The sequence below is a fragment of the Tetrao urogallus genome (genome assembly GCF_951394365.1).
Source record: "Tetrao urogallus genome assembly, chromosome: 16".
Lineage (NCBI taxonomy): Eukaryota > Metazoa > Chordata > Aves > Galliformes > Phasianidae > Tetrao > Tetrao urogallus.
Window position 1 is genome coordinate 8,520,166 of NC_136829.1, and position 65,743 is coordinate 8,585,908.

At 48.3% G+C, this 65,743-nt stretch overlaps 3 protein-coding genes across 3 annotated transcripts; all 3 read right to left on the reverse strand.

The window, feature by feature from the left end:
* Positions 1-1,482: 1,482 nt before the first annotated feature.
* RPS21 (ribosomal protein S21) lies at positions 1,483-4,497 on the reverse strand. The gene is made up of 6 exons (XM_079543278.1): positions 4,488-4,497; positions 4,185-4,270; positions 3,282-3,345; positions 2,437-2,508; positions 1,700-1,755; positions 1,483-1,517 (listed from the first exon to the last, which is right to left on the reverse strand). The coding sequence occupies exons 2-6, from the start codon at positions 4,232-4,234 to the stop codon at positions 1,508-1,510; spliced, it is 252 nt and encodes an 83-aa protein (XP_079399404.1). The 5' UTR covers positions 4,235-4,270; positions 4,488-4,497; the 3' UTR covers positions 1,483-1,507.
* Positions 4,498-7,715: 3,218 nt separating this feature from the next.
* On the reverse strand, positions 7,716-22,106 carry CABLES2 (Cdk5 and Abl enzyme substrate 2; the record flags this gene model as incomplete). The annotated part of the gene is made up of 10 exons (XM_079543190.1): positions 7,716-7,856; positions 8,307-8,511; positions 9,777-9,883; positions 10,261-10,364; positions 11,055-11,220; positions 11,821-11,929; positions 13,070-13,147; positions 13,509-13,601; positions 13,797-13,868; positions 21,607-22,106. The coding sequence occupies 10 exons, from the start codon at positions 22,104-22,106 to the stop codon at positions 7,716-7,718; spliced, it is 1,575 nt and encodes a 524-aa protein (XP_079399316.1).
* Positions 22,107-28,125: 6,019 nt separating this feature from the next.
* On the reverse strand, positions 28,126-38,240 carry RBBP8NL (RBBP8 N-terminal like; the record flags this gene model as incomplete). The annotated part of the gene is made up of 13 exons (XM_079543208.1): positions 28,126-28,244; positions 28,926-29,049; positions 29,385-29,455; positions 30,743-30,899; positions 31,239-32,043; positions 33,033-33,181; positions 34,600-34,682; positions 35,069-35,235; positions 36,245-36,317; positions 36,613-36,725; positions 36,865-36,960; positions 37,250-37,292; positions 38,174-38,240. 13 exons carry the CDS (start codon positions 38,238-38,240, stop codon positions 28,126-28,128), a joined length of 2,067 nt encoding a protein of 688 aa, XP_079399334.1.
* Positions 38,241-65,743: the final 27,503 nt, after the last annotated feature.

Here is a 65,743-nt window from a genome sequence, read left to right on the forward strand (position 1 = left end):
TTTCAAATGAACTCCTGCTTGGTTGAAATGCAAAGGTTCTGTCATGCTGGAAGAGGAGTAAATTCAAGTGCCATCAGTGGGAATGCAGAACGTACAAGCAAAGGTGTTTTACCTTACGACTATTCTGACAAAGGCTAACAGCTGATTCTAGCCCTCTCTGTGGAATTTGCTTCAGAAACAAAGGTCTACTTTACTCTGCAACTACACTTTAACATGGGCTGATCTACTGTGCCTCGCTTCAGCAGGTATTGCAAAGATGCATGTTGCAGCTTGAAGCATCAAGAGGACAAAACACAGATAATGGAAGGATACAAAACGTGAGATAAATGATCCTCCTTGGTTAGACAGTGCCACTATTTCACACTCTCAAGAGAAGACTGAGGTTGAAGTTTCCCCACACCAGTTCCACGTGCAGACAATTTATAGCATGAGCAGGAAAGCAACACAAAATGTATCTCTTGAGAAAACTGAATCTGACAGAGCAAAGACAATTGCAAACATTGTCCTAGAGGAATTAACATCATACAATCAGGACACAATATTTCTTTCTTGCAACACACAGTACTTTCTTTCCCAATGACCACTTCATAAGCTTTTTCAGCACTCCAGAAACAGTTAAAAATAAATACCTGAAGTACAGCAGGCAAAATCACGAATCAACTTTTTCAAATTAAATCATAAACATTTCTTTGCATGTTACATCAAAAGCATGAAATGATAGAAAATGGCCAGAGAGAAGGAAAGGCAGAGAAGAAATGCAAAGTCAGCAGATGTTAACTGACACTGCTTGCAAACTGCCTGGACTCTGCAAGTAAGATAACTAAGAAATAACACAGCAGCAAGCAGCAAGTTTATCTAGCCACTGAAAGACTATTAAGTCAGCTACCAAAATATTGCCAGATACTAAGAGTTATTTCTCCTTAAATCACTTCCTCACTTCTCAGCATCAAGGCCATACTTAAGGGGTTAAAACTCTGAGTCTCTCTCATGTTGAAATCAGGCTGCAAGCACACCACAAACTATTATTATTACTTTTTAAGTTTTCTATGAGCTTCATTGTTTGTAATGCACCTACAGAACACGTGTCAAAGGCAGAACAAATATTGGGAGCCTTTTATCAGCAGGAAAAAAGATAAATTTTGATAGCACAACCAAAACAAAGCCTTTGGTTTGGCCAGTGAAAAATCAGCAAGCAGGATGAGATTGTTCCATTGCAAACTGTTCCAGCAGAAATGAAAAGAGATGAGCTACAGTTGCAAAGCTTGTTTGTTATAACTAGAAAGATTGTAGTGGACAAAGAGTGAAGTGGAAATTCTTGATTTACAGCCGGCTCTGAAGTCGAAATCAGAATCTGTATCACGCACCCCTCATTGATACACATTTCTATGTACTTTTAAGATAAACCACAATGAAACCATTGCTGCTCACTGCTTGCACAAAAGACACAGCACAGCATAGGTTGGAACTGTTTATTTTACATCCGATGTATCCACACCAGTTTCAGTCGTTAGAAGTTCCTAGAAGAAAATCAAACAAAGACATTACAAGCTGTTGCACCTCAACAGCTCCACTACGTATTGCAGATCAACCGTGCAACAAGCATCCTAAAAATACAGTGCGTGCATTTTCATCCTGAAATCTGGGTTGGGACTGAACGTTACCTCTGCAAATGTTATTATGGAAAGATAAGCACACGTACTTGGAAACAATTCCATCGTTTTTCGCCAGACGCAGAATGGAGTCATCTGATTCCCCCTGTAAGAGAAACAGCAATTCTTAGGTGAGTGAATGATTGCTGACACAGGCTGGAAAGAGGCAGCAGCAGCACTTACTGATGGCAGTGAAATGCACAAGGTTGTTTATTTATTTTTTTTTCCAAAACAGATCGTTGCATTTCATTGCCACAGATTATTGTTTTTAAAACAAGCTGTTAAGTTTGCATTCTTCAGAATAAGAAACAGAGCTTGATAAAATACACACTTGCATTAACAAGACATATTTCTGAGCAAATGAACTGCTGATGAACTCTAGGAAGCTTCACAAAATGCTTCTTTAACAAATTCCAGGCAGTATCATATCTAATAATGATAAACTGATGATAAAATGATAAAAAGCCAGGTATCAGCTGCTTGGTGCATTCTTGGAAGAAAAAAAATTCATTTGCATCTTCTAGTGACTTTTAAAAAATACAAACATAACTGATCCCCAATCAAAGAATTGAGGAAAAAACATAACAAATTGACTCTTAAAGTCAATTAGCTCACGTCTTCACTCTGTCTTTATTATCCCAACAAAAGCTTTTCCTCCAAAATATGCTGAAAGCATATTTTCTTCATATATTCATATTTACTTCATTTTCCAGGACCAAACAAAACTGAAATATCACTGGTCAGTATAAACAGGACCACAGTCAGATTGTTCCAAGAAAATACCCACCATCCTACGAATTGCTCCACAGATGGCATATGTTTTGAACTGCCCATTGACTCTGCCTGTTACCTTGTCGACCTGTAATTACAAGCAAATTACTGCATGGATTCTTACAGAATTCTTACCAAGTTTTACATCATGCTTGCCAAAAGCTCACTAACAAATATTCTTTGCTTTTCTGCAAAACCCCAAGGCAAACATTTCTGTTAGAATCTACAAGGTATACATTCAAAGCAAGCATATAGTTTATGACATAACATAGCTGTAACATCTAATGGATCACACAGCATTACAAAACGCAACAGAAAATGGTAAACATTACTGCCTGTTTAGTTTTTTTTTTTCAAGTTTCTTTTAATTAAGTCAAGGTAATTAATTAAGTCAAGCTGCCCAGAGAGGCTGTGGATGCTCCAACCCTGGAGGGGTTCAAGGCCAGGTTGGATGGGGCCCTGGGCAGCCTGGTCTGCTATTAAATGGGGAGGTTGGTGGCCCTGCGTGTGGCAGAGGGTTGGAGAAGAGCACGCTGAAGAAACGTGCTTTCTTGGGCAGGTAAAATTAAGCACTTCTTTCTATTTCCTTCGGGAAAAGAAATCCCCTAATTTTAACTCTATCTAAAGTTGGCTGTTTGATTTAGTCACACAGTTAAATGGTCAGGAATAAGTCATTTTCAACCTTTCAAAAGGTTGAAAAATAACCAGGAGTGACACAGTAGTATCTTAGTAAGTACAAAAGCTCTCCAGCTCTACACTTGTACAATTATTGAAGCTTACAACAAGTGTTTGTATTTACTAACTTCTATCAGAACTGAAAGGCACTGCTTTCTTATCAAACCCTTCTGTGAAGAAACTTACCTCAGAAATATTTATCTGAATGGAAGCATGGTCCTTAGCACCAATTATTCGGTTGCTGGCAGAGCTGGGGAGTAAACAACGAGGCATACTTAAACACTGTCAAAGCTAGACTTACATGAAAACAAGAACTGCACATGTTCATAGTGACAACACGAGGCTCAGACACTGCAGTGCACAAAAAAGTCAGAATTCAGTTTTAAGAATGTTTGATGGAGACTTTCACTTTAGTCATTCTCAGCTGCCAACGATCCCTACAGTTTGGCATGCTCAGTTTATTCCTATACAGTGCAGCCACAAGCACAGACCTTTGAAACGTTGTACTAAATTTGACTTTTCTAACGTGCAAAAACCATTGGTCATTTAAATCCTTCAAAAATGTATTTCCTATACCTTTATTCACTAGAAGCCATAAAAGCTATCAAAAAACATTCATGTTGTTCAGTCTGCTCAGAAATTACTGGCTTCAAAAACATCTAATAAAAAAAAAAAAAAACACCCCAAAATAAACCATTTACGTGCATTTTATGAGATATTAAAAAAAAACCTTCTCTGTAGAAACTGTCCATTTTCTACAGACTCAACACTGTCTTTACGATTCGTGCCTGAGATAACAATCATCTAACACGTTTTCTGCAGCAGCCTGCAGTGCAGAAATGGTATTATACTACAAACACGTTTCCTTTAAAAGCAGCCCTAAACGATCTGCCACAGCCACTGTACGGGCGGCTGCTGTGCAACCTAAGATAGAGAATTCTCTTCAAATAGACTCTTCGCTGAAAAAAAATTATAGCAGATAAGTAGAAATACGGAAATAAGATTCTCCTCCCTCCAATTAAACATAATAAGCCAAACATCAGCCTGTGTTCCCTTTCTCTACCCGGGAACCACCACAGCTCCGCTCACCATTTCCGAGGCACGTAGAGGTCCACGAACTCGCCGGCGTCGTTCTGCATCGCGTGGGGGTGGAGCCGGGCACCGAGCGCTGAGATCTGGAACGAGCGAGGCAGAGCTCAGCGCCGTCCCACGAGGCCCGGGCCCTACAGCTCCCCCCACCCAGCCTCACGACACGCTGGGAACGAAGCTACGGTCATCCTCCCTCCCGCCTTCCGGCCCCCAGGACCTCCCCGGCTCTCGCAGCCCCTCTGCGCCGGTGCCCCCCCCCTCACCGAGCCCTGCCCTCAGAGCAGCCGCGCGCCGCCGCCATACCTCACACACGCACCGCGGCGGAAAGGAAAGGCTGCTCGCCGGAAGCGGAAATGAGAGCGCGGGAGGGGGAGGACTTCCGGCGTAGCGTCGACTTCCGGCGTGGCGCCACGACATTGCAGGTGGCGTTAGGCTCCCTCAGAGGCGGCGCGGGCTGCGCTGTCAGGCCTCCCCCGCCCGCCCCCAGCAGCACAAGCACCATACCGGAACGCGACGTTTGGTTACAAAACACGTATCAAAACAGTTTTATTTCACAGCATCTTAAACGCACAAGTTGACGGGGGGAAAAAAAAAAGTACATGGAACGGTCTAAGCCAGATTCTTAAATAACATAGACAAAAAAAACCCATAACACAGCTTTTTTTTTTTTTCTTTTCCTTTTCCTTCCATACACGAGAACCTACAGCCTCTTGTCGAGAATCGCAAGAGCAGCACCGCACTCACAGGTGCACAGCATTCGGCCGCCCCTGCCCCATGAGGGCTCTGGGTACAGATGAAGCTGATGAAGGTTCGGGTCCCGCTTTATTAATAGGTAACGCAGTAATAGTCCTTCGCCACACGGTGGCAGCTTTTAGGTGAAATGATAAATATTGCTACAAAGGAAGAACTGAATGGGGCTGGAAGTTACGCACTGGAAACAGAAAAATAAACACACATACATAGCTACTGTATCGCTCCAGGACTGATCCTGCAGAGACAACACAAAAGAGGTACTCATTTACAAGCTGCATCTGGCTGCTGTTGGCCCAAAGCACTGCTCGTGCTCCTTTCCAACATCACTGCCTCCCCTGGGCTGTCGCATCTGCCTGCACCCCACACAGCCTCCAGGCTCAGCACCACTGCATGGGCCTCAGCCAATGCTTACAGTTACTTTTAAACAGCATTCTGTCATTTAATACTCCTAATCCTAATCTGTTCTTCTGAAGAAAACAAACAAACAAAAAATAAAAAAACAGAAAAACAAACCACACCAAAATATAACCAAAACCTTACCCATTTATGATGGTAAACAATAGCTCCCATTTTGCAAGGGGAGCTCCAGCCCAAACACCCACTGCAACCAGACAAACTTCCACTGAATACAGACTGAACTGTTCCAAAAATAAATGCGTTTTTTCCCCTACATGGGGAGAAAGTTAATTGTTAAAGAAAACTCTTCGTATGCTAACTAGAAGGAAATCACCAGAGACATTCTCCAACTTCATTCTCACTAAGCAAAGTGGTTATGAATTGCTGGACATACCACCTGAAAAATTTCTTTGCTCAATTTCAGTTCTTCCTCCTTACCCAATGAACACAGGGAGCAGTGGACCACTTCAGTTGTGCTCACATCTGTTCACTAATTCCAAGGCTCACTATATATGTTTAGCACTTTGTTATTAATTGCATGCAAGGACAGTTACATTCAGTAGAAAGTTGAACCAGTAGGCAATTTTAAAACCCTTCTGTTAGATAATTGGCTAGCCTAACTTATTACCTACCATCTCACTTACAGAGATTGGAAAGTCCTTCTGTGTTAAAGAGAAGCCAGAAGCACATTAAATTTACACAAATAACTTGAAGCTACATACAGCTGAACAGTTACAAAGGAGTCAATAGTCAGTGTAGTTATTACATATGAAAAATAGAATTTGAGCCCTACATAAAGAGGAAGGAGCTCCAAGACAGTTTGCTCCAACTCTAATGAAGCAAAATTAGCTTCAGGCCAAACATGGCTGAGGAACAAAGATTCAGCTTTGTTTTTGCCCACAACATCTAATACAAAGAACAGAAATTTACATTACTTTACATATTAGATAGCAGGTACCCATACCTCAATACAAGGTTTAGCATTCCCATTTAGAAGTCAAACAAATTACAAATTTCTCAGTCTTAATAGCTAAGCATCAGCTTTGCTTCTTGCAAATGGACACAGCTACCTGTATCACAATATTGCTTCAGAAAATAAAACCAAGAGCCAATATCACAGAAGGTTCCACACGTAATCAGAGCTCATTCCCAACCTGGATATTTTAAGAACAAATGAAGGAATAGTCAATGGTCAAAGAACTTATTAACCTCTGTGTGAGCAGTGGGGTGCTGCCTGGCACCGGCTGGTAAGTAGCTGTTCAGATGTGCAACAAATGCTAGTATTATGAGGACTGTCACAGTGATGCAATGCTTGGAAGAACGGAGTAAAAAAAGTAGCATTTTCAATATCAAGCATGCTTTGTGTCATTGGCTTGGTTTGGCAGAAACAGCATTACTGACTTAAGTACTTGCTCAGAGCATGTAAGACCATATATAATACAGTCCTACTGAAAAAGGTGCTTAGTTCAGACTACAGAACACAGAAACAAATCAGTATAAGAAATTATATATTTTAGACCAAGTTGCTCTTGGTCAAAACCACTCATCTTTCATTTGAGAGTGAACTGGGCTGGTAATCACCTTGCTGCAGCTACCTTGTTCAACAGGTGGTGTTTCATGACAGACTTCAAAACAATCTTTAAATAAAGTGTATGTTCTTAAGATATTATAGTTAACTAAATTGAAACAGCAACTTCAGTCTAGCTATGGTATGGGACAGATGCCCTGCGTATCACTAGTGCAGATATACTGGAATTGTTTTATTTATACACAAGGCCAATGCAGGTAAAGAATAAATGTCTATATAAATTCAGGATTCTCTATGAAATAACATAACTAACTTAAAAAGTACTGGTACCAGACCAGCCAGTCTTAGGCACATCTTTAAAAAAAATAAAGTATGTGTTCCATTAATGTAAAAATGCAAGAAGACTCTTGGAAACATCTGGACTTTATGGTGCACTGGAATGGAAGTGATGCTTCCTTTAGTTTCAAGGAATAAAATAAAAGCTTAAAAAAAAAAAAAAAAAAAAGAAACAATACCATAGGATTCTTCATATGGAAGAACAGTTTTAAAAACAAAACAGTTTTAAAACTGCAAAGATAAATAAGGAATAATCAGCAGCCATGACAGCTGACTGGTGAACACTTGTGCTTTAAATGTCCAAAACAAAATGAAGTTCAACATCTCTTCTCGTACCATCTCCCAGACTTCGCATGTGTCTCCATAATGCAAACCTCGACAGTTTGAAAACACACTGCAGACTTGAGAGCCAGAGCTGGCAGGATGCTCCCAGGGCACAGAGGCCAATGGCAAGTCAGCAGCAAGGCTCAGCGATGCTATCCCAGCGCTGCCAGCTACCAGCTGGAGTGGAGCTTTGGTTAAGATTGTTGTGTGAGCCGTCTGTAGTGAGGTAACACTTGGTTTTCAGGAAGATAGAGAGCCAGTTCCAAAGCTACAAGGACAGTGAATTCAAAACCAATAAGATCTCTTCTGTTGAATCTGAATCTCTCTTCTAGTTTCTATGATAGTAAGAAATTAAAAAAAAAAAAAAAAAAAAAAGCAGAGGGAGAGAAACAATCAGTTATCCAGAATTTCTCAGTGCACTTTCAGATCAAGTCAACACAAAAGAGGAATAAGTGATGCAAGACCAGAGAGAAGTACTGCCACAGATCAAACATGTAGATCAGCACAGCTGTCACACCCACACAACAGTTACTGTTTTCCAGGCAACCACTGAACACAAAAAAACCTCACTGTAAGATCAGTAGGACATTTACTGTATCAGTCAGCTTTTCATAAATTAGAGAAAGCATCCAGAAGGAAGAGCCCTGGATGAAGCTTGAAACTAACTGAAAGTCAGTCTTGAATGCAACATGCAGTGCTGAAATTCTTGTTTCTTTTTATCTTTGCTTTGTTCTATGGAAAAGGAAGGTTTTGACCCCACCCAAAACATGCCTCATAGTACTTACATCTATAAGATGTTTAACTTCATGTTTCCTGAGATCACTGCTGATCTTGGCTGCAAGCAGAACGCAAGCACCAGCACACAGTTTGCGGTTCTGTTTGTTGAGTTTGCCTTGGAGAACAAGCTTCTCAAAGTACACATAAGCCATGGACACAGTAACTGGCTCCAGATTGCATTCTTCACTCAGATTCCGCATCTCTCTCTTCAAACTAAGAACAGGGAGGAAAAAAGAAAAAACACCCTCTGAGACAAACAGCTTTTAGAAAATGCTGTAGGTACACTTCAGTGCGTGCACACCAACAGTGTGAGTTTCACTGTGGAAACTCAGAAGAGCACACATTCAAGACTCTCATTTGGAAAACCAGGGCTGGTATTACCCCAGACTGGAGCAGCCCAGTTGGCAGCAAGCTGGAGCTGATCCATGAACTGATTTCACCGGGCTGACTGTGGAAGCACAGTTCCTTATCTGACCATGAACACTATGAGTTCAGCTCCCTCACTGAAGCACAGGCTGTTGCTGCATGGATCCCTCTGAGGTCCCAAACAGGTTCATGATTCATAAGACCCAACTGCCCTGACCTACACACCATCACATCAATGCTGTGCACAGAGAGGCCTGTCTCCCACACACCTCAGAGAAGAATCAGGTCTGAGGGGGAAGGCAAACTGCTTCATCCCCCCCACAGCAGATGGCCCTTCACTTCTGCATGAAGGTGAACGTTATGCAGGATGCTCCCTCTCACTGCTATCAACATGCTACAGAGCTCTCTGCAAAAATCCCTGCTTGAAACAACTACAAAGAGGAGCATACAGGACACTGCCAGACTTTGAATGAGCAAACCCTGTCCTCAGCTGGGAACTGCAGTGCTAGTGATTCAGCAGTATCATGTTCTAAGCTGGCTATTTCAGAAGGCCCTAATTGCATTAACTGGTGTAATACCAGCAGGATTACAGCTCTCAGAAGGCATAACAGTACACCTCGTTGGTGAACAGTCAGACATTTCCTGGATGGTCAGGAATTCTGTGTCTTCAAAAAATACTTTACCAAGTGTTCCCAGAACAGAGTGGTTTTTTTTTTTATTCTAGAATACTGTTGAGACTGCATTCATCAGCAAATCTTGTAATTGAAAGGTGAAAACAGCCAGAGAGTCGAGCTGGATAAGAGCAGGACTGCATGAAAACCAATCAACCAAGTTACAAGTATTTGTTTCAAAGCTGATATTACTTCACTGTTAATTGGCTATTAGTGTTGATGAAGCAAAACTCATCTAGGCTGAAAGACGAAAACCAACTGTTACTCCTTCCCAGCAACCTAAGCATTCCTGTCATCCTACAGCCAGCTCAACCAGCAACAAGAGATTAGCATTTAATCATATATACTATAAATAGATCTAGTATTTGCTCTATACAAGTGACAGATAAAAGCAGCCTTGCACTGTGTAGATGATGATCTCAATCACTGCTTGTTCCTTACCTCCTAATTTTGCTCAGTGTCAGCTTGATATGAGGAAACTTCTCTCTGAAGGTTTCATTCATATCCTTTTTAAGGTCTGAGGGTTTCACGTATTCTATGACTGTTGTCTGAAACACAGGAAGAAAAATTATTTGTCCTGTGAACAGCACTGACAGCTGAGCAAGCCTGTCAAGGGCACTTTAATACAAAGGCAAAAACAAGTTTTATTTTATAATTCTCTAATATCTAGGTAATAGCCCAGATTGAGTCTCAGCCACAGAAAAAAAAACCAAACGAGTAAGCAGTTACCATAAATAAATGCCAACACGGAGATATGACAAGTTGGTCCTTGACAAGCTCAGCATACGAACTCAACCACTTGTGCATCTCCCAGTCAGCTCTTAAAAAGCCACAACTGCTTCCTCAAGGATTTTTTCTCCCCAGGGAAGTTGTTTACAGGAGGATCTCTCAGGCACTCTCTCTGCTCAGGTACACAACCACTCACCATGTAAGAGGCAAAGATGAGAACCCGTTTATGTTTTCCACAGGGCCACTGAGGATCATCCAGAAGATTAGGATCATACTCTGCCACTTCCCCAGCTTCGTTTCCTGAAGGAATGAGGAAAGCACAACATTGAGCCACAGAGCTTCAAATTTCCTGTTTCCTTTTTAATACAGCGTTCAAACAGCAAACACTAGAAGTCTTCACAAACCCTACAGACAGGCAAGCTGCAGCTAGGGTCATCCATTTGCATTCTGTATGTGTCAGGCAATAGATATACAAAGCAAACAAGCTGTCTCCAACATATGCCCAACACCATTTTAGACAGTGCAAACTAACAGTTTGTCTTCCACAAGTATGCACAGAGAACTGCACAAACGTGGTTTGCTGCTCAAATCTAGCAGATGATAGCATTGTCAGGTTTGCTCTTTTACACAGTTTAACATAAACCTTTGATTTGTGCATTGTTACGCTGCTAGAAGGCAAGGAAGGCCATCTGTACCCATGCACACCAGATGTTTCTTGCTGAGCAATATTAAGCTTCACATTGCCAAGGAAATGCTTTGCAGTCCTTGAATTGCACCAGCTATGCCAGGTATACAGAGGATGCAAGGAATGCATACAAGTCTCTCAGTCCTAAGGCTCGTCCTTTATACTTCACTAACAAACCTCCCCTGCTCAGCTCTAAGCGGTCTCCTTCCAAACACTTCACCACTTGCAATTGTTTCAGACTAACAGTCCTTTCCCACCTTTCTGCTCTGTGCAGAAGCAGTGAGCACGCTGGCAGCCATCCTTACCAATCTCTGTTCCTGCTGGTATCATTTTTGCAGTCACAGGTTTATATCTCGACCCAGGAAGACTCCGTGAAGCACCAGCTCTGCAGGAAGGGACAGCACTATGGCTGTCAGCCTTGCGAACAACCAAGGCATTGGTTGGGTACAGGAATTTTGCATAGGACACAACCTTCAAGAAAAGAAAGTTGTAGTAGTTATGGGGGAAAAAAAAGAATACTGGAAGCTTATTTCCAGACATACAGGATCCTACAACCCAGAGAACCGCAGTGAGAGTGAGGACCTTGAAATTGGGGGACGGGAGGAAAAGCCTGTACTTGAGAATACTTTGCTTTTGTGGTCTTCAGTATGAAAGAGTTGTTGAGGATGTAGGAAAAGGGGAGAATTGCATCAATAAAATTCTGGCAATATACAAATATAACTGAAGAGGTATGCATTTCATCCTTTAAAAAAAACTTATATTAAAAAAGTTATTCACATAATGTCTGAGATGACAGTGAAGACAATTCTCCAGAAACAGAGGCAGAAATGACCAGAGACTGACAGCCTCCTCAGAAGCACTATCACAAATCAAACATTCAAAACTTTAAGGATCTAAGCAGACTTCCAGTGCTCTGATAAGTTACAGTTCGCAGTTTATAGAAGTGCTACATAAAGCAAGTGATTTGCCCCTGGATCAAACAGTCACAGAGGTGAAAGCAGCCAGCTGACCACCCATCACCCCACACCAGGCATCAGCATTACAGACCAGGAGAAAAAAGGATTTTCTTACCTTGCCATCCGCCCCCAGCTCTACTCCTTCCATTCCAAGGACCATCTCAGTGGAGACTGAAACGCCCCCAGAAGGATGGCGCTGCTTCTGTCCATCCATCTTCAGATCACTAAATGCAGACAAGAAAACGCGCTGTTGGAAAACACAGCATGAACTCAGCTGCCTTTAAGGTGAATCCCAGGGCCTGCCCTGTGCCTCCACCAGCACCACAGGGTCAGAGCTCACTATGCATGAACTGGACTGTCCACCAACCTCATCTCCAAGTCAGCGCTAATTTTTCACTACTCTTTTCAAAACATGGAGATGTTCATTAAATCAAGAACTGCGCTTCATCTCATTCTAAAAGTCAAATCTGCAGCAACGTGCCCATCAAAAAAGGGGCACTACTATTTTTAGGTACAGTCCTTCTGCCTAAGACAAACCATTGGTAAGACAGAAATGCTCACTCAGCAGCAAGCATGATTTATATGACTAGTTTTCCAGGAAGAGAAGCTGGCCTTTCAGTTGCCGTTTTCCAGCCACTGAGCACACAAGCTCACACTAGGAATTAGGGCTGCCACCAGAACTCTGCTTCAGTGATGGCAGCATGCAGCATTGTCACCTATATTCCAGTATTCAGTTGAATAACTGCATTGCCAGCTTCCACACAAGCAGAATAACACTGAGCTCACAAGTGCCCTAAAATAACACCAGCAACCTTGCTGCTTTTCCATTCAATGGGAAAATGTTTTCCCATCAACTATTTTTACAGCAAGTGTATTTGAATACAATACAATTCCCACCACTAAACATCCGTTTCCTTCTGCCGTATGTTACGTACAGGACAGAAGTGACAACACAATTGTTTTGGCAGAAGTGGATTAAAATAAAATGATTTTCTATAGTGTACTTGTAGGTCAGACCTTCACAGAACCAACAGTTCACGAGAACCTGAGCAAAGCTGTGTGGAAATCTAATTAGCAGGACTTGTTTCTCATATTTGATCCTATTTACAGTTCCATGCAAAAAAATGGAGTACAGCTGTTAAAAGAGTATCAGTCAGGCTTAACTGCTTCTATTTGGCCTAGACTGTGGACAGTGACATTCACAGCTTCAGAGAGGTGAAAAAAAATAGAAGAGCATCTCAAACCTCATTTATAGCTTCACTATAGAACCTTGAAGGCTTCCCAGTAAAGAAAGCTGCAGACCTATAGCAGATGTACTCACTTAAAACCTTTCACAAACAGTAGCACAGTTAAAGGCAACTCACCTGATACGTAAACTCTCCCCATAAGGTAGGATAGAAAAAGCCACACACAGTGTTCGTTTAGCACAGATTAATACAATCCTGTAAACAGATAGGAGAAGATCAGGGTAAGAATTATGGTCCAGAAGTTACAAAGCAGCTTTCTATGAAACACAAACAAGGGACTCTTCTTTGTGCTAGAAAGGAGGACAGTGTTAGGGCAGAATGGCTTAATCTCCTCCCTTTCTCCTCATGGAGTGGCAGAACCATCAGCAGATTGCTGCAGATGTAGCAGATACAAATACCCACTGCCATTGACATAAAACATGTTTAAAATTAGGAAGACTACAGAGACAGTGCATTATTCCCACTGACGTTAACCAGCTAACCACAACTAGAACTTGTTTATGGGCACATCCCATTTCACACAAGTACGAGGGTACAGCTGATCTCCAGCTGTTACCTGCTGTTCTTCGTGTCATACTGCCTCATGTTCTTGATGAAGTGCATCTTCTTCAAGTTTTTGTGCCTCGGAGACCCAGAGATATGCTTCGTTCTGCAATTATAAGACAAAACCCAAACACTTAAGTGCTCTGAAAAACGACACAAAAAAAAGGAAAAACCGTGCCAGATTTATGATCAGATGGCAGCACTAGCATGCAGGACCTCAGATACTGGCGTGGAAGAGGGTGGAGGGAGGAGAGGACTGCATGCAACGAGTCAAGGTTAATGCTGCTTTTGAAAAAAGTACCTTTGTACACTGGCATATTCCACTATGTCTTCTAAAAAGTCTAGAGAGCAGCGCTGGGAGATAAAACGCCTTCTGTAAAATGTACAACACCACGAAGAGTGAACAATATTAGTTCATGGCCTGAGTTTATGAACTGCAACAGATGTATGAGCTCTTAGGACAAATGGCAGCTTTTCTTGGATTTGTTTTGTAGGTAAGCGCTCTTCCAACGAGTTCCACATTCCTAAAAAGGCCAAGAACTTGCTTTCCCTGCTAGGAACTTTGAAGTCTTTGGGTACATATTTATATTGGCTTCGTTAACAAGACCACTCAACACAAAGGAACACCTACCTCTAAGCTAAACACCTAAAAAGTTTCCAGAAACACATTTGAAGTCTTATCAGAAATATTACAAAAAGTTCCCTACACATACCAAGGCATTTTATATAAGCCTACCAAAACACATCAACACACACATCTCTATGATGACAGAACATCTGTAGCTCTACTCCTGCCCCAGAACACAGTGCTGCTCCAGTAGCAGACCATGAGTCTGGGACGTGAGCTCAGTAACACGGACAGAGCTCTCAAGAACAGCAGGGAGGGCTGTTAGAGGAAGCAGAGTACTCGGGGTCCATCTGAAATCCCCAGATGGAAGATACAAAGAGACTAACAGTAGGAACCTTGTGAGTTAGTGTGACAGTTAAGTTTATTGACAGAGTTCTACAAAGAAACTGGCTTCAATTTCTATAGGAACAAGGTCCTTGGATTCAAACAACATCACCAAAGCACCACAACCAACACCACAACTGTCAAACTCTATGTTTTCCACTCTAAGCATGCATTGTGCTGTGCTTTTAGCACAAACCACGTGTATTCCAGTGACAGTGACAAAGCGACACCATAACTCAACTGACAGACAAAAAAAATCACCATGGAAGCCAACCTGGGAGAAACTTACAGGACAGACATGTAGGATGCTGGATTAACCAAGGCCTAAAGCTTCAAAGTTAACATCCAGCCCTAGACCAAAAGCATGCACCTGAGGTAGGTGTGGGGAGCTATGGGCAAGGAGGGCAGACAACATGAGATTTCTTAATTGTTATCAGCTATGGATGAGTTTTTACAGCAAAGTTGGATAAGCAACCCAAACGCACAGCTTTGTTGCTACACAGGAGACCCAGTGACATTATGGATGTGAATATGATCTTGTTCCTCTTTATAAATGACATAAGCATCCAAACACCTTTCATCCAGGCTTCAGTTTTAAAATATTTTTGCTAGCCAGTGAAAGCTTTCCTGTAAAGTTCAATGCTTTCATATACATGTGCTTTAATCTACTTTGGCATTTATCCTGTAATTCAAAAAAAAAAAAAACCAACAGGCCTACACATTTAATGAAAATGTTTTCTATCTCAAATGTTATGGCACGAACACAGCTCTCAGTGACTCCACTGCTGTCATGGAACCACAGATCCTGAGCTGGAAGGACCCCAAAGACCAGGAGTCCAACTCCTGGCTCCACACAGGACCACCCAAAATTCCAACCAGGAAAAGCAAACCCAAAGCCAATGACAACAGGGATGAGAGCACAAAGCACCTGATCCCATGGCGCTGCGAGAGCACATCTCATCGAGTGCTATTGCAGTGAAAGGATCTCGCCCCTTTGCTCAGAGCCACAGTGACTCATCCCTGCTGTGCCAACAGGAAACTTCATTTTTAGCTGCACTTCAGCTGAGATTTTCTGTCCTCATGTGAAGCTGTCAGCCCGGAGAAATTCAACGCACCAGGCAAAGCAGGATGCTCTCCTCCAATCTCAGAGGTCTCACTGGTTCAGAGCACACTGCATGCTCAAGCAAACGTTTTGCAGCACCAAAGCCTTGTTGGAGTGGTGATAACAGCAGCCCTTCTTTATTACACAGTGCAGTATGCTGCAAACTAAGGCTTTTTTTGAGTTGTCCGCACTTAGCTTGCAACCTGTCTTAGTTTCAGTGCTCTTCTCACACAGTCAGTTCATACTTACAGGAAGCACAGTCATGCAGCAGCCCTGCTCCTGCCCAATGAAGAACAGCAGAGTCATGCACCCTGTGCTAAGCAGTCACCCAAGATAACACCCCTTGTTCTGATCTGCTGAGTTCAAAAGACTTGAAGTCATTTACACAGAGCACCTGCTGCCAAATGTGACCTCAATACAACAGCAGAAAGCCAAAATCATAACTTGGTTATCTTACCTCACTGACAATCTACCTGGCAATTAGAAATCAAAGCAGCCAGTATTAAAACTTTGGTAAGTTCTCTGTAGGAGGCTGTAATGTCAGCAGGACCCTAAGGGAAGTTCAAACCACCTGAGAGCCAACACAGCTTGCTCCTGGACAAGCTACAGAGGGTTGGTTTGTGTCTGTCTGTCCATCCAGCCCCCATCAAGGCCTCCCTTTGGTGCTTTCTCACTGTTTTGAGTCAATAAAGAAGGACCCACCCAGGACTGCACCACACAGAGCATGTGCCCAGAGATAAGGGTCAAGATGAGGAACCCTGGGTTAAGCCTGGCCTCGTTATCTGTGTGCACACAGAATCCAACAGCACTGCTCTGAGCTGACCAGGCACCAACCAGACACCTTCAGAACAGATAAAACCCAACCACGTGTGCTCAGTTTCATTTTCACTCCCACCCTGGGAGTCAGCAGCCAGCCCTAATTACCCTTCCGATAGATTTCCCACTGAAAGAACCCCACTTCTCAGTTCTTTCAGCCTCACATTCGTATCAACAGGGAAGTAACAAACAGAAACAGCGCTTGGATCCTGGGCCAGAGGTTAACCCAGCTCTTAAGTGTTCCCAGCAGGACAGGACACAGCTCAGAGCACTCTATGTATAGCACCGGTAATCCCTCAGTCTCCTACAAACTGAAAGGAAAAAGCTGTGCAAGTCACTGCCTCTGACTGGAGAGCAGTGGCCTTTCAGGGGGCTCAGGGCAGGGCCCCCCAACCCACCCACAGGCCTGGCCACATGCAGACACCCAGGAGACCATAAGAGAGGAAGCAAACCAATGATCAAAGAAAAAGAAAAAAGAAAGGCATAAGAATAGGAAGAAGAATGACTCACACCCAGCCTACATTTTTTCTCAATAATATCTGGGTCCTTCCATCCCATAACACTATGAGCTGCATCCCTCGCCCTTCTCCAGGGGGCAGGATGCTATGGTGCACACACACACCCAAGGGCACTTGGCTAAAATCAGCAGGTGGGCTCAGATCCTCCGCTGCTGCTTCACAACGCACACTGCTAATAGATGAACAGAACAGAGGAGGTCAAGAATTTTTAATTACTGCGTGAAATTAGGGCTAATAGAATTTGGTTTCTTATTTCTCTCTCCAAAGTTACTTGTATGGCTGCCCCCTTGTAAGGTGTTCCACATACCTTAGTGTAATCACAGCTGTCAAGAGACTGAATTATTGACATAATGATGACAAAAATCAGTTACTGGTTCGTGCAGGCTTACTGACAACTGCCAAAGGTGATCTGCTCAAGGAGCCCATAGATCCCAAACCTTGCCTGTAGTAGGGAGACACACCTGTCAGATCTGCTTTGTCAGGGCACACCATGCACAATCACAGTGTGGCTTTCCCTTCCTCACGGGTGAGCCAACAACCCACGATGAACTGTGCTGCTGTGGCTGGGTAACAGCACTGCCATCAGAGGATTACAGGAATCTGATCCCACCTTTAAGCTTAATTTTTCTCAACTGCTACTACGTAGACAGCCTGGAAGACACTTGCCTGCTTCCAAGCTTGCACTGTAGTGTGTGTGTGTGTGTGAGAATTCCCCTATTCCCATACCCCATGCTTCATTGCTGTCAGTGACTCAAGCATTTGCTGCTCCTCCAAAGCAGATTGAGCACAGCTCACTGGCAGCAACACCTCTGCAGTAACTACATAGAAATTAGACCACACTGATAGTAAACTGCATTCAAACCACTGTCATCACCACAAATTTGGTGCAATACATGATTTCGAGTACACAAAGTACACTCCAAAGCATGGAGTGGGGCTATGTGGCATACCTCAGGGTTAGAAAAGAGGCCCCAAATTTTTGACCTTTGTGCTCTTATTCAAGGTTTGTTTGTGAAACTGAAGGGCTGCAGGGCTTTTCTGCTGGTCCCAAACTCACAAGCAAACCCTGCACTCCTCACAGAGCAGCAAAGCCCCATGCAGGGAATGGAGCATGCAGCACATAGGGCAAACAAGAAGGAGACAAGAAACTGCAGCAGGACTGGAGGTGGAGGCAGATCAAATAGGGAGCTTACTCAGCCTGTAAGATTTTAAGTACTAACAAGGAAATAACTGACTGTAGATCTTCGTCACAGTAGCTGCTGCCTCACTGCTGGTTCACAATCACATAAGATTAAGACCTAATGCTAATCAGGAGCAGTGCCCATATATCGCATTGCTCTGGTGCTAAGGGTGTTTCGACAATCCAAGGAGAAACGATGCCTTCCAGCAAGAATTACGAAAGCAGTCTGTTGCAACAGAGCCCCAAGGCAGGCAGGCAGATGTAAGGCTGCAGTGCCCAGAGCCCACTGCTCCTAAAGCACATTTACACCTCTGGAGAGCCCTGTGGGGCTGCTGCTCTCAAAGCCAGCAGGAGGTGCTGGCCAGGATGCTGTTCCCCAGGGCTCTGCCATGTCCTGTGGGTATCTCCAGCTGGACCAGTGTGGTCCCCCCTTGTGCTTCATGCTCTGTTTGCTAAGATGACCAAAATGCTGACCAAAACAAACATGTGAAATGCAAGAGACGTCACTGAGGACATTATACATTATGGAAATATTCAAGTACTTCCCTGAGAGATGATACATCTCATCATGTGCCTTGCTAAAATAAGAGCCTTTGGCACAATAAAACTCCCAAGTTAAAGGAAAAACCCAACAAGCAACCCAAGGGCAGCGCTCCCAGAAGGCAGCTGCTTCCAGCCAAGGTGCTCCAGCTCCTGCAGAAGCTTCTTGTGTTACAATCTCAGTGCTTCCCACAAATCTGGGCACTGCCTTGGGAGACTCTTTCCCTTCCCTTGCACTTCCAAGATAAGCAAAGAGCTCTTCACGTAACATCATCTTTACAGGTTGAAACAGTAAACTGTATACATGGTATCTATAAACCAAAGGTTAAGAGTTTAATAGCTCTGTATCCAAAGAACTCAGCTGCAGCCCTGCTAGTACCACCCACCTGCCTTATCAACAATACCTCATTGAAAAACTCAAGTTTCATGGCTTGCGTGCACATCACAATACAGAATTTGTGAAAGTAATGTTCCTTCTCTTTTTTTTCCTGAAACAAAAGGCCTAGCAAGCCATACCCAAATCCAAAGGAAAAGCACTGTCTTGTGATTAAACTGCAGCAGACTTCTGTACTCAGCAAAGCTATACAAGCACTGAGAATCTCAGACATCAGTATTCACCCTCATGTGCACACAGAATCCAGTGTATGGCTCCGTTCAGAGTGGGCTTTGCAAAACCCAGGTGCTATGGCTCAAATGGGAGGCACCAGTGGAGGGGGGACAGAAGGAAGGGAATGTAGGGAAGTACTCCAGACTGCAAACCAAACAAACTATGCTTTAAAGCAGCACGCTGAGATCCTGTAGGCTTCAGAGTCAAGAATTACAGCTGCCAGGCACACCCCTTGCTGCTGACTGATGGATGTACCTGGCTGGGAACGGACAGGCAATCGATAACAGAGACAGCTATGAGTTGTCAGGCATTTGCTATTGGCCACATGCATTCACCTGTGGGCACAGCGTGGGAGAAGTCTGCTGAAGCAATGCTGCTGGGGAGCAGAGTGCAGCCATAACACCTCAGCTGAGCTTTAAATACAGCCCAGGCACAGGAGGTGTTTGTGTTCAGCCCTGAGCAGCACAGCAGCCCATGGCTACAGCTCAGAGGTCGCAGCTCACAGCCTCCAATCAGTACTGCTGCTTCCTTAACAGCACCATGCCTGCCCAGGCTATTGTACAGAAGGTTTAGAAATTACAGCTAAAGCTTTTCAGCTTTATGTTTCATTCGTCTCCAAAAAATGTGTATTAGCACAGGATTTGTGCTTTTCTTCTTTTTAATAAGTGTTTCTTAAAATGAAAGCAGCTGCAGAGCTGACAGCAGGACAAAACACTGCATTAGCCATCACCAGCAGGAAAACCTGATCGAGCACTTCTATTGCACACAGAGAACTGATTTGATCACACCTATGTCAGCAATACAGCATCCAATCAATGCTTCCAAGCAGAGTTAGTCCAAAGCACTGCTGCTACCACTGCTGCTCAGACTCCCACTCCCACTTTGAAATGATTTAGATTAACTCAGTCCTTTCTGATGCCCCTTGTTCCACTTGTTCTTTGACAGAACAAAAGAACAGAGTAAGGTGGAAAGGGAGAAGGGAGGAGAACAAGGCGGGTAAGGAAGCAGTACACACACAGCATTGTAATTTAAGATGCCATGAACAGAAGATACCTGAAGGGAAACAAAAGTGGGAGGTTAAGTCATTCAGTTTCTGAAGCAGCACAATGAAGCAAAGCATTCAGATTAAACCATGCCTCCAAGGAGTGCTGCCAGCACACACCCAGCTCCTGCTGGAAGTTTCCATCCTAAAGGACCTGACAGCCATAGAGCATCTCACGAACTCCCCACCACATCCCATAGGTTATGGTGCATAACACAGATCAGAGACACAAGCAGACAAATGCTGAATGCAATGCCCTATGCTCTTGCAGCCATCTCTTCCCCAAGATGAAATATTGGCCTGTTTTGTCACTGCTCACAAAGAAGCCCTTTCTGGTTATCTCTGCACACTTCTCTCTACCTTCATTTCCCAATTCAATCTTTCTTTTCAGCTGGATTGACTGGAGCCACTGGTGGAGCACAACAGCTCGAGATGAGATACCAAGAGAGGCAGGAAGGACATCGAAGAAGAGCAGACCCAAGGAATATGTACTAAAGAGTATTTTCTTAGCGTCTGACTGACTTGGCATGGAAAAGAGAAGGAACAAATAACGTCACAGATATCTCTCTACTTCTCAAGCTCCTGATGCTAAGCTCAAAATCATCATCCACAACATTAAACCAAAGAGAATTCAAGAGAAGAACAGCTCAGCACCCTAAAGCCCTGGAGGAGGAGGACCCCACACCCCTACTCACAGGGCTGCTGCTCTCTGGCTTTGCTCATCCTCCCGCGATCACGGCGGCACACCCGGCTGTGCACCCAAAGGCAGCACCGCTAACTGCACCGCAGCTCCCAGCTCTGGAGCACGGACATCAGCACGGACAGAGCCCCGAGAGCAGCTCTATGGACCACAGAGAATTGGCGCCTTCGGTTTTGTCCTCCTTATCGGCAGGCTCTGGGGGTCAGCTCACTTTACAAAGCTCTTTATGCAAGAAACGGCCTCAAAGGAGCTCTTTTACAGCTCAAATCCCCGAGATCCCAGCCGGACCAGCTGCCTTCCACCGAGCAGAACGCCGGCACAGCGGGGCTGAGAGGAGCCACCCGGCCACACAGTGGGAACTCCGCACCCCGGGGCCGAGCGAGGCGCCCCCGGAGGGATGAGGGCAGCATCCCCCGATCGGCGCGGCCCCGCGGCTGCCCCGCCCGCCCCCTGCAGGTGCTCCCCCGGCTCCGCGTCCCACGCCCCCCTCTTCCCCCGGGGCCGCCGCTTTCCCACGCTCGCTCCCCATCCCCCGGGGGCACCGGGCGGGGTGAGGGCCCTGGGAAAGCTCCGCTCCCTCCTCGGCTTCCCACGCCCCAACGGGGCCGGGCTCCGCGAGGCAGGGAGGAGCCGGGAAGCCCTCTCCTCACTCACCTCTGCCGCTGCACGTCCAACGCTAAGCCGCTGCTCTGCGTGGGGCTCAGCAGCCCCGCGGCCCCCGGTTTGACGGCGCCCAGCAACGCGGGAGGTCCGGGGGGGGCGGGCGGGCAGAGGGGGCCGCCCAGCAGCAGCGCGATGCCCCCGCGGGGCGGCTCCGCGTCCCCTTTCAGCCCCGCGGGGGATGCGGCGGGCGGCGGCGGCGGCGGCAGCAGCAGAGCGGGAGGGGGCCCGTTGGGCGCCCGCGGGGGGGACAGCAGACGCGGGGGGGCTCCGGCCGGTTCGACCGCTTCCTCCGCTTCTCCCGGGCCCGCGAGGGGAGGCGGCGGTTTCTCAGCCTCCGAGCAGGAAGGCGGGCGGCCGTCCAGGGAGATGTTGTTGAGGAAGAAGAGCGCGGCCTGCCGCCGCCGAGAGTCCCCCCGCTTCCGCGGAGGCGGTGCCGGCTGCTCGCGGGGCGGCCGGGGGGCCGGGGAGCCGCACGCAGCGGCCGCGGCCATTCTCCGAATGAGCCGCGAGCGCCTCGGCAGCCCGGGCGGGGCGGCTCGGAGAGCGGCGCCGCCGGCGGCTCGCTCGCTCATTGGCTGAGTGCCGGCGGGATGCAAATGAAACGGGACGAAACGCCGAGCTGATTGGCTCGGAGCGTGGCCGCGCCCATCCCGCCGGCCGGCAGAGCGCCGCAGGGTCCTAGCGCCGCCGTGCCGCCGCCGCAGGGCTGCGCTGGTCGGGGGGCTGCCCCACGCACGGCCCCGCACCCCTCGAGGCTGCGATTCGGGCAGCCTCCTCCTCTCTTGGCTGCGTCTCTTCCACACCCACATCCCCACAACCGCTCATCGCATCGCTTTTTTTTTATTAAATAAAACAACTTTTTAAAACTTCTCCATCTCTGCTCTCAGTGTCACACTGCCACAGTTTTGGCCTTCCTGCAAGCAAGGATGGCACAGCTGCACAAACTGTTATCTCCAGGGAACGGCTCCGCACGGCACACTGCTCCCAGTCTCGTGGTTATGCTGTATAATATAAGCACACCGTCTGGCCCAGGTGATGCTCCGAGCACTCACTCCTAAGGGCTGTGCCCCACGTGCCAACCCTGGAAGATGTCAGTGTGTGCTGCTGATATTGTGCAGCGCTGCCCAGATGTGCTCTGGGAGTTTTGCTGGGAGCAAAACACCAGCAACCCAAACGATGGTCAATGACATGAACTGATGTGTGTGCCCTAAGTAGCAAATTAGATGCTGAAACTGTCCTGAAAGATGCAAGCAGGTGCTAAGGACTGTGTGATGAGATTACTTTGGCTTGCAGTTACAAATGGTACATTAGCATTTCTATCATAATATCTATAACATTTAATAATATCAGCAATAAGATGGAAGATATAATTTTTTTCTTGTAGGCACTCATTTAAAGACTGTTATAATAAGAGAGCACAGTGTAAAGTCTCCCCTCAAAGTCCTGAGAACATCCTCAGTACCTTATGATATTCCATATAGGTCAGATTTTGAGCCAAAATTACTTGGCAGAACCATCTCATATCACAGCTGTGAAAAAAATAATTTGGGATAAAGCGGAACTAAAATCCTTCCTGCTGGCAGGCTAATCAAATAAGCCAAGGGATAAATGGGCATGGAAACCTCACTAGGCTTCCTGTAAACAATTCTCTAGAACTCAAGATTCAAATACATTCATAAAAAAAGGCAATTTTTTTCTTCATCTATCCTTGCAAAAGCAGCTGTAGGACACAAATTGCCCCCATGGAGTCAGCATGGGGTGAAGCAGAGGAGGTGGCCTCCATCGCTCGGTGGGCTGCTGCCTTCAAAGCTGAAATCAGAGGTGTGAGTATTGCAGTGCTGGGAGCTTTCATCTGCATCTGATGGGCTCACAGTGTGTGGCTGCAGTGGGCACAGTGCTGCATTTCATGGATCTGCTGCTAAAAGGGATGGGTGGCCTCACTGCATTGCTCTCACAAGGCAGGGGCTGGGTGCAGGGCAGGGGGATCTCTGTTCTTCGCTGCTCCCCTGCGATGGGGAATTGCTGCAGCTGGGAAAGCTCTGCTTTAGCTGAGCATGCTGCGAACACAGGGATCCTATTTTGGAAAGGGGTTGGGATTGTCTCTGTGTGTCTGCACAGCTCCAAGTTCCAAGCTGGAACACACAGGAATCTTAACTTCTGCCAAGCCCCAGGTGAAAGCAGGTGGTTCTGCATTACTAGCAGCATCATTTCTTGGATGTAAAGCATTATTTTGATTTTCCAGTGCATAACTCAGTTCACTTTGCTCCTGGACTAACAGATGGATCTTATGGATGCCCTGAGGAATGTGGATACATGGCTGCTTAGCCAGGAGTCGCCGGAATAAGGCCCTGTTCTGGCCCTTATTCCAATATTATGTGGGCAGCAGAGGTACCAAAGACACTGAGAGTTTTTTTTTTCCTACATGCAAGAGCTGCAGGATTTGGCCTGAGCATCTGATATGAGACAGCATTTAAAGTACATCCGTGGGCTGGGTGTTATGTTTTTGCAAAATCATGGCCTGAGCTCAAGCAAAGATAAGCAGGTCAGGAATATATTTAGGCAGGAAGCCAGAGGAGCAGCCTTCCAGTTGGAGCAGCTGCTCGTACGAAGATGAAGCACAAGGAATCTTTGTACATTTTCCATCCTGAGCACAGTGTAGTCCTTCTGTAGTCTCACGTTGCTCAGGTGCTCTCCTCTGCCAGCCTGTGCCATCTGGGGAATGAAAGGGAAACAGTGAAAAATGCTGCTTTAGTCCCTAAGCCCAAACACTGGGGCATGGTTTGAAAAACAGCACTAATAGGCCGTTGCTGAAATACTCTCCTTAGCCCATGGTTACAGCAGCACATCCTGCACCCATCAGTGTCAGGCCCTGCAGCAGCCTGGTCAGCACTGTGACAGCCCCCACTGTGGAGCCCAAGCCCAGGGGACATCAGGCAGGACAATTCCCTGCAAGGAGGTTGGGCTGAGGTGGGGGGTCAGACTGCGCTCCCAGCTAGCACTGATAGGATGAGAGGTGATGGCCTTAAGCTGTGCCATGGGAGGGTCAGGTTGGCTATTAGGAAACAACTGTTTCTCCAAAAGAGTGGGGATTCAGTGGCACAGCTGCCCAGGGGGGTGGTGGGGTCACTGTCTCTGGAGGTGTTCCAGAGCCGTGGAGACGTGGCTTTGAGGGATGTGGGTGTGGGGGGTGGGCTGGGGTTTGTCTTGGGGGATCTTAAAGCTCTTTTCCAACCTCAGTGGTTCTGTGATTCTCTTCCCCTCTCCTGAGCAGGCTCCAGCCCAAGGTCTTGTGCCATGAACCCCTCATCCTCATGAAATCCTCTCCAACCACCATCACAGCCAGTCAAAGTGATCACCGTCACAATCACCACATCCATTCCAGCTGCCACAATTGAGATTACGCATTCTCCTGAGCTCCTCCAGCCCTATATATTATGCCTCAGAAGTTTTTGCAGGGTACCATTCCCATGTGAATGAGTATGGCTTCAAGTCCTGCCCTTAAGCTTTGTCCCAACACTGCAGCTGTCCTACATCAGCAAGCTGTGGGGTCGTGGCTGCCCGCACCATGCCTGCAGAGTGCGCCTGACCTTGGGAAGCACTCACCCAAATGTCCATCCCACTCATATCCCCCAAACGGGACTTAAGCAAGAGTGCAGCAATGCCTGGAATGAGTGTTCCTGCGGTGAGCGGAGGGGTGAAGCTGTGTTCCCAAAGCCAGCACTATAAATGGGCATCACTGAGCAGATCCCATTTAAAGGGATTTCACTACAGAGAAAGTGGCAGACAGCCTCATGAAAAAGAAACAGCCTTAGGATATCTTCAAAATACCTCCTGCTGTAGAGGGAATGACACTGCTGAAAGCTTTAAGGGAAGGAGGAAATCTGGTGTGCACTTCTCTATTTTTGGTGCTTTTAGTTCCTGCATCCCAGCACGGCCCTGTTCACTCCCAGCTCTGTTGCTGCCTCCCTGCACAGCAGCAGCTCAGTTACAGTGCAACAGAGGAACCTTTGTGTGGTGGTATTTTTTTCCCCCCGAGGTGGAGATTTATATTCACATCGAGGCTTGCGCAAACATATTTCTTACAGCACTTTACAAACCGGTAGCTGGAAATGTCACTTTGCTGCTGAGTCAGTGGGAGGCTGATGCATTGAGGACAAGGGGCTGCTGTGCATCCCCCAGCTCTGCGGGCTGAGAGCAGCCAGCAGTGCTGGGAGAATGATTCAGCATCTACAAATGCTTAAGGATCAGCAAGCAAAAAGCTTGGAGTGGTCTGCGATCGGAAATGTTTTGCATGACAGGCAGCAAGGCAGCCAGCCATGCTGTTTCTGATGGCTAAATCAGAACAGCAATGCTTACCCTGTTGCTCTTTCAGATTTGCACAATTTCAGGCGCAGCCAATTGCAACCAAGCTGCTTTCCCAATCTTGTTCTCTGGGAAAGGAGCTCATGGGCACAGGCACGCTACCTGCATGCACATCTACATGGATGGCAGCAGATCTATGATTTATTCAAACAAAACCAACATGGACTGCCAGCCCTCCAGAAGGACTGAGCTGGTTTTGGGACAGCCTCTCTTCTGCTTTTTTGCTCCAAGGGACATAACTCACGCATTCATCATGGGTGGATTTTGGGTCATTGCACAAGGCAGTGCTGTGCTCAGAGCTTCCTTCCTTATAGCAGAACAAGCTCAAGCCTCAGCCTGCCTGGACATCACTAAACCAATACTTGCATTTATCTGTCAAGAATCACACAAGCAAGAGACTGGCAGCAGAACTACAGGCACTGATGGACTCCAGCAGTTACCCATGGCCCTGCAGAATGGTGGCGGATGTCAGCATGCAGGGGCTGGGTGAGGGCAGCATTACAGGGCTGGATGGATTGTGGTGTGCGAAGCATGATTTTCCCCCAGCAACTTGCTACGTGTCCTTTGATTCAGAAAAAAAAAACCACACACAACATGGTTTGTTTGTTTTTATAGTGATGGGATTGTCCTAACTACGAAATGTGTGTCACCTCCAAACTCCTGGAACACCTATGCATGGAGGTATGGAGGCACTAGCTGAGAATGTCTACTGGAAAAAGGCAAGAGGCAACACAAACAAACAAACAAATAAATAAATAAATAAAGGTCCAATAAGAGAAGGTGAATTCTGTGCAGTGTACTGCAAAGAAAAAAAAAAATTGGTGAATTTGTTTCTCTTGGCAGCACTTCTGCTTATCGAGGGATCATCAAAGGGAGGGGATGATTTTGCAGTTGCATAAAAAAATCCTTCCCTCCTTCAGTTGTCCTGGTCTAAGGCTGTCTTCTTGCAGAGGGACCTTTTTCAGGTTTATATCCCTTTCTCCTTTCCTTCCCATCCCTTTACCCCAGCAGCCCAGGGGAGGCGTTGCGGGGCGCAGTGCGGAGCGGCTCTGCCCGGCAGGCGGCACTGCGCGCCCGCGGCTGTCTGCTCTCAGCGCCGGGCCCAGGAGCCCTGCTCTCTCCCTGCTTGGCTGCAGTGAGTCTTTTTGCTTTATTATTAATGTTATCATTATTGTCTCTATTAATATATATACGCATACTTATCTTTTTTATTATTTATTTTTATTTTACCTGGCTTGCTCTAAGAAGATGGAAACACAATGTGGAGAAGATGCCTGTGTCAGTTGTGCGTCCGGCTGGGGGTTTGGCTTGCCATGCTTCCCCCCCATGTGAATGGGACAAACAAACCCTCAATAAAATAAGAGCAGTGCCAGGCAGAGAAAGTGGCTGTGGGAAGGAACCACACAGGGCACGTGCTGTCTCTGGCACTTTTGTTTCAGCTCTGTTTGCTGTACGTGTGCAAGGAACAGCCCTGCCATAGTGCAGCGCTGCTCACTCCTGCTCTTCAGTCCCATCCCAAGCAGCAGCACTCCATCACTCGATGCTGAAGGCCATGATTCAGAAAAATTGCATGAGAACAGTTTATCCATATGAAAACAAGCTCTCTGCATGAGCTGCTGGGCTGGGGCTGTGCCGTGGGGCACAGCCAGGAGCACACACCTGGCTCTGCTGGGGACACCGGACACCTCAGGCATGCTGTCCTTTCTCATGCTCTTGTCCCTTCCCTCACTGGGAATGTGTCTCACCTGCTTGGCCCATGTGCTCAAAAGGAAATCCATGGGCTTTGCAGCTCAAACAAGATCCACACCTGTATGAAACCCAGGTCAGGATTGAATTGATGCATTGGGACAAAGGGACCTGCAGTGCTCAGGTGGGCATTGGGTTCTGGGCCATGGGGAGTGAGGTTGGGGTCCCTCCTCCCAGCACCAAATCCTGAGGAAGAGTATGGTCCCTCTTCCTGGCACCAAGGTGAAGGTCCATGCTTGAGCCTCTCCCAGGAGCACCCAGGGAGGGTTCGAGGGTGCCCTGCTCCTGAAGTAGTTCTTATGGGTCCTTGTGGACAGCAGTTGCTCTCTTGGTGTTGGTGGAATACTGGATCTGAGCTCTTCTCCTTCAGTTGCAGTGTCCATGTGTCTCTGCACCACCCAGTTAACTCTCCTCAGAGGGGTCATGGTGGGAAGCCAAGCAGCTCTCCGCTTTCTCTGTCATCCCCAGTGAGCACTGCTCCACTTTGACTTTCTTTCTTCCTCTCATTGCCTTCTTGGAGCCTGTTAACAGCAAGATGAGCCCAGGAGTTCACTGCAGAGTAATGGATTTGCACATACAAGGCCGATGCGGTCTAATCCCAAAACAGGGACTGCACAGGGGGAAAGCAAAGCTCAGCAAAAGAGAGTGTGACAGGGCCATATGTAAGGCTTGATGGCCACACTGGCTAATCCTCATCTTTATCAGGAACAGCTCTCTGCTCATTCACCTGTAGGAAGTGTGGGCCCAACGCATTCCTTTGTCAGCCAGGGAAAAGCTCTGAGGCCACAGTGGAAAGTCAACAGAGCTGGCAGAATCCTTGATCTGAATGTCAACAGCTTGCTGCTGGGAATTTGGCTGTCCCCAGCTAGCTCCTCCCAAGTGGTGAGCAAACAGGATGGACGTGGAGCTGTTAGGTGCTCAGGGTGCTCTCTGGCCAACAAGCATGGCTTAAGTTGGAAGGAACCTTAAAGATCATTCAGTTCCATTAACAGCTCTGCTCTGACTGGGGATACTGTTGCCAAAAGCATGGTCCAGTATGGCTTATTGCAGCGAACCATAAGACTCTACTGTGCCACGTTGGGCAAACGTGTGCACACTGGGGTTTGTTTGCAGAACACCCATGAATAGGAAAGTGCCCAGAGCCCTCGGGTGCTGCATTGAAGGAACCCCTCAGGAAATAGAATGAGAAACTCCTTCCTCACCTTTTGCCCAGGAATCCTGTCCTCTTCTCTTCTTCTGCAGTGCATGAACTTTGTCTTTGGTGCAAAAATATTTCCCTTCTGACTGGGCTTCTTGCAGGACGTCGTGTTCATAGGGAGAAGCCACCTGCACCAATGAGAAGAACCATCAATCTACAAAATACCTGATTGCCAGTGCACTGACAGCTTGGCTGAATTGCCAGGGACCTGTGCAACCATCACCACAGAGTTGTAACAAGGTTTGGTGTTCAGAAACCTATCTACAAAGAGTGACATATCTACCCCTCAGCAACCAGTTGGGTAACAGAGTGGAAATGGGTCTTGGCACCTGATGCAGGAAGAGCTGTCACCTCCTGGAGGGAGTTGGGCAGGGACAACCCGTCCTGCACCTCCTGGTGCTCCCAGAACAGGAATTCCTGGTCCAAAGGCACTGTTTCACCCAAGAAACCAAAGCCAACCAACCTCGCTGTCTGTTGTATCTGCCTCATCAGATTCCTGCTTTGTGGACTCATCATCATCACCATCATCATCATCTAAGGAAACACAAAATTAAGGGTTTTTGGTTGGCACAGGGGGCAACAAGCACATGAATATGATACAGAGCCACAGGACCAGGCTTGGAGAGCTTTCATTATGAGGTGTCTGCATTCATAGAATCACAGAATCATTGAGATTGGAAAAGAACTCTAAGATCCCCAAGCCCAACCCCAGCCAACCCCACTGTACCCACTGTCCACACCTCTCAGTGCAACACCTCCACAGTTCCTGAACACCTCCAGGGATGGTGACCCCACCACCTCCCTGGGCAGCTGTGCCACAGCATCACCAGTCTTTTGAAGAAGAAACTGTTCCTAACATCCAACTTGGACTTCCCTTGGTGCAACTTACAGCCATTACCTCTCTTAAAATAAAGTTGCACCCTGTCATGGCTGGCAGCTTTGGCAGCAGGAGATGTGGTGTAGCCTCTTCCCTGCTCAGCAAAAGAGGTTTTGCCACACACAGCCCCAAGGCCACACAACTCCTGGCATGTATCTGCACACACCTAGCTCCTGCATGGGGCCACAACCCAGCATTGCCCCATCTGCACACCCCTTGTACCAGCAGGGTTGGAGCTGCGTCCTCATCCCTGCCCAGCACCTTTAGCATCCCTAGAACCCAACCCCATCCTCATGCTGTCCTTCCAGGGGTTAAAGGTCCACTAGAAAGCACAGGAAGTATTTGTGCGCTTCTTCCTGGGCTTTGTGTCAGCCTTCAGGTGAGAACTGAAGAAAGTTCTGTGTTTTCCCACACCCAGAATGTAATCAGCTGAAATTCTTCTGCTATGATGATATCTCCTTAACATGTAAATCACACAGGGCTTCCCTCCTTCCCCCCCCCTCTTTTTTTTTCCCCCACTGTGCAAAATCCCGCTCCCAGTGTTCCCAAACCACTCCGACACGCCCAGACCAACTAATCCAGGTGAACTCAACATTCTGGCCAAGCCAGTAGGGCTGGTAAGGATCAGCTCCACATGGACGTGTTGCCCACTGTGCTCCCCATGGCTTCTGCTTCCCCCCACCAGCAAACCCAGCCCTGCCCCACAGCCATCAGCGAGAGGGAGCACCTCAGCCAGAGGGCACAGCTCAGTTGAGGGATGGAAAAAGGCTCTATAGGGGTTGGGGTGGGGAAAAAGGAAGAATGCAGGTAACAGCATCCCTCCCCCTGTGCACAAGAGCAATTTGGGAGGATGGGGAGCACCTGTTGTGGTCAGCAGGCACTGCAGGTGTTTGCAAAAGTTGTTTCCCATTGCAGGTTGCCTTCACACACACACCAAAACGCACCTTTGGCATTTGCCTTCTCAGATGTCAGGCTTGCCCGAGGCTCTTTACCTGGTTCTTCCTTCTGTGCACTGGCTACCAGTCTCACCCTGGGCTCTGGAGGAGTCTCTGTGTTGCTTGGTGGTGACTTGTTTATAGGATGCATCCGGGAGAGAGTGAGCTGTAAGGGGCAGTGAGTGCAGAAATCCCATAAGTACCATAAATAGAACCACTGCCTTCAAATGTGGGAGAAAAGGGCCATCCCCAGTCCCATCTCATTGACTGCGACAAGCACTGGGATGAGCATCATCTCTACCCAAACCAGTGGGAATGATGCACATCTTTCCTCTGAGCTGAGTGGAAAACACCATTGCCAAACACTTGTTGGTGACAAAACCACCTGTTTCCAGAGCACTTCAGCATGGGACGTTAATTGTGATTGTAATGACACTGGCACTGAGCACCAGAATTCCAACAGGAGAGAAGGGGTTGGTGTGATGCCAACCTGAGTTGTACTCACCATAGCTGCCTCCTCTTCCTCTTCCTCCTCCTCCTCCTCCTCCTTAATGGCACCAGGCTGCTCTGTGACCTGTCTCTGGGCAGCATCATGCCAGCAGCTGTGAGGCTGTGAGCTGTCCCTCTCCATCCCATGTCTTCTGCAGGAGCCATGCATGGGGCTGTCCCCTGGGCTCAGACATGGACTGGTGGCCTCCTGGTGCTTGATCCGTCCCATTCCCCTCCCACGCCCGGTGTCTGACAGGTCCAGTGGGACATCCATGCCATAGTCTTTCAGTGCTTCCACCTTTCCTCGGTGCTCAGAGCCATCCCGGCTCAACCAGAGCACTCTCTCCACCTTCCCATCTGCAGCATCCTCCATCCTCTCCTCCTTGCATCCCACTGTGATGCTCAGGCATGGGGACAGTGGCCGCTCCTTGGGCACAGCTTTGGGCTCCCCATCCACCCTGACCCGATGGCTTTGCTGCTGCTCAAGATGTTGCAGCCGCTCACGGTGCTTGAGGAGGTGCAGCTTCCCCTCCAGGTGCTGGTCCCTCACATACACCACAGCTGCAGGGAGCTTCAGCAGGGCAGCTCTGTCATCCCAGTCATCACGTGGCCTTGTCCTGCCACCACCATCTGTGGCCCTGAGCAAACGGCTGTGGAAGCTGCTGTCCCCATCGGGTGGAACACAACCACTTGCCAGCCCCAGCTGGTGCAGGGCGAGGTGCTTGTTGAGGAGGCAGAGCTGCTCTTTGCGGGCAGTCAGCTTTAGGCTTTCGTAGGATGGAGCAGTCTTGGGGGAGATTGGCTTGGTTGTTGTTAAGTAACTAAAAGATATGGGAAAGAAATCACATTTTGGGGGGAACCTTCATGATTTTCCAGCTCCTGCAGGTGGTGGTGGGGATGTGGTGACCACTTACTGCTGCTGAGAATCATAGAATCACAGAATCCTTAAGGTTGGAAAAGGCTCTAAGATTCCCAAGTCCAACCCCAATCTACCCCACCATGCCCTCTGACCACATCCATCAGTGCCACATCTCCATTGTTCCTGAACATTTCCTGGGCAGCCTGTGCCTCACCAATTTTTTTTTTTGAGAAGAAATTTCTTCTAGTATTCAGCCTGGACTACTCCTGGAGTGAATTACAGCCAGTACCTCTTGTCCTGGAAGCCACCGTCCAAGCCAGACCGTGCATCCAGAGGCTCCTTGCCTCCCAGCATGGCTGTCCCCAGACTCTCCCAGTGGCTTGAAGGATCTGATGACAGAGGAGCGATCCCCAGCCCCACTCCGGAGCAGATCTCTCAGCAGTGCCAAGGAGGCAGCGCTGTGCATGAACCTGCCCATGCAAACCGAGTCCCTGATGTTGCTCTTCACTTGGCAAGTGCCCTGTGTGTGAGCAGTTGTCGGGAATGCACGGCAGATCCCTCCCACTGTGGGCAGCTGGCAGTCTGCAGCCAAACAGCTTCTTGTGCTTCCAAAATCAATGGGGAGGAGAAGCCCTGGGAATCGCTGAGCCCTGCATAAAAGCCCATTAGAATAGATAAGGAGCAGCATGGACTGCTGCCTCCTGCTCAGCCAGGTCCTTACTCTGCAGGCTGGGGACAGGCGCCTGGGTCTATCTGAAGGTGAAGTAACACGAGACTGGACTGGTTGAGTTGGATTCCAGTCATTTTTCTCAAGTGGGAGACCCTCCCCTGTTCCCTGAGGCTGTGGGCATTGTGAGAAGTGTGGACAAGAAGGTGGACAAATAGGGATCACAATTTAGGTGCTGCCTAATGGGGTCCTGCTCCTGCAAGGGGCACAAGCAGAGGACTCACGGCTCCAGGCTGGGGCTGCGTTCCTGCTCTGCTGGCAGTGGGGTCTTCCTGGCCGGTGGAGACACTGCAGCCCTCGAAGGACTTTTCTCCAGGCTGTGCCTCACCAGGGCGATGGTGCCGTGCAGCTGGTTGGCAATTCTCTGGGATGCCTGCAAGGAAAAGTGGGGTCAGGCAGTGGGATGTGTGCTGGGGCGCTGAGAGCACCATGTGGCTCTGGGAGCTGTGCTGGGTGCAGACCCAACTCCTCACCAGTGGTAACAGAAACTGCTCCTGCTGTTCCGTACCGATGACACCCCATCAGCTTTTACAACAGCTCCCACCTCAGAGGTGGTAAGAAGTGATTTGATATAATTCCAATCAGTGGCTGAATCTTAATTGTTTTGGCTTTCCCAGGAAAGCTTCCCTTTGTGTTTTCCTCGATATTCTTTAATTTCTGGCTGCACTGATCTGTGGCCAAGGAGACCACATCCCTTGTCTCAAGTCAGCAGCTTAACCAAGATAAGACCCTGCAAATTCCCCAACCATTGCTCAGGACTCTGGGATTCATTCCATGCTGCTGGTATTTCTTTGGGGGTGCATTTCCAGCAGAGACCCAGCAGTGAAGCCAGGACATCGCAATCCCATCTGCTGCGGAAGGCTCACCACGTGTTCTGACTCGACTTCTCCCTGCTTAACAGAGATGTCACCAGTCCTTTCTGTGATCCCCACATTAATTATCCTTGCAGCCTGCCGGCAGCCTCACCAGAACCTCACTTCACCCACTCCTTCAGGTTTTCTGCACAGTTCAGCTAAGCAAAGGCTGTGCTAAAACAGAAGCGGCTGTGTGGGTGTGTGTGCGTGGGCTTGGGTTCCCATGGCGAGAGCAGGGCTCCAGGTCCTGCAGCCTCATTTCCCAGTGCCCAAAATCATCATATCACTCAGCATCCCTCAGCTGATACATGCTCTGTGCTTCAAAGGCATGGCTGGCTTGTATCTACACACAAAATGGTAACCAGTGAATGCCAGTTCCTCTGCAAACACCACTGTTCATTATGCTGCAGATGAAGAGATATCCGCGATGCTCTTGGGCAGGTCTGCTGTGCTGCATTTGTATTCTGTATATCCAAAATCTCCACCATTCACATGCTCTCCAGGCTTTGCCATCGTTCACAGTGCTGCAGCCTCTTGTTCCTGATTATCACTTAGAATAAGCTGCACCAAAACGTGAGTTGAGATGATCTCCTCATGAGAAAGATTTTCTCAGCAAGAGAGGAGCCATTGTGTTGGGGAGGGGACTCAGGGGTGCTAGATGTGTTGTCATGAAGGGCAAACTGAAGATGTACTCTCCTATAACAAGGAACAGAAGCCTATGATAAAATCTAAAGGATTTGCTAGCAGATAGTGGCAATTCCTGCAAAGCATGCACCTATCGTTGGGTTTTCCTCCTTATCCCTAGCAACAGCATTCTGCCCAATTCTAGGTAGTTATTTTACCCTCTTAAGTATTTCCTACTCATTCTCCATCCGTTTCAACCCTTTCTCACCCAATGCAAACAGGGAGCAGCCCTGGGCTCCCTCTGTCTACTCACCATTTCTGCCAGGCTGGCTTCTTGGAGGATAGTGCTTGGGGAAATCCTGCTGCAAGGAGAGCTTCTCTGTGCTGTGGTCTTCTCTGCAAACAAAAGACAAAACCAGCCTCTGGAACAGTCCCACTGAACTGAAAATTCCTTCTGGTTCTAGCAAGTATGTGAATGAATGGACTCTCCATTGCATGCATAACTGGCACCAAGGCAAACATATGGTCTCTGCACCATATGAGTGGTGGCTGCATGCCTGCACAGAACCTGTCTTAGAGCAAGAGCACCCAAACACCCCCAGCTACTGTTTGCACAAAGCAGAGCAGCATATTTGTCCCTATTCCGTGTGAGCATCCATCTGAGCTGCCAGCAGCTTGCACTATGCTCTCCAGGCCCATTCCTTGAGTAGTTCTGCCCCATGGCTCAGCCACTCTGTCTCATCTCCAGGACCCCAGGCGGGTGGTTGGACCACAGCACCTACCTTCCCCCAGCTCGAGGCCCGGCACACCGTGCTGGGAGTCCACTGCTGCTCCAAGAACCACTCTGTCAGCGCTGGTGTTCCTGCTAGTGGGGGACAGTAATGGCAGTGGGGAGCTGGGTGTGGAGCTGTGCTCCCTGGAGATGGCTCCTTGGTACTTGATCCTGTCCCTGCAGAGAGCAAAAAGACACAGAAGGATGAGAAGGGATGGGAGAAGGGAATCATCAGTTTGAGAGCCACTGTAGCAGCAGCTTTGAGTTACAGAACCTGATGTGTAAATATACATATTTATATATCTTGTGGATAGACCGGATCTTCAGCATCACCTCCTTCCCTTTCAGGTTATCACTGGCTTGGCTGCAGTCCGCAGCATGAGACAGAGCCAGCATGACAGCTCAAGGTCTGATTTCCCCACCTGCCCATGGGTAATGTTATGGGGAACCACGAAGTTGGGTAAGACAAAACCCCATTGCAGCAGTTGCAAAAGCTCTGTGATCTGTACATCCCTGTCTGGTGTAGGGCTGGATTCAGAGCTCCCACTGTCACCATTTTGAGATAGTGTGTCCCTTGGAGGGAGCTGCTTTGAGTCTGAGCCCCACACTTCGGTCACCAATCAAGTCCTGACCAGACCTTGATGCCAAGACATGGGTGTTTGGTTGGAACCTTCCAATGCAGCAGCCCAGGGAAGAGCAGAGCTCGATGCTTAGCAAACCCAACAGGATCAGCAGCTCCCAAACTGCTCAGACCTTGAAGAGCATCAGAGGATAGAAGTGAATTTCTCTTTAAGTAGGCAGCACTTCTGAGCTCCAATGAAAACACATTTCTAAACTAATCCCTCGGTGCTAATTCCTCTGGACTTTAAGCCCTTGAGGAATGAGCTGATTTGTATGTATCAGCCTGCCTGGCAGGTTCCTTGGCTTTCAGCATTAACCTGCTGGAGCAGGTCTTTCCCTTGTTATCACTGGATCCCCATGTTCCCAAAGACTCAGCTATTGGGTGCATGAGAAGAGGGGAATGAGCAAAGCTCAATGAGGACTTGGACCTTTAAAAGTATTTTGCTGTCATAATGCCTACAGGAAACTATCCCTGTGGACACAAAGGTCCAGACGTAGCCCTGCTCAGTGGTAGGAAAGCCACACCAGCACCCTGTGCCATGGATGACATTCAGAGAGCACTTACTCTGGACTCTGGAGCCTCTTCAGTTCTTCCTTGAGAGTTTTGTTCTCCTCCTTCAGGCGGCTCATCTCATTGGCTACAAAGAGACACCAGAAGAGCCACAGCCTTTGGGTGCTGAATGGAGCAGGATGGTGCTTGACCTCTTATCTCTCCTTTTTCTGGAGATACAGAGGGCTGAAACCCCAGCTCCAGTCTTCATGTGTAGCTGTCAGACGTGATTCCTCAGCACCTCCATGCTTCCATCACTCCCTCCCTCCCTCCTCCCCATCACCAAACTCCTCCTGCTTGTTCAGCCACTGAGTGGCTCTGTGCAGGTATCAGAACAGCCCCAATAAGCCAAATCTGAGCTTACAGCAGACCTTGGTACCTACTGAGAATGAAGATGTGCTGGAGGCTCTGGAAATGGGAATTTTCATATTCATTCTGCTTCTTTTTTGCCAGCTCCTGGGTGACCATGCATCTGTCACAGAGACCTGCTCGCAGCCTGGATGAAAACCCATGGTTGGGAGCTTGTTACCATGCATCCATATGGGGAAATGGGACCATGCCTGTGCAGTATAGTGCACTCCTCACCATTACCAGGAGATGTGAGTGACACCAAATAGCTGACCATGAAATCCTACCTGTTCTCCAGCACTTTTACATTTTCTTTGAGGACCTTCTGTTGTTCCCTTAGTTGGTGGTTTTTAGCAAACAACTCTTCAATTCTCTGGGCATCGCTAATGCAAGAGAAGAGTCAGGAAAAGAGAGTTACTGGGCTTCTCCCAATACCTATGGCTTCATTCTCAGTGCCTAGACTGTGGGAAGGGTTTCTGCTCTGAGCCCACTGTACTGCTTGCACTGCTGGTGCTTAAATTTGGCACTGCCAAATAGGTGAAGGATGCTCTCTAAAACAGGGAAACACCTGCTTAGGGCTGTAGGCACCTCTGTGATGCACAGAAGTGCCTGGAAGTCTTAAAACCCATCCCCTCCACCTGCTGGGACATCGACACCGCAGGCACTGCTCACCGGCACTTCTCTGTCGTCAGCTCCGTTAGCTTTGTTTGCAGACCTGGAACAAGGAACAGAAATGGAGAGATGGGTGCTAATTGCAAATCCCACAGGACCTCAGAAACAAAAGGCAGTCACCTGACTTCTGCCTGAAAGGAACTTCTATGCTTTGCAAACCACATACCTGAGAAAGACCAGCACGCATCCTGCACCAAACGACACCGCAGTTTGACATAACTGGCAAAGCTGTACAGCATGGGAGCAGGTTTTGCATTTCCACTGTTTAATGGATTTGCATTTCCCCTCCTCCCCCAAAAGTCTGTTACAGTTTTGTTTCTGGTTCTTTTAGCTACAGCAGACATTTCCCAGGTGGGCAGTATTTTATAGCTCTGGGGGCTGCAAAGCGTCTCGGAGAATATTTACAGCTCAACAAGAACACTTTCATTGATGGATCTGCAGATGTTACGTTTTGTCAAATCCATTTTATGCAAAATAGATGTAAACATGTGGTTTAGATTGCTCAACAGTTTCCTCTAACTCTCCCGTGGCCCGAAATCACAAAGACTGAAATGAATTCATAAGCCAGAATCTTCCAAAAGCGCTGTTGCTTTGTTCATAATGCTGACACTGGGAATTGTTTTAATAGGAAAGCAATTGGATTTGGCATTTGCTTCCTTAACTGAACGGTTCTTACTTTAATGATGTATGACTGGGAAATTCCCAGGAGGAATAAACTATCTAAGGTTTTCCACAACACGGCATTGAATTCTTGTTGCTTCTTCCTTGTAGAACACTGTGTCTTTCCCATTCCCTCTTTCCCTCAGTATCCAAGCTGTATCCCAATAAGATGGAGGAAACACACCATCAGAGGGTTATTTGAAACCAAACAAAAAAGGAATGGACTTTGGCCAGCTGTTAAGAAGACTTCTCACGTCTCCTTACCTTGAACTTCTTTTTCATGGATTTCCTTGAGCTTGTTCAAGAATTCTGCAAAGCTCTCTGTGGTCATGTTCAGGGCTGTGCCGTGCTCCTGGGTCACACGCAAGGATGTCCTGTTGTTTCAGATTACTCAGATTTTAGCCTAGAACAGAAAAAAAATGTCCAATAAAAAATCCATCTTGTGGATATTTGGTTGGACTACATGATCTTAGTGGTCTTTTCCAACTTGAATGGTTCTACAATTTTATGATATGGTGTTTTGCTAAGCCTTAGAAAGAGGACAAAGAAATACCTTCCCAAATGTAGGAAGTAAAATAATTTGCTCACCCACACATGCAACAAGAGCGGTGTGTTCACTGGGGTTTTCACAACAGTGCACCCTGAATCAGTCCAGAGCTGGGAGCACAGACAGAATAGTGATGGCTTGGATAGTGGGAACACCACAACAGATAAAATCAGGCTTTTCCTCTACTTTTGGGGACTGTGGGGCTCTATGTGGGCAGCAGGACTCGTGTCCCATGCTGCTGGGAGAAAAGTCTTTGTAGCTGCAGGGCTGGAGCCTGATAGCTCTATAAATGCTTGCCTGATACGCACCGCTCGACTGCCCACCTGCCATCGCCCTGGCTGCCCTGCTGCCTCCTCGCACCTGGGGAGACACCAAAACCAGAACCATTAGTCCTGTTCCTGTTTTCCAGATGCTTGGAGAGGAGAAGGCTGAGTGAGATCCGTGGCCCCACAGAACCATGGGGAGGGCTCGGGTCTCTGCCCCCCCTGCCTCTGCCTTGGTTTCCCCATTGATGCTGTGGGGTTAGGGTCAGCGTTAGTAAGCCGTGGTACCCCCAGTTCAGTAAGCTGTGAATGACAAGATTGTAGGGGTTGGAAGGGATCTCTGGAGATCATTCAGTCCAACCCCAAGGGCACCAGGTAGCCATCAATCTGAAAATCAAGTGGCAGGTTGTAAAATCTGCCCTAACCCCAATGATCATGAGCTCTGATGTTGCCAGCAGGGATGCTGACATTGATCTAAACTTTCTCCTTCCAAAATGGGGATGCTCAGCCAAAACCTTGGGCAGTATCAGGACATGACAGTGGTCCCCCAGATAGCTGTGATCCCTCCTGGGCCAGGCAGTGCTGTTGAACAGCACGTATACAGATGTCACTTGGGGCATTGCAGAGGGTCCCCCACTTGCTTTGGGTGTCTGATTTGTGTGCCCTGGGCCAGCAAACCTCACACAACAGGGAGAATCCAGAAACCCCACGGCAGCATGGGAAGAGTTCTGCAGCTGCTGCACGCTCCCCATCCCTGCCGGCACCTGTGTGCCTTTATCTGCATGCAGAGCAGAGGTGTGCCTGATCGCCTGCATATGCAAGATGTGGGCATGAAGAGCTGGAAGGAGAAACTTTCCCCTAAAGGGTCTGATTTTAAAAAGAAATTAGGCACGCGCCAGTGAGCACAAGCAGCAGGCTGGGCTTGTGTGCTCTCACCACGCTCAGCTCAGCGTGACAGAGACTAAAATACAGATCAGAAACTCAGCTGCAAAACCACGCTCTTAGAACATGAACATCTGAGCAGCTCCCCTTGCCTTTTGAGCATAAAAATGTAAGAAAAAACATTGCTGCCCCTTCTGTGGGCAGAAAGCAGCTTGTGCCAGCAGTGGGTGATGTCTCCCGAGCACACACAGCTTGTTGCAGCTCGCACAGCCAACAGGCTGCTCGGGATCAGCCACCGTGAAATGGGATTGGGAGCTGATCTCTTCTGCTCAACCTCAAAAACCACCGCTTAACAATGAGCCAGGTGAAATAATACCCAGCTCATCTCCGACAAAAACCCGATGAAATGATGTTAACAAGGACACCATCTGTGCAGCTGGCAGCCTCTTGGAGTTGCTGAGTCCTGAATTTGGGGTGAGGGGGAGATGGGGAGGTTCACCGCTGCCTGGTAGGGTGCCGGTGGGAAGACTTTGAAGTGCTGAGGGGTGGGATGGCTTTGCACCTGGAAGCTGAGCATGTGCCATGGTGTGGGCTCCATTCTGGCCTTCCAGCACTGGATCGGCCCCTACTCACACTGCCCTGTCTCACTGTCATCATCCCCATCTATGGCACTCAGGGCTGAGGCTGGGATGTGCCAGGGAGGAGATATATGGGTTGGGATGTGGGGGGAGCCGGCTCCAAGCCCCAAAAACAGTGCAGGCTGCAGGCAGCAGGCAGCTGCTGTGAGTCAGTGCTGTGGGCAGAGCCTGGTGGGTCAGGATCCGGGCTGTAATTTTGGCTGGGGTGTAGGCAGCAGCCTTGCTCCCCTCACACAGCTCCAGCAGGGCTGGGACTCTGTCTTGGTCTTTTTCTCAGTGCTCCTGAGTCAGCAGTGGATATGCCTGCTGGGGATTTGATTTTGAGGCTTTGGATGAAAAAAGCTATGGAGATTTTTGCTGCTTTTTTTGAGATGCTAGCATCCATCCCTGTCTGCAAAAGGGGCCTGCAAATGGGACTGCCATTGCAGCAAGCCTGGAGGAGAGTTTTGGTCTCTGGTCTGTGTGCAACCACAGTTACTATGAGACACTGTATGAGCATTGTTCCCCTCTCCTCTGTACCCAGGATTTGGCCTCTTGCCATGCAGATCAGCCCCACGGACCCCCCAAGTTTTTGAGGAGTTCAATTTTCCTCCTTCTTACACTACATGGACCAGCTCAGGTGGGAATCCACATCCATTCAATCCTCCGACCCACTCGGGAGCATTTATTGAGAAAGATTTATCACTGAAGATTAGACCATAGAATCCCTGTGACAGGCTTTTCACTTGCAGCCTTGAGCCCTTCTCAGAACTGTCACCATAATTTACACAACATGGTGCTGGATGCTGCAGGGCCAGGAGCAGCTCCTCGGTGCGCTGCTGGCATGGGACCACGCGTATCTCAGAGCCATGGGTGCCCTCTGTTTGCAGAGCCCAGTGTTGGGGCCAGCCCCCATATCTGGCTGCTTTGGAAAGAGAGCCAAGGCTGATGCTTGCTCTCCATACCCATGGCTGGGGGGATGATTTCTCATGCCCTGCTGTGGGGTTTGGGAAGTGATGGGCTTGAGCAGCACTGCCTGTTTCAGAAGAATGAAGCAGCTCTTTGGCTAAACGAGCTTAAGTCATTCAAAAATAAATAAATTCAAGACTCTGAAGTTCTGACAATATCAGATCAGCTCAGCTTAATGGATTTACAATGAGGTATTTCCTCATCAGCAGTACTGGAGAGGTTCAGCTTCAGCCCGGGTTTATGCAATACACTTTTTGCTGTGAGACTGCTGGGCAGAACTTCCTTCATTAGCCAGGCTATTTTTTCTTGGCCACCCTCTATGTTCCAGTCTAATTTTACAAATAAATTAATTTATTTAATAATAGAAAAACTGCCTCATCAGTCATGGAAAATGTGTAGGGCCCTTGGCCCATTGGGGGATGCTTCTTCTTTCTCTAACACCTGTGGCAATCACCAAAGTGCTGGGGATTTTCCCCTATTATATTATTATTTCCCCAAATCCCCCACCTGGACACACGCTCAGGCCCTGCAGCTGTGCCATGGTGTTGCCTGGAGCATGGGGGGATTTGGGCAGAGGCATGGGCAGCTCGGGAAGCCTGAGCAAGGATTCAAAAGATGGTTTAAAGGAGTCCCTTATCTGCCTGTGCATCTCGGGATAACCACTGCTTCTATAAACATCGCTTAATTAACACCTCAAAATGCTCTGGGAAACGGGTAATAAAGCATTATTGCGTTTTTCAGGTGTTTTAATTGAGAAGTGGTGAGGCTCAGGGAATAGCTCAAGGCTCTGTCGGGAGCAGAGGTGCACCCATAGCACCTGAAAGTCCAATGCTTTCACAGCCTCTCCCTGCCCAAAGCCCCCATCTGTGCACAGGAGGTGGGAGCAGCCCTGGGAAGGGCTGGGGGTAGATGAATGGATGTTGTGCATGGCACCCGGAGCACCTCGGGCATGAAAATCCATCCTAACCACACTCACATAAACTGGCACCTCTGCACCTGTGTGCACGAACATTCCGAGTCAGTTCAATGTGAAAGAAAAGGGTAAATTTCCTTCTGCTGGACATGATGCAGGTAATGAAGTTCTTAACTGAATTCACTTTTCTCCTCAATGCTGTTTATAAAAGGAAAACACCTGCAAACAGGTGCTGGTGGAGATGAGGGGTTTCTGCCCTCAGGAGCTTGTGGGGCCTCATGTTCTGGGTCTGGCTCTGGAAACCCTGAGAATAGGCATGCCCCAATAGGTTGCCCAAGGGGCCCCTGCTGATGGGGTTCCCCCAAGGCAGATGCCCTACGAGGATGCTCTGGGACCCCCTGCAGCTGGAGATGCCCAAAAGGAGATTCTCAAGTGGGAATGTCTCAGAAACTCCTACTGGTGGGGATGTTCTGATGGGGAATCGGCTGCCTGACCTGGGACAAAGAGGGCTGCAAGAGGCCGTCTGTAGGGGCCTGCTCTACATGAACCACACTCACAGCCTTGGAATAATTTGTGCTTTGGATTCCCCTTTGTATACCACGTGGTCATTCCAAGGCAATGATGGCACAAATCTCTGACTCGCAGCACAGCTCTGGTATTATGGCCAGGTCCCTACTCACCACTCAGCCCCACACAATGCCGGCTAGAAGCAGGACAGCCTCAGCCAGGCATTTTTATGGGTTGAGGCATCTCTGCTTTTCCCAAATACTTGGTGACACATTGCTGATGGGGACACTTTGCCCAGGCTGAGTTTTGAAGCAATACCATGAACTGGTGTCCCTCACCAAAGCACTCAGAAGGATGTGTGCTTTCAGTGCCTTAAGAAAGCATTACCCATCAGGGCATTACCCCCAGGGCATTCCCCATCACGGGACCAATGCAGGAGAGGGAATGAGCAGCAGGCAATGAATACAGCACCTTGCTCCCCCTCCACCCTCCGATATCCCTATCTCTTCCCTCAATCTGGATGTTAAGGTAGGGGAGAGAAGAGAGGGCACAAAAGCATGGGGGCTGCTCTGTATTCCCAGCAATAGAAATACCATTGATTTAGGGTAAGAAAATTGGGATAGGAAGCGAATCTGATTTTGGGAGCTATTGACTTCTGAGCGCATGAGATGCTGTACAGAACTGGGGGTGAAGCTGCAAGAGCCAGGTGCTGACACGGGGGCAGCAGTGTCTCCTGCCTGGGATGGGCACTGCTGATTGCCTCGTGCTCCCACAGCACATCCCAGTGCGACTGAGGACAGGGCTCTGCCTCAGCCCTGGGTATTTGCTCACTGAGAGCTTTGATGCTCCCTGCCTTCAGTCCCTGTTCTTTAGATGTAAACGTGACCGGACTCCCGACATACACACCCCAACGCCCACAGCCTTCTCTGATCCTTGTGCAGCTATCGCACTCAGCCTGAACGACAGCTGAATGCCATTTCTTTGCATTTCCAATCCCAGTGACGCCTCATTGCCTTTCCTGTTCGGATGGACAATGCCAGAGCAGAGTTTTGTTACAGGTCCCCAGCAGTCCGGCTCCCTGCTCCCCAAAGAAGCAGAGGTGTTTTGCAACACGCCTGAGGCTCCCCGGCTGCTGGAAAAGCCCCAGTAGCCTCCATGAGCTCAGAAAGGTGACAGCAGAGCAAGCAAACCTGAGACACTGCCCATGGGCTGCCGGTATTGAGTGACAGCACTGCCCAAAGCACTGATGTGCGGTTTTGGGGCCATTTCCCAGCTCCCTCCCAGCTCCCTGTGCCAGGTGCTAAGGGACAGATAAAAATCAGCATGGGTACAATACTCACATGGGGGTCTGTGTTTCTCCTTGGGCTCCTCAGGCTCAGTTTAGCTGTGATCTGAGCGCAGTCATCTGGGACACGGGAGACAGAAGTGAGCAGTGTGGGTGAACTTGCACAGACAATAAGCCATAATTTTTTCTTTGCAGTCTGACCTGCTCTACTGGTTTGCATTTCTTTGCCCCAGCAGCAGAAAGGAGGCACAGCTCAGCTGAAGCTGCTGAACAGGTTCTGCTGTAATAGAAAAAAGTGGCAGGACCGGTATGGTTTGAACCCAAGATAGAGATTTGATTGTTTTCCCATAATTACAGCTCAACCTGTGCTGTTGGTTGAAGTCAATCACATTAACAAACAGACCCATTTAAATAATTCAGCCACCATTAAGGTGGGAAGTTTTTCTTTTTACATAACGTGTGGCTCCTTCAGAGGGGAAGAGCAAAAAAACAAAACAAACACAAAAGAAAAAAAAAGAAAAAAAAAAAGAAAAAAATTGAAGTGACATCAGCATCCTGTTAAATTCTGATGCATTTCTTAGGTTCATTCAAGGGGATGCTGCCTCTACAGAGGCGCACTTCTTGGTGGTGCAGCTCAGACAAGGGGCTGCGTTTGGGCTTGGGATGGTGTGCAATGCACAGCACAGGGCATGCAAGTGGGCCATGCAGCAAACCCAAAACACTTGGCAAAGGAGAGGCAATGTTCTCCAAATGACACATATGGGAACTTGCAGGTGGGAGGTGGAAGAAATGCTGCTGTCATGGGTGGGTTCCTGGGGCACTGTGCAGTGGGGGATGCTCTGGGGAGCAAAGTTTGGGTGGGGACTGTGGGGCTGACCCCAGCTGGCATCCCTTGCTCAGCATGGCTCATCTCCCTGCTCTGGCTGCTGACACAGCGGCTTCCACCCAGCCGTGGGCCGGTGCAGCCCCAGGCAATGGAGACATGTCCCTGAGCCTTTGAAGTACATCATCCTCCGGAAAAATGCTGGCTGCCTTGTGCTTCCCACCACAGCTGGGCAGGAGCAGCCTTCTCCCTCTCTGCTGAAGCCACAAATGTGCAGAACACAAGAGATGCATTTGCATTTGGGTAGGGAGGGGGACTGGATGCACCGAGCTGAGCCTCTTGGTTGAGTTTCCCATTGGACAGCCCCCCTGTGCACCCCCAAAGCTCAGCCCCAAAAGCAGGCCAGACCCCACGATGGTGTAAGGTTGCATCCATCCACCCTCAGCCCCATCCCCACCATGGTTTACACCCTGTTGCTGAGCTGGCTGGTTCAGCAGGCTCAGCCTGGCGCTGAGCATCCTTGGCAGCGTTTCCTGTCAAACATCAGCTCTGCACTTCCCTGGTGGCACGCGGATGGGTCGGAGAGGCGGGGAGCAGCTGGGGCTCACAGGAATGTGGCTGCACTCCCACGCCATGGAAATGGGTGGCAGGTAAACAAGCAGCTGCTCAGCGAGCCGCGGTCCTTGGCCGACCTGTAGGGACAGTTTGGTGGTGGCAGTTTGTGCATGGAATTCCTGACTAGTTCCTCTGCAGGAGGGACATGGTGTGGGGCTGTGGGGGTGCTTTGCACAAGCCAATGGGCAAAAGGAATTGTTTGCCTCCTTTCTTCTCCTCTCTTTCCTCTTGGGCTGTTTGCTCTACAAAGGATTAGCAATTAGAGATTGATTTCTCGATGCAGCCCAATATCCCAGGATGACGTTTGCAGTGATGGAATTAATGACAAGCACATGGACAAGGGATCCATGCTGGGACAGACAGACAAACAGCAGCACGCAGTGGCAGTGGGACAAGTGGCACTGGCCTTGGGGGTACCTCCGTGTGCCTGCTCCAGTGGCTCAGCAGCTCCACTGTTGGCATCATCTCCAGCTTTGGGAAGGGGAGCAGGAGGGTCTGGTGCCACAGGTGGATGGGCTGTGCTGATGGGTGAGGGGCATTCCTGGGATGCAGGAGGTGATGTGTTTTGAAATACTCTCCTCCTTGTCTTGTTAATGTCTATTGGAGATCATGCAGACTGCTTGAAGAAATCATGATTACGCCAAAGATTGCTGTGCTTCCCAGCTGGAAAGTGCAAAATCTGGACAGGAATTAAATTTCTTTAGAAGTGATCAGTTAAGAAAAAAAAAAGCCATGCACTTTTTCTAGGAAAAACCCAGAAGTCTTTTAAGAGAAGTAACATGAAAGCACTCATGCAACCTGGAGACAGCAGATCAGGACTGAGATAGATGACTGGTACTGCAAATGTGCTTCACCTGCACAGCTTCCCTGGTGCATCCAGTGTGGTGAATGCAGCTGTCCACGCCATACAAAGAGAGGCAATTGCAGGATATATTCACCTGCAGTGAAAATCTTCCCATTTACTATTCAGGACTCTGACTTGTTCCATCAGTGGCCAAAAGACAAACATCCCCTTTGCTCGGGACTTCGAATGGGGACGAGCCTAACCCCCGGCGCCTGGCTTTGGCAGATTTCCCTTGCGACAAAAAGACGGCAACACAGCAAAGCGAGCTGGTTTTCTGCTCGAGACGATTGCAACATCCCGTCCCTTCAGTGGAGCCTCCAGGGCACGCGTAGCACGCAGCCTCCGCCAGGGGCTGCTGCCGGCTTTGCAAAGCGTCCTCTGCGGCCGAGAGCTGTGCGTGGAGCCCCGCGGAGCTGCGTGCGGAGTTTGGGCTCTCGAGGCACGAATGTTACCCGGTCCTGCGCATCTACAGCAGCAGGAGGCTCCCCGGGTCTCATCACCCACCTCTTATTTCCGTTACTTAGAGATACAAAACCAGGCTGGATGGGAGAAGGATGGCTGCTCCAATTACAGCGATGACACAGATGGAGTAAATTCTGGTTTTATGCCAGTTTTCCTTTTGTCTTCTGCTCCTGGAGAGTGTAACTTTGCTTCTCCAAGCCCTCTCACTGCTTTTGAGCTTGTGAGGTCCCTGTCATAGTAAGCAACCCAGAGCACAATGCTTAACGGGGACAGGGATGAACTTTCCTCTTTTGGAACAGTAAAACATTCAGACTCACAGCAAAGGGCATCACTCCTCAGACCTGAAAACCTCACACCAGCAAGGAGCTTGCCAGGCCTGGGAAAGGCCATTTCTGTAGGGGTGTCCCATGTGGGGATACTGGTGCTCTCTTTCCTGGTATGGATCCAACAACCCAAGTGCCTGAGGTGTGGCTACAGAGACTTGGAGTGAGCAGAGACAGCTGACAAACGAGGGGTGCAGAACTCCTGGCTCTTTGCAGTGGGCACTATCAGCATCTCAACACGCGGATGGAGGAGATGCCAGTTTGAGAAATGGGAATTCAAGATGATGGAGCTCACCTGTGGCACTACAAACCAGAGCCAGGTGGGCTGGCACAGCTGTGGGGTGCAAGGTCCTTCCATCAGAGGGGCTGCATCCAGCAGCTGACAGTCCATTTTTATCCTTCACTCCTCACGATGGCTATATATATTGTCCAAACTGAAACAGAAGGGCAAATTTCCTGCTAAAAATCCTCCTTTCCTTCTTCTTCCTGGGCTGGAGAGCTGCACCCGTGCCTCCAACCTCCTCACATCGGTGCTGCTTTGCCCTTTAGCTGTGGCATTTCTCTGGGTTGGAAGGAGAAGCAGATGAGTCCTTCCCATGTTGGCTCAGTTTTCTTTCACCTCCTTGAACCTGCAACATCTGGGTTGCAAACACACGGGGAGAGCAGCATTTGCCTTCCAAGGTGCTGCAAACGTGCAGGGGAGTACAAAGACGGTGGGAAAGTGGGTGGCAGCTGTTCTCAATGAAGCACAAAACGATGATGGAAACGCATCTGTCCGTGCCCAGTTTTGGCACAATGTGTCGAGTCAGGAAACACATTGTAAGTTTTCACGATCCCACCTACATTCACCTGCTGCTGTCACTGTTCCTCAGATTTTCCCAATAGCCCAACATATGAATATTTGGTGCTCTAAGAAAAAAAAAAAAAAAACAACTGTGGGATGGTTTGCAGGGCACATTGGCATCATGGTCCCCGTGCCTGACTCTCACCATCAAGGATGACCAATAACTTCTGATGGTTTTAACCATTTCCTCTTGGATCCAAATGCTGATCCTGCCCCAAATCCATCTTTATTTTCGCCCCTGGGGAGAGTGGAACTGCGTCCATTCTCAGCTGGCTCCTGCTTGGCTGAAGTGGGGAGTGCACCGCTGTGCTCTGACACTTCTTGGCTCTCCTGTGAGCGGCCATGACTCACTGCACTGAGCAGTCCTCCTATCTCATGCTCCTCCATTTCTGCTCTGTCTCCTATGACATCCATTTCCCTTTGTCGTTCCCTCCTCCTCTGGCCAAAACAAAATTAAAAATTAAGTGTGAATCTAAGAACCAAAGATGCTTTTGGTTGTTTTTTGTTTTTTTGTTTTTTTTTTAAGCAGATACTGAGGAGTGAGGAAAAATCCTTCTTGTAAATTATGGTCCCATGAAAACAACTCCAGCTGCACAGAGAGTTTGGCAAATTACAGGAGATGCAAATGTCAATTGAAGGAACTCTGGTAGTAAATATTTTTCACGACTGCTTCGTTAACAAAACTTGTCATTAGAATGGCTCCTGCTCTCTGGAGCTGGGGAGGGATGACAGCTCTTTAGTGTTTGGTAGATTTCAACACTTTACTCATAAAACACAGCTATGCCATTTATTCCCATGTAATTAATCCATTGGTACTATCTTTCTTAAAGACAAAAAAGCTTATTTTGAAGTTCAGTTGTGGCACAGACCCTTGCAAAGAGAGATGTTCCACTGCTCTCCTCTTCCAGATGGACACTCAACAGATGGAGCCTGGAAGCACCACAAGCTTTTTTTTTCTCACTGTTTCCATCTTCTCTTCTCCATAATGAGAAACCAGGAGCCAGGGGGGTGCCAACCCTGTGCCTGTCACCAAAGAGTGCGAAGAGAGACACTGGGTATTCCTGTAGCCTCAGAACCCAGAAGGTGAAGAAAAGGACTCAACTAAGCAAGCACTGTGCTTGCACATACAAATTGCTAAGCTGAACTAAGCTGGTGCTGGCAGCACTGTGTTCTCCTACTAGGGCCAATGTCTTTGGACATGTCAGATTTGCCCTCAGGCCCCATTGCTAATCTGCACAGCTTGGCGTGGTAGAACTGCAGTGTGTGCCGTTGTGCAATGGCTCAAGCTGTACAAAGCCGTGATTTATGTCCCTTCCTCACAAGCATCTCCTCTATTTTCAGGGAACTCCGTGAAGTTTTGCTCTCCAAGTGGGAACGTGATTTCTTTGGGCCAATATTTCTGCTGAGCCCACCAATGGCTGATGCAAAACTCCGACTTTCTGAATCCCCCAAATCTCCCTGCCCTGCCCCAATAACTGCAAAACTGCTGTACCCACACACTCTTGAATCTTAGTCCTGGGGATCCTTTCTCCTTTGTGAGTCTTTCAACAAGTTCCCTTCTGCACGCTGGTGAAAGATGTGCCCATTCCGTGCTCCGCGCAGAACTGAGTGTGCAAACAGAGCCTGGAGGTGCAGGGCTTCACCGCCTGCCTGGCCCGGCTGCTCGCAGTGCTGTGATTTATGCTTTGATTTGTGAATGCCTCTTCCTGCCAGGCGATTGCATGGGCCCTCGCCTGCACATTATTTTCGCATTTGCTTTTGCTTCCCCCTTCCCACTCCCACCCCCACTTCTCACGAAATGGTTTTCATTTTTATGAAAGCAATCTATTCTTGAGGCTGCCAAAGGCTTATCAGGTTCGGCATACGTTCAGACAAGTTGTGCCTGGCGATTTTGGGAGAAGAAAATGAATGAAAGCAACAGCACAGGGGAGGCCGAGAGGGGCTAAGCTCCAGCACAGAGATTTTGGCTCCAGGCAAGGGTGGAGGTGAGGAGCTGAGCTGAAGAAGGACAGAAACAAGGCAAAGGGAGTGGGGGGACTTCACACCCCCCCGAGATATTTGCAATAGCATCACTGCCAATCTGGAGCTGCTCTCCTTGCAGGAAAGCGTGGTGGTGAGTGCTCCTTTAAGAAACGCCTTGAAAACTCCTTGGAAACTTGGAAGATGAATCTTCCTCTTGACGAATTAATTTTCTCCCTCCTCCTGACCCGTCAGCCTGCACTGCCAGCAAAGTTCCCATTAGCTTTGGTGGAGTTTGCCAACATTCGCTCAGTTCCAAGCTCCGTAGAAATCCACTGGAGCCTTTCCATTGATTTCGAGGAGCTCCGGGTCAAATCCCCGACTGCGGGACGAGGCGCGGGTATGCGCTGCCGTGAGTGATGAGCTGTGGGACGACGTCTTCATCGCTGGGCAGGGCCAGGAGGAGGGCTGATGATGCTAAGTGGAACCATCCTGCAGTGAGGTCATTCGCTTCGCTGCGCTCCTTCCCTTCTCCCTGGGAGGACATGGCAACTTTCACGCTGAGAACGAGGGCTTTATTTCCCATCTGTTTTATGCTCTGTCCCTGAGGCTGTCACCCACAGCACTGCCACAACTGCTGTCCTGCAGCCCCCGAGGAGAAACCTCCCTGAGCCAACAGCTTACAAGCGCTCCTCGAGAGGCAGCCAAACACGGCCTTTATCAGCACATGAGAGCTTGCAAAGATAACGCTTCAAAGAAAACACGTTCTAAATACACCTTTAAAAGCCTTAAAACGTAATTCCATAAATGTTTGTGTTACTTGGGTGAGAGATAAAGAGAAGTGGTATTGCTGAATTGTAGCGGGGCCGAATACCTGCAAACTTCTCCCGTGTCCCTATCAGATGAATAGTTCACTTATTAACCTAGAGCTGCCTAAGCAGAGCCCTTTCCTTTCTCAATGATCTTCTCCTTGCTGTGGGTTCTGTTTGCTCGTGGCAGCGCCACTCCGCTAGGACATGGGCAGTGATGCAAATCAGAGCAAAATCTTGAATTGAAATCCCAGTGCTCCAGCCAAACACAAGCAGCTCCCACCGTGCACCTCTGGAGATACTGCCCAACTGCAGCAGGAGGTGAAGACATTTTCCATGGGAAGACTGCAGGAATCCAACAGCCTCACGGTGGGTACGTGTTTTGGCTTCATGGGGAGACTGGTGATGCATTTTCTGATTAATTTTCCTGCTCTCTGCTTGATGCCTGATCAGGAAGGCAGCACACTGCTTGATGGGGTAATGGTGCATTGAGACAAAGCATCACATCAGCACCTTTGGAAACTTTAAGCCTTGTGAGCATCAACCCCAAACAGCTGTTTTAGGACTGAGGATGCCCACGTGTAACCCTCAAACCGCATTGATTGGTCTTGGCAATTGGTGCAGCATTTGGTGCCCATCCACCAATCTCTTCATGCATTCAGCAGCTGGGCACAGGCAGGGTTGTCCCTTAGGGGCTGCACAGACCCCAGTTTGTGGCCACTGAAAAACATTTTGAGGAAAGCCAGAGGTTTCTAGTTGCCCTGACTGCCACATGGCAGCACTAGTGGGCTGGAAGTAGGAATCAATGGCAGCACAGGGGCAGTGCAAATCCATCCCAATTCTGGTCTGATGTATCCTTCAGTGCTCTCATTCTTAAATAATTAACATTATTCTTAAGGTGCCCTAAACCTTGTGTTCACCTTTCTCTGTATGTAACCTCTATATGTTACAGGTAACCTCTTCTTAATGTCCAGCACTTTCTCCTTTGCAAAACAAACCCTTGGGATTTCTTTGGATACCAGAAAGCAAGAGTCTGAATAGTTGGTTCAGATCCAGAAGCATTTTCTTCTCTCCTTCTCCCTAAGCCACAGAAAAGGCATTTGCAACCTCTTTGAGCTGTGCAGTGCAATAAGCTGCTTAGAGAAAGGGGCAGGGGGTGGCCTGGGGCACTGCTAACCAACAACTCCAGCAATGACAGCAGATAACTAAAGTCTTCCCTCACCCCACACTGCCCATCGGGAACCTTGATAAGCAAATAGTGTGCAGGAGGGCGGCTCCACACTGCTCCAAGAGGCTCTGCAAACCCCAGGGCAGCGGGAAGGCAGCTGTGAGTGGTGTGCCCCAGGAGATCGAAATCAGGAGACAGCAGAGATGAAGCATCGCAGAGGGAGAAATCCTGTGTTTTCTCTCAAGGAGATGTTGTCACTCCTTTATCTAGTTTGCAAGCTATCTAGGCTGTGTATATGTTGAGCTGTCAGTGACTGGGACACTGAACATAATTCCTTTCTGCTTAGCATCTGGGCTGAGCAGCCAAAGAAATGCAATGGGTGCAGCAGCTCCATGGGCAGACCGAGAAGCCCAATCCTTCTCCAAAAGTCCACTGGAATCCCAGTTCTGCACTTGCCCACTGGTGCTCAGCAGGAACCCAGCATGCAGGGTGACAGATCAGTGCTCCAGTTTGGCCAATGCCATTCACCAACAGTAAATAAACGGCGTAATCATTTCTGCAATCTTTCCTAATGACCATGTCTGAGCCCACCCAGAGGCTCCAGTGTCAAACACTTCTCTGCATGGTGACTGATGCCAGGTGCTCCAAATGCAAACTGTTAGAAACATGTTGAGTGAGAGGTGACGGGCAGGCAGAGTTGCCTTGGGGCGCATGTCCAGAGTGGCTACCCATGCTTGTTGGGACCATCAGCTCCTGGGAAGAAAACATGTTAAAATATCACCCCTATCATTTCTGTGTGCAAAACAAGGCTCAGAGTGATCTGCTTTTGGGCAAAGATTTTGGGGACGGGGCTCTGTTCATCCTTAGGTTATTTCCATATGGTATTCTCTGGCTTGATGGAGATGCCCATCACGGAGCGACAGTGGATACTGTTACAAAAAAACATTAAGAGTGCTGAGGGCCACCACAAAGTTTAATTAATTAGAAATTAATGTGTCATTCTACCTGCGTTACAGAGCAAAGAGACGCCTTAAGATGCATTCAAGGTGGGATGTCATGAAGAAAGGCAAAGGAACTGAAAGCACCTTCCCCTCCTGCCTGGCAGGGCTGGACATGGCTCCACTGTGGGAACCTGCTCCTGATGTGGCTTATAAAGCACAAACTCACTGCAACTCATCTGAAAATGCAGCAAGAAGAAAACAGTCTCCAGCATGTCAGTTCCATGGGGTGATGCTCCTCTTCCCAGACAGATGGTCTGATTTTTGTGTGTCTGTGTGGAGCCAGGAGCTGGAATTGATGATCCTTTTGGGTATCCTCCAACTTGGGATATTCTATAATTCTTCCAGTCAAATTGCCTATGTTAATCACGAAGAATCTGCTTTTTCTTCCACTGTGCCTGGATATTATGCTTTTCTCTCCACAGGAGCTGAGTGTTGTACAGCAGTGGTGCTGAGGCTTCATTCATTCAGTCTCAGAGGAAACAAGGGAGATATTTCTTTAGTTTGTGACAGCTTTGTAGCATGAATTACCTCGTGTTTTACAATGCTTTCTTGCAGTGTGCTGTGCATGCACACTAGCACTGATAATTTTTGGCTAACGGTGGTATTCAATCATCAGATAAAAACTAATGAAGCAGAGGGCCAGAAGATGTGATGATGATGAGGGGGAGGAATTCAGAGCAGTAGAGGGGGGCAGCCATAATCCAGGCAGGGCTGTTGAATTGATGTGAGTGATAATTAACATTCTGATTCATTAAGCAATGGCTTCATTGATGGGATGATTTCAGAGCTAGTGCCAAGCAATAGGAAATTTCTCCAGGGCTCATCCTACCCACGTTGTGCCGGTGAAGGACAGAAGTTTTTTCCAACTTCAATGGTTCTATGATTAATATAAAATAAAATGGAAACAGAACTTAAATAGGGCATGTCTGACAGTGCAAGCAAGAGAAAAGTATGGAGAGGCCAATGCTCAAATATTTCCCATTCTCAGTATTTACTCAGCAGCCCCGTGTACTGAGCCTCCATTGACTCTCAGGCAGGGATGCTGGGGGCTTCCAGCTCCAGCTGCTGTTACTCCTCCAAGTTTTCTGTGATACTGCAGCAGTCAAGAAAGCTGAAATACGGCACTCGGCTCCTCCAGCCTTCTTTTCTATGTGCAGAAAGCCTGTACATCTCCTGGATGAAAATACACGGTGTAAAGAGGTTACTGCTGCAGAGATGGGGATGGCCACATTACTCATGTGTAGCCAAGTGCTGAATCATCTGGGTCACCTTATGAGATGTCATCTATACTTGTCAAACAGATTTTACAGAAGGAATATTTCCAGGATGTTTTAGGGAGCATTAATACCATTTATATGTATTGCTTCTTTTATCCCTTTGCATAAAAAGCCAGGTGAATCTGGCTGCGCAGGACTTGCAAGGAGAGAAGTGTTACAGTTCAGACATTTCAAAGATCTCCAAAATGCACCTGCAATGGTCTTCTCATCCATCACCATGCTGTCATTCAAGCTTCAGCATGCTGGGACTTCCCCACTCCTCGAGCAAGAGTTGAACAAGAGGGACATGAACAATTCTAGAGGAACTTCAATAGGTTCTCCTCTGCGCCAACGCATTACAGGGAATCAGAAACTCAGGAAAAATAACAGTAGTAATAAATTAGAATCATAGAATGATTAATTCTACCTAAACATCATTAAAAGAGATGGCCAAGATCAGAATTTGGTGCTTTCGGTATTCAGTCTATTCGTCCCATACCCAGTGCCCAGACTTTGTACCAACAGTGCTTTTCCTTCAGGAAAATAAATAAATAAATAAATAAAGCAAGCAGCCAAGTCACTCTGCTGGCTGCCCTGTACTTTTAAGAAGTGCATTTGGACTCTTGAGAATGCATCAAAATTTTGATGCTTAGCGGAAAATAAAAATATTTGCACTCAGTTCATTTCTAGAGCTGCACATAAAGTGCTCCCCCTCAGGGCACATCCAAGGAAAAGACTGGAAATAAAATATAAATTCTAAATAGCAGTAAAAAGTTTATCGCTTGGGGGTTATGAGTGTTCAGCTTTTATTACTACAAAAATCAATTTACTGAACTTAGGTTTACTGCAAAATCAAAAAAGTTAAAACCTGAATTCATTCTGCATCCACGGCTTTGCTGCTCGTCCCTTTTGTGCCAGTGGTGGCTGGGGACAGGGGTTGGGATGGCGATGGTGATGGGTATGGTGATGGCATTGGGGGACGGAGATAGTGAAGGAGATGGGGATGGAGATGGGATGGGGATGGGGGTGGGGATGGGGATGGGGATGGGGATGGGGATGGGGATGGGATGGGGATGGGGATGGGGATGGGGATGGGGATGGGGATGGGGATGGGGATGGGAGGGGGATGGGGATGGGGATGGGGATGGGATGGGGATGGGGATGGGGATGGGGATGGGGATGGGGATGGGGATGGGGATGGGATGGGGGATGGGGATGAGGATGGGGATGGGGATGGGGATGGGGATGGGGGATGGGGATGAGGATGGGGATGGGGATGGGGATGGGGATGGGGATGGGAGGGGGATGGGGATGGGGATGGGGATGGGGATGGAGATGGGAGGGGGATGGGGATGGGGATGGGGATGGGGATGGGGATGGGGATGGGGGTGGAGATGGATGGGGATGGGGATGGGGATGGGATGGGGATGGGGATGGGATGGGGATGGGAATGGGATGGGATGGGGATGGGGATGGGGATGGGGATGGAGATGGGGATGGGGATGGGGATGGAGATGGGGATGGGGATGGGGATGGGGATGGGGGTGGGGGTGGGGATGGGGATGGGATGGGGATGGGGATGGGGATGGGATGGGATGGGATGGGGGTGGGGGTGGGGATGGGGGTGGGGGTGGGGGTGGGGATGGGGATGGGGATGGGGGTGGGGATGGGGATGGGGATGGGGATGGGATGGGGATGGGGATGGGGATGGGATGGGGATGGGATGGGGATGGGATGGGGATGGGGATGGGGGTGGAGATGGGATGGGGATGGGGATGGGGATGGGGATGGGGATGGGGATGGGGATGGGGATGGGGATGGGGATGGGATGGGGATGGGGATGGGGATGGGGATGGGGATGGGGATGGGGATGGGGATGGGGATGGGGATGGGGATGTCATTGGGATTGGCAATGGGGATGCATTGGTGATCTCCTCCCGGCGGTGCTGGTAGCATCGCATCTTCACCAACATCACTGTGGTGAAACCAGGTTACTTGCTGGGAAGTGCCCATCTGTACATTCCCAACAACACAGTGTGATTCGAATGGTTAAAAAAAAAAAAGAAGTGGAAAAGTAAGAGCAGTGATGTCACTTCACTGTGGCTGAGCTTCTCTCAGCCCATCAGCAGATCCTGCATATCCTCCTTTCTGTTTCATTCCTGAAGTTTTCAAAGTTAATGCCCGTGTGTGTTTTTGCAGAGCTGGTGGAAAGTGGCAGAGTTTGGCCATGGTGAGTAGATGCTGTAAATGCTTCCTGGTCCGCCACACCACTCCCAGAGTCCCAGTTCTCAGTAAGCATCAAAAGTTCTTGTAAAGAGAATTTCAGCCTTGATGACAGTTTCTGGATATGTAGCAGACAAAAAAATATATATATTGAAGGAGCACTTGGTCACCTTTATAGAGATTCAAAGGAAATATTTTGGGAAGAAGAAAGCTGCCAAGTGAATCAGCAAGCAGCCAGGGCCAGCAGGGATGTTGGGTAGAACTCCCACCCACTACCAGTGGGTTTGGCACGCGCCCCACTGAAACATGCTCTGACCCACAAGAGCAAGGTGCAAATGCAGGCTGCAGAGTCAGGATCCCATTGGTACTGCCCCGGCATTTACACAGTGGAGTTTTTACTTGGGTTCCCCCAACAGCCCTTTGCCCCTCCAACAAAACAGTGAGGTGCCCAGGGAACGCCTGGCTGGTGGCTCCATGTTCCAGAGGGCTCTGTACAAATGAAGTTCTTCTGGAGTGATGCTTGGCATTTCACTTCAGAGAGCCAGCATCTCCTGCCAGCCCCACAGATTTATAGGGGAGTGGCTGCCAGCGTGATGCAAAGAGCTGGGGCTGCCTGCAGAGCCGCATCCCTGCTGCATTTTTCAGCTCTTGCACCACAGCAGCCCCCCAGTCTTTATCTGCCCGTCTTGCAAAAGATGGAAGGTCCTTTGCAGTTTTTCAGAAGGTCATCTGATAACCCTGTCAGGCATAATGTGCCGTGATCAGATCCCCCCAGGTTGGGGTGGGGTCAATCAATTGCGAGCAAACACCTCTGACAGACCTTGCTGACATGAAAGGTGCAAACTCACCGGTAATTTATTGGAAATGTGCATAATGAAGAGGATTACTCTTAATTTCCTATGAAAAAAGAAAGGTTTTCTTGGCTTTCAAGTGAGCAAGCAAACAAGAGTGTGAGTGAAGGCATTAGGGCTCAGTGAATCACAGCAGGAGTGGGGGGGATGCAGCAGGAGGAGCAGTGCTGTCCCAACTGCCCCAGCACCATGGGGCAATCAGGACATGGGGAGTCCTCACCCTCACCTTACTTTCCAATAAAGTAAGATCCTTCCCCCTTGGAATTCCTAGTGAAATAACACAAACATGCAGGTTTTAAGTCACAGAGATGTTGAGTTTTGGAGCACTTAAAGAAAATGAGGATAAAGGCTCAGGGGAGACATTATCACTCCCTACAACTCCCTGCAAGGAGGTTGGAATGAGGTGGGGGTTGGCCTCTGCTCCCAGGTAACAGTGTTAGGATGAGACATGATGGTGTCATTTTGCACCAGAGGAGGGTCAGATGGGGCGTTATGGATGCGGTGCCACAGCTGCCCAGGAAGGTGGTGGAGTCACCATCCCTGGAGCTGTTCCAGCCATGGAGGTGTGGCACTAAGGGACGTGGTCACTGGATACGGTGGGGTGGGCTGAGGTTGGACTTGGTGATCTTGGGGCTCTTTTTCAACCTTATTGATTCTATGATTGAAGAATTTTTGGTTGGCATCACTCGAAGAGAAAGTGCGTGTGACAACCTGGCACTTCCCCACACCTGGACTGTTTTCATGAAGAGATTTAGATCACACCTGTTGAATGTTTCCTCACTGTAGAACCTAAACATGGCTATCCATGGCATCTCCCAGACTGCCTGTGGACTGCCAGCACAGCCCCAGGGGTGATGCTGGCTGCAGACCTGCATCGTGGGACAATGAACAACCCCTGCCAGGGGCCTGGGCAAGAAGGGGATGGCTCTTCCTGTTGCCCACAGCATGCCAATTGCTCCTTCCACCATTAAACTAAATGTCTATCTATCAGCACAGCTTTCACAGTAAATATTCCTATTAACCAAGCATTCAAAGCCAACAAGGATTTCTAGCAAATACCCCTATTAATCAAGCTTCCAAACTACTGATTCCAAAATTACAGACCACACATTATTTCACAGACCAGTGCCACCCTTCTACAGTCACGTTTCTAACAGTGATAACACCAAGCTGGCTGCTTTTTCCCCGTATGCCTGCATGCAGAAGGGCTCGGGGCTGACCCCTCTTCCCTCTGGGAGCGGGGAGCTGAGCAGAAGCAGCGAGCATTAACTATAGGAAATGACTGCCACCTCCAGCCCTCTGCCTGCTATTGGAGCCAGCGGCTCCTTGGGTGACTGGAGGAACGTGGAAACTTGTTTTACTGCTCGCTTGTCTTGAGATATAAACAGTCAGGCTCGGAGCAGAGAAACACGAGATGGCAATTATCCCAGAGCTATTAGCTGTGTCTGAATATCATAGACTCGAAGCTCCCTTGATCCACTGGAATTTATATGACCGTTAATGGGGACTGTAAATTGCTGTCAGTGGGGATAACTCGCTCCATGGGTTTTTGGAGAGGTGGAGGGAGGGAGCGGGCAGGAAGACGGGAAGGTGCCCCAGGATGGACATGGAGCTGTTCAACAGCTTAAGACCATTGTCTGCTGGCATATAGTAGATAATAAAAATTTGTTTTAATTTAGCATATAAGGATATGATGTCAAAGTAAAATGTCTCAAGAACAAGTAAGGAACATAAAAAAGTCATAGCCCATGCTGTGAGCATCAGCTGCACATCATAAAGATACATTAATGGTGTATTTCTTTAAAAGAAATTTTCGTAGTAGGGGGTTTTATGAGAAATAAGTTTAAAATATTAAGAGGAAATTTTATGATTGGAGGGGGAAAAGCATTCAGCTGAAGGTGATGGGAACAGAAGGAGCACAGAAGTGCAGTGCTGGGCACATTGGTGCAGCCAGCTGTGGCTCTGCCCCGTGAGGACCCTTGCACCATGCAGTGCCCCCACGGACATCAGTGGGAGACTTGTTTTAGTGGGAACTGAGTCAGGCCCCAGAGGTCAGAGCTACGGACACGACCCAATGTCTCCTTGTAAAACAACAGGAAAGCAAAGCTGCTGAAAACAAACCCATGTGTGTGCCAGCAGACAAAAATAAAATCAATGAAGCAATGCTTTGCTGTCAGCCATGGGTTAGAGAAAAAGGCAATTAATCTGGGGGTTGAGTTGGAGTGTGGGTTGGTCCTCTCTGGTTCCAGGCTAGGAGCGACTATTGCAACATCCTGCACGGAATCACATCCAGCAGGAGGCTGTCCCAGCAAAACCGCACTTGGTGGGATCCTCACTAGGAGAGAGCTCACTGCAGCTTTGCTTCTATGGATTGCCTCATGTTACCTCTGTTGGGTAAGCCTATGGCTTGTGTCTGGAGGGAAGCTCCCGAGGAATGTCCCAGGAAGAGCTCAAAATGTCAGTGCATCTCTGCAGAGCTGGTGGCTTCCAGGCACAGAATAAAGACCTGGGCACAAGAATAATAATGAAACAGATGAGATCATTTCTAGTAATGAGTGGAAAAAAGCGTTTTAACTCAATGACTAAAACATTCTTTCCTATGGTTCTACTTCTCTCATTTGCTGGGAAGGATAACCTGGTATTTCCTTCCCCTGTCCTGCTGCTAACACTGCAGGTATTAAGGGAAAACTCCCCAAAACAGGAGCTGTTGGTGCTGAATCCCAAAATCTATTCTTCCACGTGCATCCGTAGATCTCAAGAAGCTGCTGGTGGTGATCACCCGTAGGGACTGTTCCACCATATATTTTTCTTCAGTTGAGACAAAGCACTGCTTCTTCTGCTTGCAGTAATCTGTGCAGAATGGTGTGATCTGAAGGAGATGGACTCAATGGCCCTAACGGATCCCATCCAACACACGATATTCTATGATCCTAAAAGGACGGGAGCTGCTTGATGGGTCAAGGTGTGCACCTCGCCCTTGCAGATAGATTGCTCTCCTCCAGCTCCAGCTGAGTGCAAAGGATCACACAAGGAGTTTCACCAAACAGCTGGCTGCCAGCGTGCCCTTAGACTTGACATTATAGCTCTGGAGAAGCAAGGATTAAAACTTCATCCAAACCTGTTGCCATCACAAAGATATTTTTTTTCCCTCCAAAATTTTAGGACAAATACACAGTGTCTTGGACACTATAAATATTAATGCAGAGTACGTTATGCGTGTGTAGGGTAAATATTCATGATGAATGAATATTAATGCCTCACATCTGAATGATCTTTCAGGGCACTCAGGTTGCGCATCAGCCAAGGAACCATCCTTCCCTCCTTGGTCCTAATTGTCCACAAGCAGCAATGGTGAGCGCTGCTCTGGTGAACTTTTTAGAAGGAACATCCTTGAAACAAAAGGAAACAATCCCAAATCCTGCTCCCTTATCTCACAAACTCCTGTCAGTACCTGGAGAGCATTGTACGAACCGAACCCTGCATGATGCTGGGGATGGCGGTGCTCTTGAAACAAGGCTGCCACCGTCAGACTGCTCGGAGCCCTGTGTGGTCCATTATATTTTATGCTGGTTTCCTAAACATTCGCAGTTAAATAAACGATGATAACACTTCATAAACATTTTTCTAACATGCGGAATGTTTGACATGAATTTCAGCTATTTTAAAACTAATAAACAATTGTCAATCGGATGTTGGAGACTAAGCAGAAGCCACAACCGTTCTTATGGAACATCAAAGGCATAATAAATATCTTATTTTTTCAAGCAACGCTTTTGTACTTTTGCATAGGAACCTCTGTCAGAGAGCAGAGGGCTGAGCATTGGGGCTGTGTGTTGCTGTCTGCCGTGCTTGGGGCTGTGATGGAGAAATATGAGGCGTCACACATTGGTTGATCAGCCTGCACTTCAGAAATCTCCCAGCATTTGGGAAAAAAACAGATGAGCAGCCATCAGGCTCCCTCTCCACTAGCTGCAGGCTCCCTCTCCACTAGATGCAGATTTTGCAAATGCAAAAGTGCTTTGTGAAGCTGTTTGCTGCCTCCCAGGCTCTTCCATCCACCTAGCATCATCCAGCATCATGCTTGGGGGGAATGGCCAGCACACAACATAAGTCAGCAGCAATAAACATCACTGGAACACTTTTTTTTTCCTTTTTTTTCTGATGAGTTCCCTGGATTGGAAAAAAAGATATGAAGGAGCAAACTTAAGAGTAACAGCTCATTTAACAAGAGATGTTCTGTCTCCTTTAATCTATTGTTGGTGATGTCCCAACCAGCTAAAGGTTTCCCAATAGCAAGAGCTGGTGAGCATTGGCAAGGAAGCTGTGGTGATCCAAAATCCCTCTGTGTGTTGGGAGGACAAGAAAGAACCCCCGGGAGCAGAGCAGTCAGGTTCTGGCTCCTCTCTGCCCTGCCTGAAGGCTGTGATGCCCAACGGGATGAGAGTAGTCTCCATGGTTGGGATGGGGAGTGATGGCTGTGCAGGGAGGATGGCTGGGATCACAGTGATGCTTGGTAAAACTGGAAGGTTCTGGAATTCATGCTTTCTGCAGGCTGTCAGCTGTGATACCCAGGGAAAACGTATAAAGAAGGCACTGCTTCGCTTTGCTTTGCAAACCCCTCTCTAAATTCACACTTTTCCCAGTGCCATCTGTGCAGATGCCATGTGCTGCTGCTGGGGCTGGACTGTGTCCCTTGTGCTGCAGGATTCCAGCTCTACCCCTTGTGCCAGCATCACATCTTTCCCCTCTGTGCCGCAGGAGCTTTTTCTGCTGCTGCTCCCACCGGGATTTTCTCAGTGGCAGGAAGAGGCTGGTGAGCCCCACGGAGCCAGTCTGGCTGCTCCGAACCCAGGCGGGCGCTGGGGCAGATAAGTAAACACTCGCGGCTCTGACATAAATTACTTCAGTCCTTGACAGCAGGACACTGACCAGGGTCGCCTGATAAGGGAGGGAAAGCCTTGCATGTCTCTCAGTCCCACTCAGATATTTCACAATAAATGTCACTGGGAAAGAATAGACACTTCTGTACCCATTAGGCAGCTGCATGTTCCTGTCACCTTGAGAAGGAGGGACGCATTGTCAGAGCTGTCGGAGCAGGCAGGAACCAGCTGTTAATCTGCTCTAACATCCTTTTCCACAGAGCAAGTGTGAATGGGACACTGCAAAAAGCTGGTGGATAGGTGATTAAAAATAGTCCCCTGATGAGCACCTATGGGGACTGTCACTGTGCCATTGGTGGAGAGCAGGAGGAAAGCAGGGCAGAGGCACAACCTCCTCAAGGTTTCAGCTCTGCAGTAATCTTCTGCCGTGCCTCAGTTTCCCCTCAGCAGGGATCATACCACCCAAGGACAGGACATCACTCATTGCTTTTGAGGCTGCTGTCTGGATGGATGTAGAATCGTGCAGATATTAGGTTGGAAAAAAACAACTAAGATCATTTTGTCCAACCATCAACCCATCAGCATCATCCATGGCAACTCTTTGTGCCATCAGTATCAGTACCTGACTCCTTACACCACCCTGGCTGGGTTCTCCAGCTCATCCAAAGATGCCCCAAAGAAGATGTGACCTGGAGCTGGAGACATGCTCATTTTGGATACATCGTTTTGCAAATGAAAGATCTCGGCATCATCCTCTTCTGTTCTTAAGAACAATACTGACTGATGTATGATTTCCATAATGGAAATGGGATAGATTTTTGTCCCAGTGGGTGAGATCACTGCAGTGACCTCTCCTCTTTTTGTAGTTTATTTGCAGTGAGTTGTTGCTGGTCCAGGTTTTATCCCATGTAAATTACCTGCACATCCACTCTGCCAGATCCTCTGGCTATTCTTGGATCCCTCCTCTGCAGATCTTGAGGGCTTTAGTCTTCAATCTGCAGTTTTTCTTTTATTACTTCAGAAATTAGGAAGACGTCTTCTTTGGTGGAAGGCATCTGCTTAGTGTCTGATGCATTTAGGATACTCATTAAAGGGATATTTTCCCCCTTATCTCATGCCTAATCTCTGGAGGAGGATGCTGATTGCTTTGGCTGCACGCTGTCACTCCTTGCTGGGATCCTGTGGTGGCATGAGCAATGTCCCCATGTCCCCACATCCATGCACACCCCTGGGGGTAACCTCAGAACAGAGCTGGCCAATACCATGGCTGGAAGCTCCCTCAGTATTTCAATATTTGATTTTGCTCCTCTGTTTGGCCTTTTAATGTGGTTCTGCTTATTTTTACAGGTTTCCCAATCTACCCCCTCCCCAGATTGTTTATATTTTTGGAAAGCCTTCTGTTTAGTGCCTGTAATACCCCTGACGTCCTTTTGCTGCAGTGGGCTTCCATTACCAGCATCTCCGCTGAGACTTAACTGGGATTTGTTTCTACACTAATCTCTCAAACTGTTTATTAAAGCCCCTCCTGATTTATCTGCAAAAGATTTCTTGAAGTTATAAAATCTCAATCAAAATTCCTTTGGGCATTGCACATTCCCTCTTACAACCACTAAATGCTGTTTGTTCTTGCCGTGATCAACTCGGCTCGTGGTTGGAGGCATAACACCCAAATGTGCCCAGCATCACAGGGACAGTTTTGCAACTTTCTGCAATGAGGGCTGGTTGCCCACAAGCCTCTTTCTAGAACTGCTCCTCTAAAAACCATTTATTTCCTTTTGAGTTTCATCCCTAGCAGTCAGCATGGCTTTCCTGTTAGCAAGTGCAAGTTTTCCTGTTGTCTCATCACCTCGCACCCAGTGTTGAGCTCATAACCTGCTAAATAATTCCTCTTCCACCTTGGTGTTTACATTCTTCAGATATTTTCACTGCTTTTCATGTCCCAACTCATTTGTCCCTTGTCTGGGCTATACCCTGCCCCTTTCATCTTTGCTCATCAGAGCCGCTTCCTCCAGCCTGACAGCAGCACCACTGGACAGGTTTCTTTCCAAACTGGACTTGTCCATCCACCCATCCATTCATTCATCCAAGACCTTCCAGGATGAGTGTGGCACCAAGAACTGGCCCATGCCTTGTGCCTGAATGCCCCTTATCCAGCAAACTGCCCACCCTGCCCTCTCCTTCTGGTGTGAATCAGACCAGGTATCATCCAGTACCTGGTCCTCACTCTGCAGAGAGCAAGGGGATACAACACACAGCAAAGCTCCTTTCTTGACCCAACTACTGTTGCCTATTTCCCACTGCAGCTCTTCCTCATACCCGGGACAGCTTTTGGCCAGAGATTAGGAGAGAAAATACGGCAGAGTTCTGGGAAAAAGAAGTCACTGGAGTTTGGCTCGATGAACAGCTTATGGGATCTATTTAAAGGAGGAGAAACTCTTTTCTAGCCTCCTGCATGCACAATAATGTCATCACAGGGGTTCAACTCCTTCCAAGGGCTTTACCCTTTCGTGTCATTTGATTGTATATTTGCTATAGCAAAGAGATGGTAGTAATTGGAATAATACAGCTACGTAGGGAAAAACCTTGTTAGTTTAGCACGCTATTTCCCCCCAAACGCAGCTCCTGCCTAAAGCTATCCAAAGAAAACAGTTCACCTAACATATGCAAGACACTTCAAAGAGAAAATTAAAAGGGACAAAGCCAATGTGAGAGGATGAAGAATCCCAGAGGAGCTTTATCAGGATCCCATTCAGTGTTTCCCATGTTTTAGTGGAAAAAAAAGCCCAGCAACAACAAAAAAGACCCAGGCGTGCAAGCCGCTGTGACTGATAGAGGATTTTCCCCTGGCTAGACACAGAGCCTTTAAAAAAACTGTAGCAGAGTGTGGGATCATTAAACACCTTCAGATTCCTTCCTCGCTGCCAATCACGGCATCAGAAACCGCCCTCTCCGTGGCGTCTGCTGATTCCACTTTGAAAACTTCCCCATTTATCACCGCCGCGAGAGATCCTGCCGAGACCGCTGGAGCCTGCTGCTTGTCAACAGGGCACCTTATCTTCTCCAAACATTTACTTAACCCTTTGTCTCACGGGCGGGGAACAATGGGAGTCCGGTGCGGCCCCACCAACCTCCCGCACCGAGGCTGCTGCAGAGCGCGGTGTGCCAACGTCCATGCCAGCAGGAAGGTCGCTCACAGTGTGGCAGGAGGAGAAGCTGTTGGTGGGTGCTTCCTAGTAGGCACGCAGGTACAAAGAACTTTTCTAGCAATAAGGACCCACCATCCGTAACTCCAAAGGGCTCCCACATCAGAACGTACGATTGCAGAGTCCTCAAGGCTGGAGAAGAACTTTGAGATCTCCAAGCTCAACCCCAGCCCACCCCACTGTGTCCTCTGACCACATCCCTCAGTGCTACGTCTCCATGATTCCTGAACACCGCCAGGAATGGTGACCCCACCACCTCCCTGGGCAGCTGTGCACTGCATCACTGCTCTTTCTAAGAAGAAATTGTTCCTTGTACCAAACCTGACAGAATTGGTACAGCTTCACTTAAGGACAAGATACCACCTTCAGAGGTGGTAGTTAACTCTGTGCAGAGCTGTGAAGAAAATTTACTATTATCCTCATTGCCATTGTAAATGGAAGGCTGGATGTGTGTTCACTGAAGAACTTATTTCAGAGCAAGCTTTTTGTTTTTGTAAAAGCAGGTAATAGGTTTTGGAGAATTTTGCTTTGGTGAAGCAAGTGAACCAGCATTACAGGTTTCCACTGAGAGATGGGTCAGACCTCTCTGA

Bases quoted from the DNA above. Each gene is read 5' to 3' on its own strand.
- RPS21 (XM_079543278.1), bottom strand. From the start codon at position 4,234: ATGCAGAACGACGCCGGCGAGTTCGTGGACCTCTACGTGCCTCGGAAA. The intron at 3,346-4,184 runs GTGAGCGGAGCT...TTTACTCCCCAG, and splicing joins CTCTACGTGCCTCGGAAATG to CTCTGCCAGCAACCGAATAA. The intron at 1,756-2,436 runs GTGGGTATTTTC...TTTCTCTTACAG, and splicing joins GTGGAGCAATTCGTAGGATG to GGGGAATCAGATGACTCCAT.